The sequence below is a fragment of the Lepus europaeus genome, chromosome 8, assembly GCF_033115175.1.
Source record: "Lepus europaeus isolate LE1 chromosome 8, mLepTim1.pri, whole genome shotgun sequence".
Taxonomy (NCBI): Eukaryota; Metazoa; Chordata; class Mammalia; order Lagomorpha; family Leporidae; genus Lepus; species Lepus europaeus.
In genome coordinates this window covers 99,136,672-99,190,547 of record NC_084834.1, presented here as the reverse complement: position 1 = coordinate 99,190,547, position 53,876 = coordinate 99,136,672, and the positions used below count along the sequence as shown (strand labels likewise).

The following is a 53,876-nucleotide window of genomic DNA, read 5'->3' as shown; positions in this document are numbered from 1 at the left end:
GCGCCGTTTTTTTGTTTCAAAGGACTTCCTGTTAATGATTATGGGAAGACTGACAAAGGACTGGGAATTCTGCATGATCAGGCAGAAGTTTGAAGACGTGACAGATTGCATCGCATGCTGATTGCCTCACAGATTTGCACTTTGACTTTGCAGTCTCTCCTCCTTTGCTCAGCAAACAACCCTGAAGACACCGACTTGAGTTCTTCCAGTCCTCTGGCTTCAGCAGTAACGGGTCCCATCTTCTTCCCACTCACAATGAGCAATTAATAACGTATCTTATCTCCTGCTCATCTGGCAACTCCAGGAAGCAGCCAGTATCCCAATTTACTGGTTAGGAAACAGAGACTTGAAAGACTTAAGACTTCTCTACATCACGCTAGAGGATTCTGGGGCCACAGTGCACACTGCTGTTTCGCTAACTCCCAAATCCATGATCTTGATTCTCGCACTGCAGTGCCTTGTTAACAAGAGCAGCAACCATCTCAGAGCTCTTTAGTTGCAGGGAGGGGGAAGATCCAGCCCTCACAAGGCAGCGTAAGGCTCATGAAGTCATTTGCATAGCCCTGCCAAGGCCACCACAGGTGGACTCAAAATTCAATAAATTGATAGCAGGCTAACTTTTAAGTTGATAATTGTGTGTGGCCCCTGAATGATGTGTTAAATATCCAAATGACCTTTGGCAGGAAAAAAAGGTCCCCCGCCCCTGCCAGAGGCTCTTCCCATGGGCATGAGATGGAAAGGGGGACCCACACACTTGGAATGTCTGGCTTCACACTGCCAAGCAATCTCACAGCTCATCGCTGCCATCAAAGTCATTAATATCCACATCCAAGCAGGTCCCTCCCACGTTTATATCATTTGTATGTCCCTAACATAAAGTCACCCAGGCCAGCACAGGAGCCACACGGGTAAACAGCAGTGAGGGAGCTGTTGCTGTGGTGTAGCAGGTAAAGCCGCTGCCTGCGGTGCCAGCATCCCATATGGGCGTCGGTTCCAGTCCCGGCGACTGCTCCACTTTCCATCCAGCTCCCTGCTTATGTGTCTGGGAAAGCAGTGGAAGATGGCTCAAATGCTTGGGCCCCTGCAGCCCTGTGGGAGACCTCGAAGAAGTTCCTGGCTCCTGGCTTCAACCTGGTCCATCCCTGGCCATGTTGGCCATCTGGGGAATACCAGCAAATTGAAGTTTCTCTCTCTCTCTCTCTGTGATTCCGACTCTCAAAAAAATAAAGGACAGCAGTCAGGTAGCTTTCGACCTCACCAGAGAGGTCAGGCTTTCGGGTTTCGGGTTTCAGTTTGCCTGCACAGCCTCTGCTCACTGCTGCCCGGCGCTCTCAGCAACACCGTGTGGGTGGCCAGGGTTCAGGGGAAAGGACGTACATACTTTCCCTGGTTTTCTTTCCCGTGTTCTTTCTTAGGGGGACGTGTGCTTCTTCTTAGGCTTCATCTTCCCCAGGCCACACAGCAGTGGCAGCAGTGGAGCCACTGGGGGACCAGCCTGGCCCCTTTGGGTTATGCCATGGTGAGGGGGAGGGGGCGCAGTTTGAGTTGAGGGGATGGCAGCAGTGCACACCACAGAGACGCGGCCCTGGGGAGTCCTCGGTTTCTGGAGGAGGAGAGGAATAGGTGCTGAGGAGCACAAGGTCACCCTGCGGAGTAAGGCAGCGGGGAGCTAAAGACACACATTCGTGGTCTCTGTGCCACAGGATTCTCAGAGGCGCTGAGGGTAGGGCAATTAGGAGGACCTCCTTTAGGGGCGGATGTTTCTTGGGACACCGCATCCCATGTTGGAGTTCCTGGGTTCCAGTTCGGGTTCAGCTCCCTGAGAGTTAGAAGGGGATGGATCAAGTACTTGGGTTCCCACCAACCATGTGGAAGACACCCATTGAGTTCCTGGCTGCTGCAGGCACTGGGAGACTAAACCAGCAGATAGGATTGATCTCTCTCTCTCTCTCTCTCTCTCATCTGTCTGTCAAATAAATATGCTTTAAAAAAAAAAAGAGGGGATATGTTGTCTGCAGAACATTTAAAATCAATAAGAAAGAAAAGAAAAAGACTTCATTTATCCCCTCTAACCAGCTAGCTTTGAGAAACCAACCGATCTCTCTGAATGTTTATTTCATCTGAAAAGTTGGACTAATAGTATCCATATTATTCATTGAACAAAACCATATTAACTGAAGACTCACTGTGTGCTAAAACCTTTGCAACTTCGGTAAAACTCTGGTGCCTGTCTTCATGGAGCTTCCGGTCTGTCATAGACAGGTGCGATGAGACAGACCACGTGCCTAGGGTCTGGCTGTTATTACTTCCTTGAGTCCTCCCAGAAATCCCGTGTGGAGTGTGCTCTTTACACGTCAAGAGTATCTAGTGTTCAGTGTTGAAATAAGGCTAGGCAGATCCAGACTGAGGGACTGAAACCCCTGGTGCCAGATTTGTCTTAATCCGAAAAGTTAAATGGCTGTAATTAGTTCATGGTTTTGTAGAATTAAAGTCAGATTGAGACTTGGGTATACATGCTTCATATTCAAAACCTGATTCACGCCTTCTGCTGGTGACCATTTCGGGTTTACCATTGTATTCCAGTGCTCAGGACATTTTGGGTGATTGATACAGAACTGTTCATAAAATTGGATCGTTATGCTTATCAGATCTCATGTTTATTCTCAGGGATTCTATGGGAGCCTGTCTAGGTCCACTTTGCACAGCTGTGACAGAACACCTGAGACTGGGAAATGTACGAAGAGCACACACTGATTTCTGCATGGATCCGAAGGCTGACAAGTCCAAGGCGCCAGCATGTGCTGAGGCCCTGCTGTGTCATGACATGGCAGAGGGCACCTGTCTGATGGGGGAGGCAGAGTGGAGAGAGGGCCAAGCTCATCTTTTCATGGCAGAGGGCACCTGTCTGATGGGGGAGGTAGAGTGGGGAGAGGCCCAAGCTCATCTTTTCATGGCAGAGGGCACCTGTCTGATGGGAGAGGCAGAGTGGAGAGAGGGCCAAGCTCATCTTTTCATGGCAGAGGGCACCTGTCTGATGGGGGAGGCAGAGTGGGGAGAGGGCCAAGCTCATCTTTTCATGGCAGAGGGCACCTGTCTGATGGGGGAGGTAGAGTGGGGAGAGGCCCAAGCTCATCTTTTCATGGCAGAGGGCACCTGTCTGATGGGAGAGGCAGAGTGGGGAGAGGGCCAAGCTCATCTTTTCATGGCAGAGGGCACCTGTCTGATGGGGGAGGCAGAGTGGGAAGAGGAGAGGCCCAAGCTCATCTTTTCAAAGAGAAGGCCCTCCCATAACGACAAGCCCATTCTCCCTGACCCATTCGTGAAAGCCGTTTGTTCTCAAAGGCCCCACCTCTCAACACTGCTGCAGTGAGGATTAAGTTCCCAGCATATGAACTTCAGGCTACATATTCAAACCAGAGCAGGTCCCTGGGTAAAAGCAGTAAATTCTGGCCTGGTAAGCTTTAGAAAGCTGTGTCAATGGAAATGGACCAAGCAACAGGGGTGGAAACCAGTCCTAGATGAAGAGATTCTCTCCTTCTCCCAAGCACTTCCTCTACCTTCACTCGGGACCCACCTCTTCTGCCCTAAGATGTTGCTAAGAATGATGGTAGCCCCAATGTTGTGCCCTTGGAGTTTTTGCTGCACTAGGAAATGCATGGATCTTTGTGTCTTGAAGTCACAGTTCCAGAACCTACTAGCTAGGTGATTTTTGTGAAGCTGCTTAATCTTAACTTCTCAATTCCTTCTTATGGAAAATTAAGACACATGCAGGCACTTAGCCTAGTCCTATTCAAGATTCTATTTAAGAATCCCATTTCCGGCTGGTGCTGCGGCTCACTAGGCTAATCCTCCGCCTGCGGCGCCGGCACCCCAGGTTCTAGTCCCGGTTGGGGTGCCAGATTCTGTCCCAGTTGCTCCTCTTCCAGTCCTGCTCTCTGCTGTGGCCCAGGAAGGCAGTGGAGGATGACCCAGACCCTTGGGCCCTGCACCCGCATGGGAGACCAGGAGGAAGCACCTGGCTCCTGGCTTCGAATCAGTGCAGCACGCCAGCTGTAGCGGCCATTTGAGGGGTGAACCAAAGGAAAAGGAAGACCTTTCTCTCTCTCTCTCTCTCTCTCACTGTCTAACTCTGCCTGTCAAAAAAAAAAAAAAAAAGAATCCCATTTCCCTGCAGTATAACAGGTTAATCACCACCTTGGATGTCCACATCCTATACTGGAGTACAGTTTCAAGTCCTGGCTACTCCACTTCCAATCCAGCTCCCTGCTAATGCATCTGAGAAGCAGCAAGTACTTGTTAGCTCAAGTACTTGAGCTCCTGCTATCTTGGAAACCAGGATGGAGTTCTTGGCTCCTGGCTTTGGTCTGGCCCAGTCACAGCTCTTGGAGCCATTTGGGGAGTGAACCAGTGGATGGAATATCTCTCTCTGTCTCTTCCTCTCTCTGCCACTCTGTCTTTCAAATAATTTTTTTAATCAATTTCCCATATCAGAGTGCCAGGGTTCAAATCCTAGCTAAATTACCTGATTCCAGCTTGTTGTTAATGTGGACCCTGGGAGGAAACAGTAATGGCTCAAGAAATTGGGTTCCTGCCACCCACATGAGAGTTCCTGGCTCCCAACTTTAAGTCCCAGCTGCTATGGGCATTTGAGGAGTGAACCAATGGATGGAACCCCTCTCCCTCTCTCTCTTTCTGTCTGTCTGTCTCTCTTTCTCTCTCTCTGCACCTCTCAATACATAGTTATTAAAAAAGTGATGATAAAATCATGTAATAGGAGCAACAACAAAAAGAGGAGAGACTACCACACTGCTACCTTACTACTTTGTGTTTATTTCCATGGGATTTTTGAGATCAAGGCCAGCCCTTGGAGGAACTCAAGGAGTCTGTGATTCGAACAATGTGTTGAGATGGTATAAAGACAAACAGAATTAGTGAACAGATTAGGGTGGATTTGTGCAGCAGGGGAGATGCCAGGGAAGCTGGGGATGGGGTAAAGGCCATGGCTGCAGAGGGGCCACACTGACTCACATGGTTGCAGGTCTTTAGCCCAGGAAATGTCTACAAGGCAAGGAATCTGGATGGCTAATGCGGATTTTGTAGTCAATAAAGATGATGGTGATGGTTGGGGCGGGGAGCAGGGGACCTGAGTCAGCTACTACAGAACTCTCAGGAAGTGCGAATGGGTCCTGTGAGTCACACACAGCACTGAGAATGGTGCAGGGATTTTACTGAAAAGAACATGAAAGAGGATGAGGAAGAGAGACGGTGAGAATGCTCATTGGAGAGAGACAGAAAGCTGGCCTCCGCACCCTGCTCTCTGACTTGGGGGAGCTGGAGCAGATAAGGCCTTCATCCGAGGACAATTGGGAGGGAGGACAGTGATCTCTTAGGACAGCATATATTGAGCAAGGAAGTGGAAGAAGGAGGTAAAGCAATGGATTTAAGGGCAAGCATTTGGCCTAGAAGTTAAGACACCCCTTGGGATGCCCCCACCTCACGTTGGAATACCCCGGTTTGAGTTCCAGTTCCACTTGTAATTCTAGCTTCCCGATAATGCACATCCTGAAAGGTAGCAGCTGTAGTAACTGTTTATGTTACTGTTTATGTAGCACTACCTGAAAGGTAGTGGCTGTAGTAACTGGATCCCTGTCACCCAGGTGGGAGACGCGGATAAAGTTCCTGGCTCCTGCCTTGGCCCCAGCTCAGCCCTAGGCATCTGCAGAATGAACCAGCAGATGGGAGCTCCCTAGGTCCGTCAGTCTCTTTATCTCTCTCTTTCTCTGCCTTCCCCTCGATGGATTTATGTAAATGGGAACTGTGATGATTAATTTTATGTGTCAACATGGCTAGCCCACAGTATCCAGATATTTGACCAAACAGCATTCCACTTGTTCCCGCTAAAGTATTTTTTAGATGCGATTAACATTTAAATCAGCAGACATTAAGTAAAACAATTTCTCCTCCACAATGTGGGTGGGCTTCTTCCAATCCACTGAAAATCTTAGCAGATAAAGACTCCCTTCCCCTGAAAAGGGGGAATCATGCCAGCAGACAGCCTTGGGATTTGGGCTGCAACAGTGGCTCTTCCTTGGGTCCTCTGCCAGCCTATATAATGGCGTGAGCCAATTCCTAAAATAAAGCACACACGCTGTTTCTACACACACACGCACACACACACAAATACACACATGGATATTTCAAAAAGTTTATGGAAAATGGATTTAGAAGATAAGTTTATTTTGGTGCAAAAAAAATGAAATTCATGCATACAAGGGATCTCCAGGAAGCATTATGAAAATACTATACATTCATGGATTTCAAAGCTTTTTTGCACCGAAACAAACTTATCTTTTAATTCCATTTTTCCACAAACTTTTTGAGGTGCCCTTGCATATACATTTGATTAGTTCTATTTCTGTAGAGAACCCAGACCAATTCAGAGACTTTCCCTACAATGGAATAGGGATTCCAAAGATCCTAGTAAAAGAGTCAGCGAATAGTGTGAGGACCAGATGGTCTGAATTGGAAATTTGAGGATAAGGACAGACCTGAAAGATTCATGAGAGTAATGACATAAACCCCTGTTTGACCAATTAACTCGAACTGCAGGAAGCAGAAATCCTACTTGTTATTTTAACCAGCTTTGGATTTAAGATAAGGGATCAGTGCTTACAAAACCTTAGGACAAATCCTTGGTCTCCCAGAAGGAGTCCTGGAACCACATGGCCAAAGGACCTTTCTGGGAGGCCTGAGGACTGACTCTCTAGCCACAGTGAAGAAGACAGGTGCCCAGGGGGGCTGCCCTGATACCCAGGGTTCAAGAACACATTGCGTTAGCCGCAGTCCAGGATACTGAGTGCCATCAGGATCAACTTACCCAGTAGGTACAGTGAGCAGAGTGCCTAGAGCCCCTAATTCTTTTCAGAGCCCCCTCAAAAATATGGATTTATTTTAAGATTAGAAGAAAAAATGAAATTTAGCATTGAATAAAATGCTTTCCTATATAATAATCTATATTTACCTTTGTTCCAATGCCATCATAGAATAAAGAATTTTATTTTTTAATGGAGAAGGGACCCTTCAACTCAGGAGTGTCTCAGGCCAGTGCATGTCCTAATGTGGCCCCCCAGACTCTTGCTGCTGCCACTTCCGGAGCTGCCTTTTGACGCCCGTGAAGCTAGGCCTGGCACTGGGCTGGGCTAAGGGAAAAGCAGGGTTCAGCAGACACAGCCAAAGAACCAAAGGCAGCCTCTGCCTCCTTTCACTTCCCCAACCCATCGATGGAAGTGCCTCTGATCCAGTGCAGAGGAGTCTGGAACACATAGATTTCCAGATTTTTAGATTTCTCTTCTCTCAATACTAGCAAACACTCAGGAAGGAGGTTAGAACAGACGTTGCATGCCTGTCCTGCCACATCCACCACACACGTAACTTAGGTAGCCTCGGTGCAATGGGGCCTCACCCCAGGGGGAAGGATGAGATCCAAGGTACCGATATAAAATAGACAAGACCTGGCTGAAAATGAAAGAAATTTTGCTTCGCTCTCCAAGGGCTAACTTGTATTTCTGGATGATCGTGACAGTGCATCTCAGACCCTGATCCCATTCCCGTCAGAGCAGATACTACAGTTAGAGTGAGCCAGTGTACTCCTCCCTACCCGATTTTAGTAGCAAACTGTCTATAATAAGGAGATGGAGGAAATTTCTATTCATTTAAACCGAACTCCCAGCTTCTTTGCTGTTTCCCTTCCCTGTGCTCCGCTTGTCTACCGCGCTTCCTGGTGCTGTGTTCCAGCAATGTAAGACTCCGTGCTCTCCTCCAGCACGCCAAGCACACTGCCTCCTGCCTCCGGCCCTTTACATCCGCCTCCTCCTAAGCAAAGAATAGTCTGGCTTGCTCTCTTACTGCTCCAGAACTGACTGGGTCCCCTGGCCGCTCGCTGCCGTTTTAGCCACAGCTTCCTTGCATAAAAGAACAGCCTCAGTCTATGTAGTCTATGTTTCTACATAAAACTTAATCACTTTCTAACACACTCAAGTGTGTACATTTATTTGCGGATGATCTTATCCCCCCTTCTAGAAAACAGGCTCTATACAGCAGGGTTCACTGCTGTATCCCCACTACCTAGAGTTGTGCCTGGTGGTTGTTAAGTTCCCCAAAGTATTTGCAAATGAGTGGATGCTGACTGTGAATACCTTGGCTCTCTCTTTCTCCCAGTTCGGTTTATTTTAGCTGCTGTGATGACCTTCAGAGTTTGAGATAGACAATACGTGGTTAAGTCATGTTGATCAGGTCACCCACGTGGAACCGGAACCGAAAGTGAAACCCAGAATTACATTAGCAAGTGCTCCATTTCAATGACCAAAATTCCTAATTAGACGCTGCCTTAGCACTTACTCAATATTTCATTTTTCACATGAGGAGTGATCACACGAGCAGTTCATTTGCCTAGAGCCACACAAGGCCAACATCTAGTCCCCTTGATTCGGACTGAGCCACAGTACTTTCTGCTTCAGCAACTTCAGTCCTTCCGGTATTTTATTTTCCAGGAATATTTGAGGGGAAGATGACTAACACGGGCAATCCTTTCTTCTATTTTTGATAAGCTCAAAAAATAACAGAGCTCTCTGTCTTTACTCACACAGGCTAAGTATTGGCATCATGAGCTATGCAGCTTCACAAATGCAAAAGAAATTAGTTTTCGTCTGCTATGTAGTCTCTTTTCCCCACTTAGAAGACAGGATCTGGGGCTGGCACTGTGCTGCAGCAGAGTAAGCCTCCCCCTGTGGCCCCAGGAATCCTATGTGAGCTCCAGCCCAAGCCCCATCTGCTGCACTTCCAATCCAACTCCTTGTAAATATACCCGGGAAAGTAGCAAAAGATGGCCCAAGTACTTTTGATGGAAGATATCTCTGTCCTCACCCCCAATGCCTGCTTTTTCTGTTAACTCTGTCTCTCAAATAAATAAATAAATCTTTAAAAAATAAGACAGGATTCACTGAGAAGCACAGCACCACCTATCATCTTATTTATAGTTCTTTAAATACTGTATTTTAAAAAATCTACCAAATGATTATCATTCATTATGTTGCTATTATCTGTTGGGAGTATGACATCCAATGAGGCAGTGTTAGTTTATGGCAGACTGAGTTACGCATCATTTTGGGAAATGAAAATTAACTGTGACTCACCAACCAGGGCACAAACTAAACTCATCTGTTATTTTTTTTTTTCAAGATTTCTTTATTTATTTGAAAGTCAGTGTTACAGAGAGAAAAAGGGAGAGGCAGAGAAAAATAGAGATCCTCCCCAAACTGATTCACTCCCCAGATGGCCGTAATGGCTGAGGCTGAGCCAGACTGAAGCCAGGAGCCAGCAGCTTCCTCCTGGTCTCCCATGTGGGTAGCAGGGACACAAGCACCTAGGCCATCTTTCACTGCCTTTCGCAGGCACGTTAGCATGGAGCTGGATCAGAAGTGGAGCAGCTGGGACACAAACCAGCACTCACATGAAATGCTGGTGCCACAGGCATGGCTTTACCCACTATGCCACAGCGCCAGCCCCATAGACTCATCTTTTCTTGAGAGATATCAAATGCTTTGAATTTTTAAATGAAAATCTAAAACCATCTTGTGCTGAAACCATTATTGCTAACTAAATAGTCTTGTATACCAAATTATTCTGACCCTAAAAGGATTCCTAGCGTGTCCCTCCCCCAACCCCAACTGCCACCATCCCATTCTTGTTTTTGGGAGACTAGTCATCAGAAAAGTGAGTCCTCAGGCTTAGTTTTTGTGCAGGTATATTGCTTGCAAGTAGATGTTGCCTAGAAATTTTATTCTGAGATAAAGAATTGTGGCAGATTTTTCCTGGGATGGATTTGCAATGACATTTGAGAAACAAGAGGAGGATGTGGGTCTAGGAAGCTCGAGGGAGTCTCAGCTGTGTGAAGATCATTTAGAGCATTAAATCTCATTAGGGGAAATTATGGAAGACCTGCCAGCCAGCAAGGTATGAGACCAGCAGTAGGGATTGGTTCTACCCTAGAGGGGCCTCCCATCACTAACCAAATGATACCAGATAAAGTATTTCACACAAGAAGAGTGGAACTAGATCCCACTGAAAGGACTCTCCATTTAGTTTCGTTTTGTTGTGGCCAATTCCATTATTGTGTGCATTGCAACTCTGCAGGGAATAGCTGTACCACTTCGCTTATTTCTCTCCCTTTTTAGAAAGAGCATGCAATTGAGTAAGAGGACATTGTAATCAAATAATTTAGTTAAAATCCTTCTGGATGATAAAAACAGAATACCCTACTTACCCAAGAGAGAATTTATTGAATTTTGTAATTGAAAGTGCAGGGGTATGGTGGGCTTTGGGCACAACTAGGTTCAGTGTTCAAAACGTGTCACTAGGCTGTGGTTTTTTCATCTCTCAGCTCTGCCTTCCACAGATTGGTTTCAGCCTCACATTCCACATGGGAGCAAATCAACTGCAGTTTTGGATTATCTCAGGTTCAAGTCCATTGAGAGGATGTCTGACTCTGACCCAGAAGCCTTAGCAAAGATATCTTTCCTCTTACTAACTCTTGCAGTCCGTGTGTCACCCATAAGTCTACTTACAGCCTGGAGAAATCTAGACTCTCATAGGCCAGAGAACCACTGCGAATGAGAATGGAGATGGACTAAGTCCTGAGCTAAAAAGCATGCAGTGTTAGAAGGAATGCTGAACACTCAGATAACCAGAATGCCTGTAAAGTAGGGAAAACCTAAAATCTATTCATATTCGAATTGCCTACATTGAACATTGTAGGACTTGGAGCACTCCCACAACTGAGGGACACAGCAGTGTGTGTTCAGAGTGAGCTTGAGGGGCTGGGCAACATGTGTTTGGTAGAAAGAGTATGGAACCACACTCTCAGGAGTGCTGAGCGATAACTTGTTTGAGTCGGTGTGATTCTTCTCATCTTTCTTGTTCTCAGAACATTTTTTTTTTCCATCTGTTAAACAGGATTTCCTGTGTTATTTCTCTTCCTGGATTACTGTGTCACTGCAATCAGATAAAAGCACTGGGCAAGGGGAGGGACATAGTCATTAATTCATCGTGAAAGATAATTCCATACCATGATCTACCCAGTGGTGCTCACTTCTAAGGGTTGTGTCGTTCTCGAATTCCTCATTGCAAAATTGAGGCAAGTTTTTTGTTTTTTTTTTTAACTGGTTGTAACAGCTGAGTCTAAAGTTGAATCAGATGTTCATTTGTTGACCTTTGACTAAAAAATAGCATCCAGGGAGTTAGCGTAAGACCTGAAATCAAGGCAATCCAGTGGCAGATTTCCTTTCATGCTTACTCTGTTGTTCTGCATATTTTTTGAGAACCTGCTATATGATGAACAATATATACTTGTCCTGAACCCACAGAGCTTAGAGTCAAGGTAGCATTTAGATATCAAACGAATACATAACTGCAACTGACAAGAGCTGTCAGACACCCAGGCAGGGACTTGTGTTTGTATTGAGAAAAGCCTCTCTGTTGATGTGACCCATAATCTGAAACCCAAATGATGAGTGGAACCAGTCATTAGAACCTTGTGGTGACGGTGTGGGCAGTGGACAGAAACCAGGAATGTTCCAGAAAGAGTGCAATGCTGGTGCCAATGTTCCATGCTGGATGCCTACTGGTTTTATTCAACAGCATCCCATTCTTGCAGCAACCTAAACCTTCTCTCGGTCTCTGGCAAGGAGCTCACTTCCTGTGTTTCGGACCCATATGTGACCAGGACCTACCACAGCTCTCTTTCCTTTAGGCTACGGCAGGGGTGGGTGCTTGTTTCAAGCTAGCCAGCCAGTGTGTTCCCTGGAGCTCTGTGTTTAGAATATCAGGTAAAACTGAATCACTGAGCTACAGGTAGTACGCTAAGAATAGATAATAGTGTGACAATTGACCAACTAGACAGTTCGATGAATAAGGGCTGCTGGTGACCTACTTTAGCAGGGATTTTTACTATTAGGATGGAATCAAAAGGAGATACCACCAGGATCCGCCATGCTTAAAGAAAGCCACGATTAATCCCTGGGGAGGACATTTGTTGCAATAATGAAGATGCTGCTTGGGATGCCCACACCCACATGCCATGTCAGAGTCCCTGAGTTCAAGTCCTGCAGTTACTTCCAAGCTTTCTACAATTGCACATCCTGAGAGACAGCAAATGATGGGACAAGTGGTTGTCAAGTGTCCCTGCCGCTCGCGTAGGAAAACTGGATTGAGTTCCTGGCTTCCAAGTTCAGCCTGATTGTTGTGGCCATTTGGTGAGTGAGCCATTCAATGGATGACTTCTCTTTTGTTAGAAATAGTCTGTCTCTCTCTTACTAATGAATAAAATACAGAAATTTTAAAAAGAGTCATTTCTTTGGGGCTACTCCCTACTATTTCTGGCCTCTGTCATGATTACTAAAAACAAAAATTCATAGAAAAAAGTTTTGTCTCAACATGAAATCATCTTAAAATGCTGCCAAAGTTCTTTCCCTCCCTTGAATACAATGGCATAGAAAACAAACTAAAAACCTGACTAAGAGTCAATTGGGAAAAGACGCCAAAAGATAAACAATAACTTGCTATCAACTTGTAAGAAGCCAAAGGGAAGCTGACCACAAGCTGGGACGGGTTAGCCCTTTCCCCTATCAATTGGAGGTGATGTCAGCCACACACATCCAACAAGCCTTGCTTTCCTAAGCTTCACTGTCCTGGCTATCAGACAAGAGAGGGAACTTGTGACCAAAAGAGACACTCCAAAAGGAATTTCAATGAAGTACAACTTGAACAAAAACAATAAGTTGCCCAGATTTCTTGGATCACGGACGGAGGGCCTGGCATGTGGAATGAATGGCATCAGTGGAGAACACAGCCTTGATTGGGAGCCTTGGAGCCCACAGCCCACGTGGTCCCCTTGGGCTGGCTTCCTGGTGAACTCTATTTGGTGAGTGCCAATCCACTCTCTGTTTGCTGTTTTCTTCTGCCTCCGAATGATTCCCACAGAAATCTTTCCCACCCTGGACACTGTAATAAATATTCTTTACTGAGATGTCATCATAGTTTGACTTTGCTAAAAAAAAGTTCCTTCAGGAAGACAAAGCAACTTTGGGAGAAGAAATGTACAGGGATTCAACCCTTGGGAGAATCATTTGTCATAACAACAAACACACATCTGCCCTGTGACCCAAGAGTTCCACTCCTAAGTGTTTACTCAAAAACAATGAAAATATACATTCACACAAAGATTTCATAGGAATAGTCATAGCAGCGTTAGTCCTAATAGCCTAAAACTGGAAGGAACCTAAGTGTCTAGCATTTTGTCATGTATCTTATTCAATTGAATACCACTTGGCAGTAAATAGGAACAGACTACTGGTAAATACTATGACATGAGTGAACCTCTAAAATATAATCTTGAGTGAAAAAAGCCAGATGCACATATGTAAAAATTATATACTATGATTCTGGAATGATGCTAATGTTCACTGTCTCATTTTGGGTGGTGGCTGTATGGATATATAAAGTGATTGGAACTCACTTAATGGGAGCAAACATTCAGCCTAATGGTTAAACCACTTGCATCCCAAATCAGAGTACCTGGGTTCAATCCCCTTCTCTGGCTCCTGACCCCAGCTTCCCACCAATGCAGACCCTGGCAGGTAGTGGTGATGGATTCAGTGACTGGGTTCTTGCCGTCTGTTTGGGAAGTGTGGGCTGTGCTCCCAGCTTCCAGCTTTGGTGCCAGCCCTGCCCTAGCCTTTGCGGGTATTTGGGGAGTGAATGAGTGGGTGCGAGCGAGTTTTTTTTCACTCTCTCTCAAATAAACAAATGAAATCTTTAACCATAACTGCACATTTAAGATAAATGCTTTTTATTGAATGTAAATTGTATCTCAATAAAAATAGTCTCCCTTTATGAAATGCTGTTAACATGCCCTTTGCACATTCTCACACTGAAGTTGCTGGAATCACACTTCCTGTTCCTTCTCGTACCTTAGAAAGGTTTATGAAGTGAAGCCCAGAAGAATTCAAAGGCAAACACCAACAGAGGTAAATGCAAACTGGAACTAACCTAGCAGAGAAACTGGCACATGACCCTGGGACTCAATTCTGTTAGCTCTGTTTCTCTAACAACAGACACTTCTAGTGTAGACAAGCAGGGGTAAATGCTGACTCCAGCCATGCTGGCTCCTGAGGCTGACACTGGGAGAACTTAACAGGAACTGACCCCCGGAGCATGGGAATACGAAAATCCTGTCAAGCCATACTTAACTAATCCCTTCAGGAATCACTCCCTTTCCCAAATCCCTTTTGTATTCTCACCTGTGCCATACAACTCAGCTCTCCATGACATAAATGTTGTTTAGTAGACAGTCAATATTGATTGTGTTGTCAGAGACACCTGAGTTCGAATTCCCCCTCTGTCACTTACTATCTGTCTAAATCTGTAGAAAGTGTCCAACTTCTACAAAATGTAGTCATCTTTTATGCCAGACAGGCCAGCTTCCAAGAAGGAAATATTGAAAAAGATGCACGGTACCTGCAAACTCACCCATCAGTGCTACCCTCTTGTGTCGGCATGAAGAGGGGCAGAGAGAGGCCAGGGTTGCTGTGCTCACAGAAAGCAAGCACTGGGAGAAGGGACAAAGCATTCTTCCCCTCGTGATTCGTGTGGGACTTCACCATTTTCAAAACGCTTTTACCTGAATTACCTATGGTGAAACAGATACTATTATCTACATTTTATAAAAATGGAAAATGAGGTCCACAATTATTGTCTGTACCAACATAAAGCTGACAATAAACACCTGTACCTTCTGTAGGTAAGTTTTCAATGACTTGCTAATTTCTACCATGGACAAACATAGTTAACATATTGACTGAAGAATGTAATACATAAAGGAAAATGCTCAAGTTACAAGTGTACACTTGAATAAGTTTTTACAAATCTATCATGATGCCCATAGTCACCAGTCAAATTCAGAGAGTGAACATGTTTAACATTTCCAAACACCAGCCTCCTCTGCCAACCCCCATGCCTGTGCCCCTTTCTGGTCAACAACTTCTTCCCTAGTCACCCTATCTTGGCTCCTAGCACTGAAGTGGGTTCTGCTTGCTTTGGGACTCTGACTAAATGGAATCAGACCCTCTTGAGCCTGGTGTTGCGATATTGGCCCATGTTGCTGTGGTCTCTTTGTTCTCATTGCTGAGTGGCCTTCCACCGAGAAGTGTATGTGGCCATTCTCCGGCGGCTGGACCTCTGGGTGGTTTCCAGTTGGGGACTTTCCTCATTAGTGCTTCTTGTTAACACAAATGTCTGCTGAGCAAACATCTAAATTTCTGTTCTGTAAACGCCCAGAAGTAGGGTTCTAAGGGGTGAGTATGCTGAGCATGAAGAGACGCTGTCCATTTTCCAAAGGGTTTGTACAAGGGCTTGCAGTCCTACGAGCACTTCCTTTTGTTCTGCATCCTTGCCAGTACTTGTTACATCAGTCTTTTGCATTTTAGATGTCCTGGTGGGGCTGCTGTGTGTTTATCTTCTCCATTTTGATTTCAGTAACAGCTGTTGACAACTTTTTTTTGTTTTGTTTTGTTTTTGACTACTGCTTGAGTTTCATTTCCTTTCACACAGTGGCTGAGATACTTTTGTACTAGTTTCTTCTTTTTGTTAAAAATTGCCCATCCTACAAGAAATTCTGGTGAGTTCCTTCTTGTCTACCCCAGACCGTCTTTCTTGGTTTTGGATCCTGATGGGGGCTCTCGGTCGTTCTGACATGTACTTCCTCACCGCCCCTGGAGCAGCTCCACCAGGAGACCTGCCCAGCGCGGGCTGAGGCCTCAGCCACAGGGGCCACAGCATCACAGGTACTCTCAATGTCCCTGGGCTACAGTTTCGTCTCCTTTATGATTTGGTCTCATTTACATCCCTCCTGGGACAAATCTAGTCCGATTTCTTCAGCAGGCCCCAACAACTGGCAGATAGTAAGAAGAGTTAGCATTATTAACAATTTCAATCTGCCAGAATATCAAAACAATCATACGTCCTACACAAAAATCCTACATGTTACATGTGAGGTAGCTGGTTGTAAATGGGAAGAAATGGCTGGGAGGTAGGGGTAAGACAGATTTTTCAGGGGGCTGGCACTGTGGCATGGCGGGCCATAGCACTCCATATGGTTCAAGTCCCAGCTGCTCCACTTCTCATCCAGCTCTCTGCTATGGCCTGGGAAAGCAGTGGAAGATGGCCCAAGTCCTTGGGCCCCTGCACTCATGTGGGAGACCTGGAAGATGCTCCTGGTTGCTGGCTCCTGGCTCCTGGCTTCGGATCAGTGCAGCTCTGGCCATTGTGGCCATCTGGGGAGTGAACCAGCAGATGGAAGACGTCTCTCTCTCTTTGCCTCTCCTTCTCTCTCTGTGTAACTCTGACTTTCAAATACATAAATAAATCTTTTTTAAAAAAAACATATTTTTCATAATCTAAGTACCATCATGGACCTTTTTGGTTTTGTCCTTTACAAGTGTATCTTCTATGAAAATTAAATCAAATTTATATTTAAAGTCAAGATTAGAAAATGTTTTAATGGAAGAGAGATTTTATTTTTCATTTTTTAAAAGATTTACTTATTTATTTGAAAGGCAGAGTGAAAGAGAGAGGAAGAGGCTGAAAGAGAGAAATCTTCCATCCACAAATGGCGACTACAGCCAGAGCTGGGCCAAACCAAAGCCAGGAGCCTGGAACACCATCCAGTTCTCCTGTGTGGATGGCAGGGGCCCAAGTAATTAGGCCTTCATTGACTGCCTTTCCAGATGCAGTAGCAGAGAGCTGGATTGGAAGTGGAGTAGCTGGGACTCGAACAGCTGCTCCAATATGGGATGCCAGTGTCGAAAGCAGTGCTTAATCCACTGCATCGCACCAGCCACCAGGAACAGAGAAATTTTAGACTCACAATAGGACGAGGATTTTTTTAAATAGTAACTTGGATACTGAATGTGTTTTCATAATCATCAAAGTGTTTGGTTACTGCCAGCTTTTAAAAATTATTAAATCAGAAGTGGGCATTGGAGCAGCAGTCAAGATGCCATTTGAGATGCCCGCATCTCATATCAAAGTGTCTGAGCTGGAGTCCTGGCTTTGCTCACGATTCCAGCTCCCTGCTCATGTGCACCCTGGGAGGCAGCAGGTGGTGGCTCATGGAGTTGGGAGAGCTGGACTGAGTTTCCCTGCTCCTGGCTTCAGTATGGCCCAGCTCTGGCTATTGTGGCCATTTGGGGGATGAACCAGTAGAAAAATCTCAATCTTTCTCTCTCTACCAAATGAATTAAATAAATAAAAATAAATTTTAACAAATAATAAATTTAAATAAATAAATTTAAATAAATAAATACATTTCCAAGGCCATAAGCGGAGAGCTGGTTCAGAAGAGGAGCAGCCGGGGCATAAACTGGCACCCATAAGGGATGTCGGTGCTGTAGGTGCCAGCTCCTTGTACACATATTTTACCTGCAGATTTTGTTTTGTTTGTTTTTACAAAAAAAAAAGGCATAATCTAAAAATATTGCTTTAGGAGGTTTTTGTATTACCCAAAGATGCACTGTGAAACTCTTACATGATATTACACACAGATCTATATTATCATTTAAATTCACCAAATCCCACTTCATCTACAATAAAAAATTTAAATGTTAATATTCCTATACAAGCATATTTATTTTCTTTAAAAATTAATGCATTTAAAAATTAATGCATTAAAATTGCTAGTATTTCCAGTATTTTTACAACGTTAGTATGTGAACCATGAAAATAGATGCAATTCCATTATCATTGAAAGACAGACATCAAGGTCCACGAAGGCTGAGATTCCTGTAGGCCACAGCAATGCTGGGAAATCTTTCCTTTGCTGAAACTGTCACCAGCCAAGGAGTAGCTGAAGTCCACCCGAGGGCTCAGGTCCGCCCAGGGGAGGCAAGGAGTAGCTGAAGTCCACCTGAGGTCTTAGGTCCCCCCAGGGGAGGCAAGAATTATACATCACTCAGTATTCCTAGATCAGTCAAAATCAAACTATTTCCTTGGATTGGGATTCAGATCCAGTCAATCCAAGCATTTTTATTTCAGAAGTGCAAATTATTGTGCTTACAAAGAGAGAGATCAAGATAAGTTGGGTCCCTCTAATTTTCTAGCACACATACCACCTAGTAGGGTGACATACATATATAAGACACACACAGATGAGTATGGCACAAGGAAAATTTGTTAAATAAGACAAAATTAAAAAATATTATAAGATACACAGAAGAGGAGTACATTAAACCAGGCTGAGTAGGGCAGGGTTTGAGGTATCCCTGGAAGAGTGGGTGCGATTGTGACCGAAAGAGAGAGCAAGGGCTCCAAGGCGCCTGGGCTGTTGACAGAGGCTTCATTCAGGCTAGCAGAGCTGTGAAATCCTTCTGTTCTCACCCTGTGTCCTTTTACAGATCTCTTCCCCAGCCTGCTCTGTTTCTGGGCACACCCAGGAGATCTTTAGACTTTACAAACCGGTTGTGCAGAGCCAGGCATTCCACTAAGAAACAAAACGCTGAGTAACAACATGAAGTCAGTCTGTCCCTTGCCAAGATCTGGGAGGCCTGGGTGATTTCCCAATCTCCAAGAAGCAGAAGGAAATTAAAGCCAGCGTCCCAGAGAGAAACCTGGGTAGATCGTCCAATGCGGAGGATGCTGCGTTCCAATCCAATTGGGGCAGGGTGCACCGCCTGCAATGACTATTGGCTACTCCAAAATCAGGTGGCCTCACCTGATCTCAACTAGTTTGCCTTTTTTGCATGACAGACTAACACATCACTAATGCCTTACCTTGGCTGCAAATATTTCATGCACTGTAAAACAGAGATAATGCTGTCACTTCCAGTCCAAGGAGGTAAAATGGAAGAGATTTCATTGAAGAACAGGATATGACTCGGCTGCAGAAGAATTCAGGAGTGTGAGTGAATAAACAGTGCAGGCACAGATGATGAGTGCTAGGTGTCCTGGGAACAGTGCGCCTGTTGCCTGCTCCCAGGGGCGAAATCCCAGTCTGACGGAAGGCTCAGGACTTGAAGGAGGCCACTCCCGCATCCGTCACGCCTGAGTCGCAGGCTTTCACCAGCTCAGCTCTTCTTCTGCCTCCTGAGGCCTTTCCACAATCACTTGGGTTTGATCACTTGTCCTGGGATGGAGGCACCCAATATCTGGGAGACCTCAGAGAATCTACAACTGAAATGAGAAGGAACAGTGAACAGGTGAAGAAATCCTAGGAGGATTGAGATTATGTAGGGACATGATCATCTTTATTTTGTAAAGTGTTTATTTATTTGAAAGTACAGAGACAGAAGAAGAGAAAGAGACAGAGACAGAGAGAGAGAGAGAGATCTTCAATCTGCTGGTTCACTCCTCAGATGGCTGCAATGGCCAGAGCTGAGCCAGGCCAAAGCCAGAAGTCAAGAGCCAGGAGCTTCTTCCAGGTCTGTCATACAGGTAGCAGGGGCCCAAGCACTTGGGCCATCTTCTGCTGCTTTCCCACGAGCATTAGCAGGGAGTTGGATTGGAAGTGGAGCAACTGGGACACTAATCAGAGCCCATATGGGGAGCTGGAAGGTGGCAGCTTTACTTGCTATACCACAACACCAGCTCCCTGACACGGTCATCTTAACCAGCATCATAACTGCTAGGCTAAATGTCTGCCCCTGTATGACTTTTAATGGCTAGAACATATTTTACTCTACAGATCTAAGACAATTTATTTAACTATTGGTCTTGCAAAAGTTAGGTTGTTTCCAATTTTTAAAAATTTTATGGTAAATAATGCTGTTGCAATCATGTAAATAACAACTAAAACTGATGCTCTAAGGCTTATGTCAAGAAATGAATTATGAATCACAGAATAGACTGTAATTTTTTTAAGGTAATGAATGGATAAATTATGCTGTGTGAGCCACACGTTATGAAGCCTGAACACCCAACCATCTCTGAATCACTTCGTGAGTGTGAGTCAGGGAGTCCATGTCACTCCTCAGTGGCCTTGTTTGTTCATTTCACCTGTGGCCCTGGGACCTTCCCCACGCTCTAGCCCAGGCCCCAGCTTCTCCGAGCCAGGAGACTAAATTCTCTGTCTAGGCAAGAACCACATTATACAAGCACGTGACCACAAAGATACAGGTGGGAAAACTGAGACCTGGAATGATAGCCCGAACAAAGGAGAGAACTCTCGGTGGCTGGGAACCTCGTGACAAAGACCGTGTCCCTGGCAGCTGTTACTGAGGATTGCTTTTATTCTCAACAGCTGGGCATTTGCCGTTGCTTCTGAATTTCCAACAGGCACTCCCACCAGATGACCTTGCTTCAGAACCCACTGGGAAAACCGAAGCACTCAGAAGAGCTTGCCACAAGCTCCCTCCACCACGGTTTACCACCTGCTGCTGCTGCACCAACATCCATCTGCCTTCTCTTCTTTCAATATCGTGTATGGGCCAACATACCCAAATGCTCACCCCAGCCCGGATCTCCCCCTGTAGATTCTGACTGCATATCCAATTGCCTACGTGACTTCTCTATGTGGATGTCTGAAACCTCTCAGACTTAACGTGTCTAATACCAGACTGTTGGTCTGCCCCAAACCTGTTCTTCTTGTAGCCTTCTGCACATAAGTTCATGGCAACATCTTCCTTCTTACTTTCTCATGCCAAGAAACTTGGAGTCCTTTGTGACTCCTATCACATCCAGTCCATCAGCAAATATTTGCGTCATGTCTCACCAGATTATTGAAATAATCTCCTTACTGATCTCACTCATTTTCAGCCTATTTCACAATACGGTCATTAGACTGGTCCTATTAAAACATAAGGCAGATCACGTCAGCATAAGTCAGTGCATTTGGGTCATGAACATGACAAAGTAATAGGCACCAAAATACCTCCACCTGCTCTTCCGACTTCTGTTACAGAGTCTGGGCCCAAAGTACACGAAGCATCAGAACTATCACAGGTGAAGTAACCAAGCCAAGTGTTTTCCAGTTCCACTTAGATATTTTGGTAAATTTTATGTGTTATATGAAGTTTTAAACTTCTGTATCTTAAAGCATTCTAGTTTAGAATGTTTTGATAGATGTTATGTTGGATTTCTTGGTACTTCCACGTAGTGGTAAAGAGTTCTTTAAACAGAGCTAGAATCTCAGGGTGAAGGAATGAAACTAACATGGAATTCAGTGACTTCTAAACTAGACACATTACAATGCATTAGTTAGAACTTTGACAACTTTGAGATTCAAGTAGCATTATTCTAGTTATAAATATATTTAAATCAATGTTCAGAGAGAACTACTAATTTCTTTAAAGTCACTCACCTATTAAATGGCAGGCTTAAAATTTTGTCTACTAGCTTACTGACTAGTATAGTGCCTAGAATCAATAGCTAATGTCTTAACAAATTACATGACCTATGAGAAATCGCTTAATATTTGTCTTGGTTGTCTGCAAAAAAAAATGTACATTTACTTATTTAAAAAAATTATTTATATAAGCTGAACAAATTTCATATATTTCTTGTATACAAATTTAGGAGCATGGTGATACTGTCCATGCCACCCTTCCTCCCACCCATACTCCCACCCTTCCTCCTCCTTCCTTCCTTTCTTATTCTTTCTTTTAATTTCTACAATGACATAGTTTCAGCTTATTTTATACTCATAAGCTTAACCTTCCACTAAGTAAAGAATTCAACAAATATTAAGAAGAAAAAAAAAACACTATTCCTCAACAATTGAAATGAGGGCTATAAACAATGATCAAATCTCAAAACGTCAATTGCACTCATATACATTACATTTTTTCTACTCTATTACTTACCATAGATCAGGGAAAACATATGAAATTGTGTTTTTGTGACTGTCTTATTTCACTAAGTATAATGGCTTCCATTTGAATTCATTTTGTTACAAAACACAGGATTTCATTTTTTATGGCTGAATAGTATTCCATAGTGTGTGTGTGTGTGTATATACCACATTTTCTTTATCCAGTCATTAGTTTATGGACATCTGGGTTGATTCCATATCTTAGCTATTGTAAATTGAGCTGCAATAAACATGGGGGAGCACATAACCCTTTAATATGATGATTTCATTTCCTTTGGATAAATTCCCTGGAGTGGGGTGGCAGGGTCATATGGTAGATCTATTTTCAGATTTCTGAGGACTCTCCATACTGTCTTACACAATGGAAGTTTGGAATCTCCATATTGTCTTCCACTATGTACCAGTTTACATCCCCACCGACAATGTATTAGGGTACATTTTCCCCACATCATCTCCAGCATTTACTATTTCTTGATTTCTATATGAGAGCTATTTTAAATGGGGTGATGTGAAACATCATTGTGGCTTTGATTTGCATTTCCCTGATGGCTAGTGATCCTAAGCATTTTGTCTTGTTTCTATTGGCCATTTGAATTTCATCCTTTGAAAAATGCCTGTTCAAGCCCTTGGCTCATTTCTTAACTGGATTTTTTGTTTTGTTGTTACTGAGTTTCTTCAGCTCTTTATAGATTCTGGATATTAACCCTTTATAAGTTGCATGGTTTGCAGATATTTTCTCCCATTTTATTGGTTGCCTCTTCATTTTATTGAGTGTCTACTTTGTAGTGTAGAAGCTTCTTAGCTTGATGTAATCCCATTTTTCCATTTGCTTTTATTACCTGTGCTTCTGGGGTCTTTTCCAAGGAGTCTTTACCTATGCTAATGTCTCGCAGAGTTTCCCTCAATGTTCTCCTCTAGTAATCTGATGGTATCTGGTCATAGATTTAGATCCTTGATCCATTTTGAGTTGATTTTTGTATAAGGTGTAAGATAGGGGTCTTGTTTCATACTTCTGCACATGGAGATCCAGTTTTCCCAGCACAATTTGCTGAAGAGACTGCCTTTTCTCCAGGGGAGGATTTTAGCTACTTCCTCAAAGATTAGTCAGTTGTAGATGCATGGATTGATTTCTGGGGTTTCTGTTTGTTCCATTGGCCTAAATGTCTATTTTTGTGCCAGTCTGGCTGTTTTGATTATAACTGCCCTGTAATATGAGTTGAAGTCTAATATTGTTATACCTTGAGTTTTGTTTTTGTTGTTTAACATTGCTTTGGATATTCAGGGTCTCTTGTGGTTCCATATAAATTTTAGCATTGTTTCTTCTAGATCTGAGAAGAATGTCATTGGTATTTTAATTGGGAGTACATTCACTTTGGTCACATACCCTCAAATGAATCTGGTGATAATTTCAGTTTTTTTCTGGTTCTTGCTCATTTCTCAGGTCTTTCAGACAATAGACAATGCACTAAACATTAGAGTCACTAGGCTCTTGTGTTTCCTATTTCAAATCTTTAAATTATTGTTAAGCCATAATCTTCAAAGCACAAAGCCTTCGAGAATATTTTCCCAAGTGAAACAAATGTTGTAGCTGTGTGAGGGCATCAGGCAAAGCTAGAAATGGAAGTCCTTGCTGGCTGTCCATGTGAAGTACTTTGTTTAGGGGAATCCTATGTTGCCAGCACAGTCACTTGTCCTAGACAATAGCTGTTGGCACAGCATTAATATGTGAGGATTGGGAGAGCTGCCAGTGAAAGCAAACTCCTTTGTGATGTGTGCAGTGTTGTGCCAGGGCATCAGTTGCTGCTCACCACTGATGACCATCTGAAACTGTCTTTCACCAACAGTGCACCCAAAGGCACAACTCAGCAAATCAGGAATGAATTTCTAGGGAGAGGCAACATGGTGTAATGGAAAAAGAAACAAAGTAGGCATGAGGAAACCCTCATTTGAATTCCAACATTGTGACTCTGATACTTCCTTTAACTTCCATTTTCCTTTTTCACTCACTCCCCCAGGCACACATCCAAGCAGTCAACAAGAATTTATTGAATGTCAGTTTGTACACAAGACCTTGGACCAGAAGGTGGGCACTCCATGATTTGGCTTTATGTGTATTAGAGGTAAAGATAGTTCCATCTGCTTCAAAGAGGTGTGATGAGAATGAAATCCCAGTTTCTAATTTAGTAGAAAGGGAAATAATTATGATTATCTTGCTTACTTACTCTTACTTTGTGTATCGATTATGAGACTCATATGAGGTAATTATATGGCTGTACTTTATGAACTTAAAATATATAATTATATAGAAAAACAGATAATTTTATCAAGATAATATCTATACCATTATTAAATATTACTTGGGGAACAGGGAGAGAAACTAATGAGATCTTAAGCCATTTTTCTTTTCCTACTTTTTTTTATCAAAAGCAAGACTTTAAAAGTTAAAAATAGAAATTGAAATGATTATTTTTATAATTTTTCAGAGAAAACAAGCAGATAATAACCAAATTTGTGTCTCTCAATCTATACTCTTGTAGTAATTTTCAGTAGTTTTTGGAGTTTAGGTTCTGAAATTCAATATAAGGACTCAGAGTGGAGGAGTTTATTGCCAATGGATCAATTGAGATTAGGTTTTGCCAGCCAGAAAAGAAAGATGTACATTATCTAGAAGTTTGTAGGTTTTTTCTCACCTAAAAGGTGTCCAGAGAGAGCAGTCTGGGTGTGGCTGCTGTAAGATGTCTTTTTGGGACATAGGCTATCTTTTTTTCCATTTTCTTAACATGTGACTTACTCTTAAGGTTCTCTTGGGTTGCTAATGCTCCTGGTTATCACCTCTGCATCAGAGGCCAAAAGAAGGAAAAGCAGAAAGAATCACTCCCAGTTGAGGAGAATCCCTTTAAGAAGCCTCTGTAGATGTGTCCACCAGGAATGGTGCTTTCCTGTCTTTGACAGAAATGAATCACATGGCTGCACTCAGACACAAGGGTAGCTGGGAACAGAGTTTTTGTCTTGAGCGATGCTGTGCCCAGCTAAAAGTCAGGGTTCTGTTGAAGAAGAGGAGAATGATGTCAAGTTAGGCAACTGGCAGTCTCTTCCACACAAAATATCAAGAAAAAATTTAAATTAGTAGACTGACTGTTCTCAGTTGTAGGTTTTTCTCCACAAATTTTACATTTTCCTTTAGTGTAGAAGTAATATCATTCTCTTAAAATAGTATACAAAAATATCTGATTCAATGTAAAAGTATATGCTTTTCATGACTGAAATATTTAAATTCATTTTATTCTACAAAGAGCAACAGGATTTTCAGGTGTTTTATGACAGAAACATTGAATTCCATTCATTCCAATGAAATAAAGTTTTAGATTTCTAGAAACACATTCTTTGTGACTCTAAGCCACCTGCTTGCCAGTCTCCCAGCAAGCCCAGCCCAGAAGAGATTCCCATAGAGGCTATGGACTTGAAATCTTGCCCAAGACAAGGCCTCCCTGAATTTTCCTCAACAAAGAAGGAAGTCCACACATTGCTGCCGCAGCATGCGTAGGTTCTACATCTGTCCTCAAATTCCTGGCACTGTGGTCGTGCTCTGTGTTAAATCCTCTGGGTGTTTCATGATGACCTTATTCATGTGCACATCTGTGGGCCTCTCTGTGCATTTATCACTTTCCCTCTGAAGACATTAAATAACTCCGGGCAACTGGGCTTGAGGAGCTCATTCCCCTACCCAAGGAGCATGGCGAGCCCACTGTGCCGTGAAAAAGCAGCAGTGTGTCCCAACTGTCCCAATTGTTTGGGGAAGTGTCCTCTGCATGTCACAGTCCTGGGATGGCAACCAAGTGAGAAACACAAGCTCCAGACTCCGAAGCAAACAACCATATCTAAGTGGCATAAACTTAACTTCAACCCGAAATGGGCCTTACTGGCAAATAGCATATCTCCTGGAAAAAAAAAAAAAAAAAAAGATGGAGAGACAGCAACAGACAAAGAGGTCTCCCATCCACTGATTTCACTCTTTAAATGCCAGCACCAGGCAGGGCTGAGCCAGACCAAAACAAGGAGCTGGGAACTGAGTCTGGGTCTCCCATATGGACGGTAGGGATCCAAGTACTTGAGCCATCACCTGCTGTCCGTCAGGGTGCATGCATTACAGGAAGCTGGAGTTGGAAGAGGAGCTGGGACTCCAATGCAAGCACTCCAATATGGGATGCTGGTGTCCCCCATGGAGTCTAAATCACTGTGCCAAATGCCTGCACCATGTTCTATGACTGCAGAGAAATCACTTAACCACGTCAAGTTGTTATGATTTTATAAATGATAGTAATAATAGTAAAATTAGATTATTGATACAATAATCCTCCAAAAGTATTGTTGTACTATAACATAAATGTAAGAAGAATAACTAGGCATTCCCCCATCTGGTCAAAGTGTTTTGTCACTGATTTGCTAAGATGCTTTTATCAAGACTCTTACTCAGGGGTCAGCAGTTACCTCTAGGGAGGGAATTGACCCATAATCCATGATAACCAACTGGCTTGGATGTTCTATCATTCTAGGCCTTATAATCTACAGACATCTTTTTTCCTCCTCTTCCTTGGGTTATTCTTTAATCCTCACCATTTTCCTGTCCATTCTCTCTCCCTTTAAAGGTTGACCAAGGGAAATAGCAATTCTTGTAAGAAGGGAAAATGTAAATGGAAGCATATTAGAGGTAAATTTGGGAAGACTATCGTGTATCTACCAAATGGTGTGGTAGTCTGGAGGCAAGATGGAATGGCAGTGTTAAAACATAGGCTCTGCATTCGAGAGTGGTCGGTTCTTGTCCTGAGACTGTTCTACCCTGGTCTCCTAATTGTTAACAAATCACATTACCTTAGAGAACTTCTTCTATAAACCCTTTTAAGATTTCTTAGGATTAGGCCGGCGCTGTGGCTTAACAGGCTAATCCTCCGCCTTGCGGCACCGGCACACCAGGTTCTAGTCCCAGTTGGGGCGCCGGATTCTATCCCGGTTGCCCCTCTTCCAGTCCAGCTCTCTGCTGTGGCCCGGGAGTGCAGTGAAGGATGGCCCAAGTCCTTGGGCCCTGCACCCGTATGGGAGACCAGGAGAAGCACCTGGCTCCTGGCTTCAGATCAGCGAGATGCGCTGGCTGTGGCGGCCATTGGAGGGTGAACCAACAGCAAAAAGTAAGACCTTTCTCTCTGTCTCTCTTTCACTATCCACTCTGCCTGTCAAAAAAAAAAGATTTCTTAGGATTGATAATAATACACAAAAAGTTTTGTGGGAAGTGTAGTAAATGTTATCTATTACAATTAACCAACAGCATAACAGCATCGCGAGACAGCTCTACACATTAACACAGAACTCCTCTAAACCTAGAGGTCCATTTATTTCAAGCAATATTTGAACCAATTCAATTCTAGCACAATGGAAAATTTCTAGAATGATTACATAAGGGAACACAATAAAGACTTTTGGGGAAATAAGATTAAAAATAAGTCTATTTTTTTGCAAAAGCAGTTTAAAATCCATGCAGGGCTTGGTTTTTCGCAATAAACCTTTTCCACGACCTTTTGGAAGTTCTCTCATGATAGAACTAAACCGGTTTGGGGGTCATTTCAATAAGGAACTTGAGACTTTGTAATCGTTTGTAAGTGTATATTGGACCTGCAGTTCACGCTGCGTCCCGCTCTGGGCTGACTTTGTCCTCTGTGGGTGTCTTCAGCCACCCTGTAGCAGCTTGGCTGCAACGCTGTCTTCCAGTTCCAGTTCAGTTGCATCAGCACTCCCATTTCCCGTATGGGGCTCTCTAAACTGCTTGCTTTGCACCTTCAGCTCCCTCCCCTTCCTCTTCAGAGGACACCATCAAGATTCCAGCAGGGATGGCGGTGCCCCCAGCCCCTCTTGCTGTAGCTTTTCCTCTTCTGTTTTTAACCTCCTTTGAACCTCCATGAGCTTCCTGTAATGACTGTCTCTGTTTCAGCTATTTCAGTATTTCTGTGGCTTTTGATTCTGATCTCAATTCACATCTCCTAGCCAAAACCATCTCAAATGAGTAGTTTGAGGTTTTTGCTGGAAGGTAATTTGAATTTGTTTACATGGCCACCAACTCCCAATTTAGATGTCCTGAGATTTCGGCAGTGGAGGAGTGGCCTTCCCAGATTTCCTTTCTCTTAGTATCGCTAAGCCGTGTTATTCACAAGGAAGGGCTATTTTGTTTATGAGCTAATCCTGCTTCTTAGAATTCTATATAATTGCTGCCACATCAGGAGAATTAAGTCTCCCACTTCAGCAGGAGTCAACCCCACACATGAAGATGGCTCCGTGCTTTGATTTCTCTTCCTCAGTAAGAAGTCACACACATGCACGCATTCACACAAATGCACAAAACATACGATCATGCCATCACATTGGCAACTTTTCTGCAAGGAATCCACAATACAAACTGGAGGTGAACAAAATATCTCAGTTGCTATAACAGATGACAAATGACTTCTGCTGCTGCTGCTGCTGCTTCTTTTGTCATCATTGCTGAGGTGAGGAGCAAGAAAGTCCCAAATATTTCTCTGGCTGCATTCAAATTTTTGGACTCTGCAGTGTGCATTCATTCATTCAACAATATTTCACTGAGCACCTACTATGGTCCAGTTACCCACAATATAACCGTATACAAAACAGACCGGATCCCCACTATCTGGAACCTGCTATTTAGGTGAGTGGTCACTTTGCAGAATTGGAAAATCTGCCCATTTGAGAAAAATTCAGTGTGGGTCAAGACTCCCAGCGGAGGAGGCAGAGACAGGAGCAGACTGGGCTTATCACATGCCCATCTCGTGGTTTCCTAACAGGGCAAATGCAACACAGCACAGGGCATTGCCCAGCTTCCTTCCTGTTTCAGTAGCTTGGAACTCACAGTCACATTTCAGGCCCGGAGAGATCATTCCCTCCTAGCCTAAGACTTTCGCTTTTTTAAAAAGAAATTTTTTCAAGTAATTTCTTCATAGCTAATAATACTTCTGTCCTGCACCCTGGCAGCCACAAGTCTGCTTCTATCTCTTACCTGGCCTTGACTTCCTTCTCGAGGTACGATACTTTCTCACGGAAACACTGCTTCCTGTAATGTCACTGTTTCAACTTCCTGATATATTTACAGGAAATGCCTCCTGATAAAAGCCACTAGTGAGTTCTGAATTGAATCCATACTTTGGTCTTTTTATCCTTTTGATTCATATGGTAAGGGTAAAAAAAAAAAAAAACTGTACTACTTAGTTCTTCCATGCACTTGTATGTAATTAGGTTCTTGTAGCCTACATACAGGTATCAAGTACTTTTCAAGTCTTTTGAATATCATCTTGTTTGTATGGAGTGAGGATATAGGAGGATGTTTGGCTTGTGTTTATAGGTAACCATGAGTATTTCTAAAGCTCCACTATTTTCTGAGATCTCCTACTGTTCTTATTTTCAACTAACAGAAGTTGGAAAATAAAGATTGTGTGCATATAAAATGAACGCTTGCAAGGTTTGTGATTTTTAAAACTATTTCTATGGCTCTTTGTCTTTCCTAAGATGACCTAAAAGTAGCTAGGGCCATGCAAGAACCCTCTATAAACAAGTGATAAGAGACACAGCTAGTCTGTAATGAATGGAATTTGGGCTGTCTGTGGCATTTCATGGGGATAAAAAGTAAAAAAGCCAATTTTGAATCCAAATAAAATACATAAAACATCTGTCACTAAGAGAATTGAGAGAAGACTATCATACAGCAGCATCATTCTGTACAGTTATTCCTATACCCTCTCCCCTGTTGGAAATAAATGCCATATGGTTAGGGAGCCTGGCTCCAACCTCAGTAGCTCACATTCAATTCTCTATTTATAGACAGGAATTGGGAAGAGGTGGAGAACAGCAGTTGAGAAACTTCTTGGGTTACAGTCCTGCTTCTATTATTTTTTAAGATTAATTAATTAGTTAATTAATTTAAAGACAGAGTTATAGAGAGAGAAGGCGAGACAGAGAGAGCTCTGCTGGTTCACTCCCCAAATGGCTGCAAAGGCCAGGGCTGAGCCAGGCCAAATCCAGGAGCCAGGAACTCTTCATGGGTCTCTCACATGGATGGCAGGGGCCCTAAGTACTTGGGCTATTTTCCATGCTTCTCCAGGAACATTAGCAGGAGCTGGATCAGAAGCAGAGCAGCTGGGGCTTGAACCAGCGTTCCGATATGGGATGCTAGTGTCAAAGGCAGGGGTTGAATTCTCTGTACCACAACTATTTATTTGCTATGTACTTTCTCAGTAATTGAAGCACTGAATGATGCACTTGCCTCACAGAATTGTTGGGGTTTAAATGAGATAATCCACTTAAAGCATACTGCTTAGCTGACGCATAGTAATAACAGGAGATGCTATTATTGTGTGATGATAATGATGATAGGTTTCCAGGGAGAAACTAGCCTAAATGCACCTGTAGTGCTTTCTATATTTCTGGAAGTCAGGAGTCTGAAACACAGCCCAGGCGGCAAGCAAGCTTCAGAAGGTGGTTAAAGAACTGACAGGGCAGGCTGGCAACCATTAGGAAAAGGATACAGGGCCATGCCTGTAAAGCCGAGAGAGTAGTAAGGATGCCTTTTTCTCCCATTAAACAAAGAGGACATCACTGGAACTGAATGCAACTAGATTAGGGCCTGGGCCTCAGCAAAAAATATAGTGAACCCAACTAGCACAATTAAGGTCAAGTGGGGCAAAGCTTGTTTGGTTTCCTGTTTGTTTGCCTGGTTTGGAGTATTCCTGGGGAGAAATTTTATGATTTTTGCTTTTCTAATGTCTGACTTCTGTATAATGGAAAGACAAAGACCATTCCTGTTATCCTCTCTGGAGTGATACACATGTATAATTAAATAAGGAGTCCCAGTGAAGGATGGCAGGAATGTCAAGTCCCATGCTACCAAAGCATAAAGGTAATGCACTCCCTTACAATCATGTAGCAGTCACACAAACTACTAAATACTGCCATAACACGACCTATTTATTGGAAAATTTCACTACGTATAGTTTGTATAATTACCAAACTAGTAATTACAAAATGTAAATTGGCAAGAATCAAGAAGTAGTTGTTTAGCATCTATTGTGTGCAAGGTATTATTACATAATACCAGAATCGTGGTGCCCTATGAGTAGATCTGTACCACCCAGTGTCGGACTGATTTCCTTCAAAACTTCACAACAAACAACAAAACAATGATCTGGAATCTCCTCCTGGGCCTACAGTTGTATCTACTCATAAATTCATAGGATTTAACAGCTGGAAGGACTCTTAGAAGAGAATGAAAATCAGTGCCTAGCTTTTCTTTAAAATTCAGTTAATGTCCGAGGAGATTTTGAACTTTTAAATTACTTAAAAAATCTTTAATAAATTATTTAGTCGAATTAATGAATATCCACTGAATCCCCACCTGTTATAAGAAGTTCTCATTCCAGCAATGTCCATTTCAGCACATACTAAACGGAAAGTGAGGTAAGTGATTTACTCAAGGTGAATGCCATGGCTTGTTCATCAGAATGCAATGATTACGACCATCTCACTTCAGGGCATCTAAAGAAACGGGGCCTGGCATTTGACCTAACTGATGATTTCTGTTTCCAGAAGATGAATGTTTTCTGAATTCTGTCCAGCTCCTCTTGGGGTAGGCAAATGTTAAAACAGAAAGAAGTGGCTATGTGCTTTTGTTCAGTATGGGCTCATGGGGAAAGTCCTTTAATATTTTCAGCCGGTTGCCATGGAGGCAGCCAGCAGCAAGCTTAGCTAATAAATGTGGGCTGACATGGTTGTGGGATGGGCTACGGCAGCAATTAACAAACGTCCGAGTGTTGGAATAAAAGGGAAGAAGGACCATAGCAAAACTTGCCGAGTAGAAAAATCACCACATGCACATAGGAAAATGTAGGGTTCAAACTCCAGAAGGTATTTACAAACATAAAGAAGTGAGCTACGAAAATGGCTTTCCCATCTACCGTGCCATCAGTAAAGATCCCATGGAGAGCAATTTACCTGTACACGATAACCAGGGCACAAGAGAGAGGCTAGTGAAACTGTCCGGGGACTCAGCTGAGCTGTGAAATAACTTTCAAAGCCGGTGTTCCCAGCAGCGCGATTCCCAGAGTGGCCAGGTCCCCGACGCAGAACTTGTGAAAATGATCTGATCAACTGGAAAGGGTTAAAGGACTAACTGCCTCAATTTTGGTTAAGCGACGATGAGGCAACAATGACCGTCCTCGTTAGCTATTCTCTTCTGTGGCTCTCCGGATAGAATTTTTTTCCTGTCCAGAGCTTCCTGCTTGGTGTTTGTCTAAGCAGGGAGGAAAGCCATCATTCAAATTCTGCAGCAACAGATTGCAAGCTAAGGCTTTTCTACTCTTTGTTTAATTTTCCTGAAATGTCCCTGTTTCCAGAAGTGATTTATTGGTGACCTCGCTTGCTTTTTATCTTACTCAACACTCCCCTGGGGACATAGTTCAAACACCACTTAGGCTGTAATTCTCCCGGGTAGGGAAGTGGCGGGTGGTGGCAGTGAGACCAAAGCACGGATCTGAGCAACTGTGGGCTGTTGACTTTCTGTTACCCTTTCATAAAGGGAACCCTCAAAACACCGTGGCCACTCAGCAAACAGCGTGTGTTTCATCTAAGCCTGGCTGGCATTGCACTTGCCTTTCTTCAGGCTAGAATGATCCTAACCAGCAATGTCTTTGTGTCATGATGCAGAAAGTTGGCAAGTACACACGAGTTTAATGCTGAAGTATAGCTTCTGAGTGGGGGAGGAAACCAGAGAGAGAAGTGAAGCCCTACCCGATGCTAGTGGGTCTCTCTTATGATGCTTGTTCCAACAGAGGTCAGCCATTGTGCATTGTCTCTGGGGGAGTGAATACAGCATATTATTTTTGGGTAAAAATTGAGATTTCTTTCTGTGGTATAGCATACAGAAAATAGAAGCTCTCTGTACTTGATTTCTTTGCTTTTATTTCCATATCTCCAAAGGCATTCTTCTACGAGAAGGAAAATGACACTAATTTACCAAGATGAAACTAATGTAGTGATGGAAATATTTAATATCAAATCCACTAGAATTACTAGGATATGTTATCAAGGTTTTTGAAAAATTCTTACTTGAAGTGAACTTTGTTGGTTGCCAACTCTGCAAAATATCCTCTCCCTCATTCCTAATAAAAACTCAGTTCTGCTTTCCTGTTATCCTGCCACGTGCTTGGGAAAGGTTGGTACCAGATCCAGAGAGGAGTCGGATTGGTCTGGGTGTTGTCATTCATCTGTCAGGAACAGACTCGGGCGAGCCAGCAACTCACTTCTGGTCAACAAGATGAAAGCAGAGGTTTGCTGGAGGCTTCTGGGAAGTCATCCCCTGCCCTTTAGAGAACCACAGGAATTCAGCCTTTTTCTCCTTGGCTTAGAAGAAGGAAGCACACAGTCCCGTTTGCTGTTAAAATCATCCCATATTCCAAACCATCCTGCAGCTATCCTATATCCACAAGAGGAACAAAGCTGAGGCCAACACTGTGGAGCTTTGTAACAGAACTGTGGACCCTTGGTGCATAAGCCAAGTCATGGATCACTTAGTACCTTTCTTTATTGTTTCAACTATTCAAGTCTAGCTGTGTCACTGGTAGGTGAAGGCATCTTTCTACTGTAGCATGGTTCTGTCTGCCCACCCTCATCCTATTTGTCTCTTAGTTATGCTCGCTCCTCCTCTTGTCCTCTGTGTCTTTCACACATGAACCCCTCATGACCCATTGCTCTGCCTCATGCTGTGTACACTCTGGCTTTCCCTCTTGCTCTCCCTGTCTCTTCTGTCTGTCCTTCTCCCCTTTAACCCTCTCCCTACTAGTGGGACCAATAGATCTATCTTGTTAATCACAGAATCAAACAGCAGGACCACCACTGTGGATAGCTGGGTTGGGTGCAGTTTTGCTTCTTCGCCCTCTTTTGTATTTTGCACATCACCCCTCCCCTCCTAGGAATTCCCTTGCTTATCACTGATTGTAACAAAAAGTCTGTGTGCTCTGAGACATCCTCCGCAAAATGATATTTTTATTGAAATGCTTTTTGTGATAATGACTTCACCCAGTGGCTCTCGAAGTTCCTTTTGGTTATAATCCACACTAAGTACCCACCCTCAGTATACACATAATACACAAAGAAATATGAGGCTAAAACATCATGAAAACATGCCTACCTTGGCTTGCCTCTGATGTGTCAGGACATTTTCTCTTCTGTCCTATTGCATTTTTAAAGAATGTTTGTCTCTATTCACCAAATTGATTTTCTGGATGACTTTGGCCTCCAGAATCCTTCCTGAACCCACAGCAGACTGATGTGACATCACACACGTGCAAGGCAGCGTTTGGAGGTTGTTAAGCCCTCCCTGCTTAAACCTGAGTAAAATGGCAGCCAACACACACTGGAAAGAGCTCTGTTTATGTGAGTTTCTGTGCTGTTTTGTTTTTCTCCTAAAAACAGTAGAGTGAGTGAGAGTATAGGAATACAGATACCTGGTGTGGTGCTTGTAAGAGAGTTCTCTGAAATGACAGGTGTGTCTATTAAACACCATCCTAGTTAGTGCTAAAAAACAGAGGTGTTTTCTCAACTGTTCTTGGTGTTCTTAAGCCAATTTATTGAAGGTGGGTTTTTTTGTTTAATTTTTTTAGAGACTGTGAATGCAGCTGCTCAGTCACGCACGTAGGAGCCACCATGCTGCCTCTTTAAGAGCTGGGGATGGCACATTATCTGTAAGCACCATTTTATGCTATTGGATTGTGGTCGACTGTGTTGACTTTCCTGTTGATAACGAGTCATTATCGGCTGTCAGCACTCTTACAGCATGTACCGTGCAAAGGCCACACATATCGAGTCCATGGGACACATGAAGGTCAAGTGATATCTAGGAAGGCCCCGTACCAACTGTAAAGGACTAGGTAAATATGAAATATCATTGTTGGGTATTTTACAAGAAATTCTCTCTTGCCTGAGAAGCTACTCATGATTCTGAGCCCCAGTGATTTTTAGTACATTAGTGGTGCTGAGTCTCATGGATGTTCCCACACACAACTCACACACATGCACAAACATGTACACATATGTGTACAGTTTGTTTCAAAGCCTTGATTCAAGATAATGCAGGCTGTTGACTATCTGCAAGCCCTGTATATTCCTTTATAAGATATATTAGCAGATAGAATTTCTTCTATATATGGCTACATATATGTGATAAATCCATGACTGTTAAGAGATATGTTAAATGATGTTGCATAGCCTTAGTGGTTAAGACAAGGTTTTGGAATTAGGAAGACTCAAAATGCAGTTCTACCTTGTACCAATCTGGTATTTTTCTTCAAAAGATCTGCTAGTCCTCATGTGTACAATGGGAAGAATATAATTGACCTCACAAATGTTATTGTAGATTTAAATTTATCTCTACCCATTAAATTAATTTCATGATTCACCAATGAGTCAGACCACCTAAAACACAGCTTGATCTGCAGCAGGAACTCTGATATTAAGAACTACAGGCACATGACAAACTTGCAGAGTGTGTGTGTGTGTGTGTGTGTGTGTGAGAGAGAGAGAGAGAGAGAGAGAGAGAGAGAGAGACAGAGAGAGAGAATAGCATTTAGTGTAGTAATGGTGCCCAGCCATATAATAAGAGTAAGTAAAGATGGCCATGACCTGTATCTCTCATGCTTCTTCATGGTACTTCTTGCTTTCTCTTTAGTGCTGGGACTTTTCTCTGCTGCTTCCTGAATCCACATGCAAGCTGAGAGATGTACATCATAGGCCAACATGCTAAAACGTGGAATGATACTGCAATCAATTTCTGACACTCGCAGAAGGCACTGTGTGGAGGGATAGGGCCCTTGTCTCTCTGCTCTTGCTAAGAAATTTCCTTAAAAATAAATACACTGAAAAATAATGACAGGAAACCTCACAAAATCAAAAGAGGATGTCAGGAAGTACAGGATGTGAGGTTATTTTCATTTCCTCCAGTGTTTTTCTTATTAATCATATATATTTATAACTTTGAGAAGCAGAAATATTTATTATTACTTTCCCTTAAAATCCAATCTATGAAATTTTTAAAATGTGAACAAAGAACTAGTTGAATATTTTCTATATTCTATTTCCAGCAATATTTAAGTATCCAAGTACTACATTTTTGAGCATCTGAACACAATCTTTATCACATCCCTTTTAATTCATTTATAAAAACCATTGCATTTCTAGCCATTTCATCCCAATATGGAAAGGGTGTAAAAGTAAAATATCTTGAAGTAGGAAGTACAGTTTGATGCTCTTTAACAGCGAACTTACAAAGGCACAAAGACAAAAACATGTAAAATATGTACTTGCATGCAGCACAGCTCAGAAAAATAGTGTATGGACAGATTCTACTGTTTGATAAAAATGCTCCAAACACCATTTAGTTCCTGTCCACAAGAAATTTATTTATTTTTAAAAATCCAAATGTTGGCATTAGCCAGAAAAAATTTAACACATTTATTTATAACTGTTACAAAGTTGAACTGTTGAAACTTGTTCTCTGAAACCTTTTGATTTACATTGATATTCTATATCTCTACATTTATATTAAGAACATGCACAAATAAAAATGGAAAAACTGCCAATATCTGATTTATGACCCCTATTTTCCACTCACGATTATACACTTAAATACCCTTTGTGGGGAAAAATTGTCTTACGTTCAGGACTAATGTTGAGAAAGAAGAGGAACACAGCTTTGGAGAACAAAATGTTTCCCGTCAAAGTGGACTCTCATGCATGCTGTCCACTTATGTGCTGTGCTGGCTGGCTGGGTGGCTTTCTTTCATAAGTGTTACATGTTTGGAATGGATAACACACAGGTGAGGGTCTTCAAAAAGGCCAACCACAGGCAGCTGTTTGGCCTGGCATTAAGACAGTGGTCGGGACACCCACATCTCAGCTCCTCTCCTGATTTTGTCTTCTTGCTAATGCACACTCTAACAGGCAGCTGTGATGGCCCAAATACTTGGGTCCCTGCCACCCACATGGGAGACCCTAATTGAGTTCTGGGCTCCTGTCTTTTCCTTGGCCCAGCCCCAACCATGGGAGGGGGGCATTTGGGAGTGAACCAGCAGAAAGGAGCTCTGTTTTTGTCTATCTCTGCCTCCCAAATAAATAAATTTTTAAAAAAATAAAATTGGAAAATATGTTTTAAATAAAAGCCAACCAGATGGTCTTCACTTGAATCCTACAAAGCACCAATAGCTATTCTCTAGATCTGTTTTGAAGTTCTGAGCAATTTCTTAAGGCAAACATGGAAGGGGAGTTTGCAAATCAGGAGTTCATGGGGAGTATGCATTGTAGCACAGCAGTTACGGCACTGCTTAGGCTGCCTGTAACCCACATGGCAGTGCCTGTGTTACAGTCCCACCCACCTCTGCTTCTGTTCCAACTACCTGCAATAAACACAACCTGGAAGATGATGCTTCAAGTATCTGGGTCCCTGCCATTCAAGTAGAAGACACAGAGGGAGTTCCAGGCTCCTGGCTTTGGTCTGACTTGGCCACAGCTGTTGTAGTAATTTGAGGAGTGAAGCAGTGGATGGAAAAATCAGTCTCTTTTCCCCTCATCAAATTAAAATAAATATATAAAATAACAACAAAAAAAGTTCAGTGGATTTCTGATACTGCTTAATTTCCAGGAGTGCCCCAATACCAGGCCTGTAATGATGTGGGTTTTTTTTAACCCCTCCAGCAGAGGGCGCACTCTTGGGAATATCTTTTGTAGTCCACTGCCTCCTGGGTGTTTCCCACTGATGAACTTGCAGGCAGTCTGCAGCCTTCTGACATACCTCCTTCTTCAGCTGGAGCTCAGTGAGCAAGAGGCATCAATGGAGTTAGAGAGCGATGTCAATGAATACCAAGATTTTTTAAAAATTCTGGTTCTTATTTCTTTTCCAGAAAACAACCTTGAAACACCAAGACCTGGACAAATCAACAAATGCTCAAAACTGAAAGCCCACTTCCCCTTTAAGAATTGAGGCTCCAAAAATATCAGCACTCTCAACGTCTTAGCAGTCAGGTGACTGAAGAGCACGCCGCGTGTTTCCACATGCGTAGGAAAGCGAGCCACCTGCCTGCAGGTTTTTCTCCTTGAAATGGGGAGCTGCATCCTGTTCCGGTTACTGAGCAGCCCACTTCCTCCCCAACACCGAAACTGTGTATCTGTAAGCAAATGTCTAGAGTTTCTATGTGGCTGGAAGCCAAAATAAAAATTGTCTTGCAGTTTTCTGTCTTGTTGGATAGTTAGATGTGCAAGGCGGTGGAGGGGCTTCTCTGTATTACCTTGGGACTCAAGGCATAAAGTGCAGTCCCACTTTTAAAAGTTCATGTTCTTGAACAGTTCAAAAGGTCTAGTTCAGTCCAAGGAGCTTCCATCCAAGAGGCAGGAAGTTGCTTTGCATTAAAAACAGCCTCTCCTTTACTGCTCACTGAACTTCTCCATGAAAATGTTTATGGCAGGCGTATGTGTTTTCAATTTCCCAGCACCCCCTTCCATGTTGTATTGGAGAAGCTGCCAATCACAGTACCCAACCCTTACTCCGCCACACTGGTAGCATAGGACAGAGATCCTACGGCCGATCCTAAAACTCTCTTTTCCTGAAATTAAAATACTGATGTTGAGATGGCTGAATGTTGTCCCCTGGAATGCTACACTAGGGCAGGAGATACCAGAGCTCTTAGCTGCCATCTTCACCACACATGGAGGAGATGGAGGAGGCTCAATTTCAGATAGATAGAAGGACAGAGACAGGAACGAGAGAGCTGGGGTAGAGAGAGAACAGAGAGTAGGGGGGAAGGGGAGGAAGAGCAGGAAAGAGGGAGAAAGAAGAAGAGAAGAAATGAATCTAAAGACATCACAGCCATGGTTGAAACCTGCTGAGGCCTAAATTCCTAGAGACGAGTCAACCAACTTCCTTCTCTGTTCAAACAGCTTAAATAAGAGATCTGTGACCAAGAGAAGTCTACCTAATAAATAGCTGGTGTTCATTCATTTATTCAGTAAAGAATTACCACGTGCCTACTGTATGCTGCGTACTAAATGGCAGAGTGGTGGCAGTGGAAGACATAGTTCCTGTCTCTCTCTCTTTCACACACACACACACACACACACACACACCATACTTCCAATTTGGATATAAACATTCACTTTTTCATGTTATGGAGGAAAAAGAAGAGGATACTGAGAAATGCTAAGAGGAGAATGGGACAGTGGCATCTACAGTGTCATTAAAACAATACCCAAGGGAGTGGATTATGACTTGGGAACAAAGGTCTAAAAGCAGCAGAGATGAGGCAGTGTCACAGAAACAGGGAAACTTCATGGCCAAGACACCAGGAGCCTCATCCCAGCTCCACCAGAAACTACGAGAGTGTTTCAACAATTATTACCTCTTTGTTGAATAGTCATAATTGCCTTTAACTATCTCTTAAATCAGGTCATGCACATTTGAAAAGACTAGCATGCAACTCAGGGCACATGTGGTGTGCACACTTGTGCAGCCTGGCACTATCCCACAGGCAAGGAGACATTGAAGAGGCCAAAGCAGGAAAAACTCATGGCGGCTAATGACCCATTGCTGGTGGCTGAAAGTTTGGTTTGCATGTGCAAGGGCATTTGAAGTATTTGTGGAAAATTCACATGATCTTTGAATTCCATTCTCCTACTAATGATTTCAAGTATCCCTATAGAAAAGACATACAACATACTTTTTATTTACTTTATCCTTTGATATATTGATGAATGCCTGATACAACTCTCATTGATACATATGATAATGGAAATTGTTTAAAACCTTTTAATAGGAGTCACTGTGTACTTACACCCCATGTGGGATCTGTCCCTAATGTGTCGTATAAAGCGAAGTGATGCTATAACTAGTACTGAAACAGTATTTTTATACTTTGCGTTTCTGTGTGGGCACAAACTGATGAGGTCTTTACTAATTATATACTGAAGTGATCTTCTGTATATAAAGAGAATTGGAAATGAAAAAAAAAACAAGCTGGTGTTAAAATGGAAATGGCATAGAAAATTAATTAATTTGAAAAAAAATTATGTAGGATCTCTGTCTTTAATGTGCTGTACATTGCTATTTAATGCTATAATTAGTAATCCAATGGTAGTTTTTTCACTTTATGTTGCTATATGGGCAAAATGTTGAAATCTTTACCTAATATATACTAAACTGATCTTCTGTATACAAAGAGAATTGAAAATGAATCTTTACATGAATGGAAGGGGAAAGGGAGCGGGAAAGGGGAGGGTTGCGGGCGGGAGGGAAGTTATGGGAGGGGGGAAGCCATTGTAACCCATAAGCTATACTTTGGAAATTTATATTCATTAAATAAAAGTTTAAAAAAAAAACCTTTTAATATTTTTATTTATTTTTTAGAGATTATACATTCTTTTTTACACCTTCTTTTAAAGTGTATTTTATTTATTTATTAAGTCAGAGAGACAGACAGATAGGCAGACGGACATTCCCATTCTCTGGCTCATTCCTCCAATGACCACAACAGCCAGGGCTTAGCCAGGCTGAATCCAGGAGCTAGGAACTCAATCCAAGTGTCCCACATGAATGGTAAAGACTCAACTCCCTGAGCCCTCACCTGCCACAGAGACAGAGACAGAAACAAGTAAAAGAGCTCCCAACCATTAGTTCACTCCCTAAATGCCCACAACAGCCAGGACTCAGAATCTAGGAACCTAATCTGTGTCACCATCATGGCTGGCAGGAACACAATTACTTGAGCCATCAGTGCTGCCTCCCAGGGTCTGCGTCAGAAGGAAGCTGGAGTCAGGAGCCAGAACTGGGGATGAGCCCAGGTACTGAGATATGGGACACATGCAAAGCTAAACTCCTACTCCCATTTTTAGTCTTTTTAAAAATTTTATTTATTTATTTGAGAGGCAAAGACAGACAGAGCGCTTCCATCTGCTAGTTCACTCCCCAAATTCTGCAATGCCCAGGACTGATCCAGGCCAAAGCTGGGAGCTGGGAATTCAATGTGAACCTCCCATGTGAGTGGCAGGAACCCAGGTGCATGAACCATTACCTGTTGCCTCCCAGGATGTGAATCACCAAGAAGCTGGAATTTGGGCTTTTAATTCAAGCACTGTGATTTGGGATGCGGGCTTTCTAAGGGGTGCCTTAACTACTTTGCCAAACACCTGTCCCATTTTATGTCTTTTTAAAAGGAAAATAACAAAGAAGGAAACACTGCCATTCCTCTTTTAAAAATCCAATAATAAACATAATACCCTAATATTGTGAAAAAAATCAAATAGTGGCCAAGGGTATAAAACAAAACTTCATCTACCCACCCCCCTCATACTCTCCTTGCCCAGAAATAACAAATCTTAGTGATTTACTCTGAGTTCTTCCACAACTTTCTTTATCTGCCTGTTAAAGATGAGTCTTGAAAGCTGAGCAGTAGAGTTTGGGCAATCAGGGACAACAAAAGTGTTCACTGTCATGGCCATGTTTGATTTCTATGGTACATGTGTCTAGTCCTCTTCTAAATTAAGCATTGTTTGGTCTGAGATCACTTTGGTCATCAGATAAAATACTTCATTGTTTTCATTCAAGGAGTTTCTCGCTCTCCCTCTGTGGATGAAAACAAGCATCCCAGAATTATATTATACCAGGAAAACAGGATAGAGTTGAGTTTGCCTCTTTGGCTGCTTGCTGCTCTCTAACACTGGTCCCTGCCCTCTACCCCTTGGGATCTGTGTTCTGGCCAGGAACAGTGGTCATCTCCACCAACCACAGGTTGCCCGTGCTGCCATCTGCGACCATGGGCCATGGAGCTTCTCATTTTTGGCCTCCTGGCCTCAGCCTTAACTGGGGAAGAGCTTCCTTCATCTCCTCCATATCGAGAAGATCCCACAATGCTGGGCTTTTCCAAAGAAGTTAATATGCAAATCTTGCAATTTTTAAAAATTCCATCACAGTTCCCCTTTTTACAAATGGGAAGATGAAAAGGCATTAAACAGACTGACCCACTGGGAAAACTAATACTTCAACTGGGCAGAAAGATGGTTTGTATGGAAGAGTGTGGCCCCTGATTGGAAGGGTTTGCATGGTCTTCCAATGAGTTTGCATTGATCTAGGCATTAAGTCTTTGAAGGCTTTAAACAGAACAATAGCAGAATTTGATTTTCCTTTGAAAGAGAAACTATGATGCCAAAAGGGAGATTGGATTGAAGGAAATCAAGGATGGAGGCAGTGGAACCAGTTAGGAGACCATGGCCATAGTTCAAGAAAAAGATGTTATGGGCCAACCTCTTCATCCTCTGTAGGATCTGAGGGAGTCTTCTTTCTGTTGGCCTGTGATTGGGATCATAGGCTAATCTCCTACTGTAAAACACAAAAAGGCCTTATCCCTGCATTCCTAGCCTTCCTGGCAGCTAGAGTGGTGGTTTAGTGGGACAGTAATTTATTCTGACAGTGCCCATAGCTGCAACAGTGATCCTCCACAAGCTGGATTCGAGGCCGGTAGTGATGGCAACTACCTAAGGTAAGACACCCAGGACCCACTGGTGGCCACAGCAGTTTCTTTGATGCAGTGATTCAATGTGGCATATTTGACTGTAACTCTGGCTACCTGAATTCCTTTTTTCCTGCCCATGTTCCAAGCCTGAGTCTTCAGATCTTTAGGCAATTTTCATCTGATCTTTAAAATAATCTGAGAAAGTAAGTTATTATTCTCGTTCAGGTGAGGGAAATTAAACTCTGAAAAGTTAGGTGCCTTGTTTAGGAGGAAAGCTTAGTAGGTATTGTACTCGTGGTTGGATCTGTCTTCGTGATAAGACTCCATACTCTTTACACAACCTCTCCGGCTAAGGAACCTGGTAGCTCATCATTCCTGGCAGATAAGAAACATGAAAGAAGTACTAGCAGCAATGGCTTACTCTTCAAAGTTTCTAGTGTTACCTGGAAGTCATTTAAAAATTGAGCTTTCTTAAGAATAACAATACATAATGAAGTAAAATGCAAAGTCTAGGTGCAATTGGCAATTCAAATAAATTTTACCTTTGGAGGTCATAATTATATTCCCCATGGATCTCAACCAACCATCTCTGTGCTGTGTACTTTGGTAGAAATGTATATCAAGTCCTACAGTGAAACATTAGCCAATGCCTAGGCTAGTGTTGGCACTTGCTAAGTGGTCCCTTTAATCTAGTCAGTGTCATATTCAACCCCAAATATCTCATCTATGAGTATATGCAAAATAAGCTCACCTATTTATATTCCTAAATCTTAGAAGTAGAGAACAACTTAATAAATATTCATTAAAATTTATTGACTGAAGATTACTAGAGATACGGATGCTAGCTAATGCCACTAAAGATATGTGAAACACTATTAAATACCCTACTGAAAAAGAGATAAGATATAACATGTCTTTTCCTTATCTGCATGTCATGCTGAAATGACTATTTTGCCATCTGGAGAGAATTATCTGTGATGATTTCATGGTAAGGAAAGAAACCCATGATTCAATGAAAGGGTAAGATAATGAATCATGATCATCCTAAATTATAGTTATTAAAAATCTATAAATTCAAAACACTTCAATTCTATAGCTTGGACAATGACTCTATTCCAAGTAATATTCAGGAGATAAAATAAGGCAAACAGGAGTCATACCCCAAAGGACCTTAAATCATCACTCTACATGGGCTTGATTGGGTGGCCATGAAGAGGGAAGTAAAGAGATTCAGGCAAGAGCACAGCAAGAGAATAGCCTTTGGAAATATGAGTCTGAAGGTAGCATAGATAACAGCTTGAAGAAGAAAGAGACAAATGTAGAGTCCATGTGAGACGTAACCAACACATGTGTAAATAGAGATGAAGAGATGAGAAAATAAATATCTAGAGAATAGTACCACAGAAATTGCTAATAAATTGGAAGTGAAGGGAAAGCAAGACCACTGGTTGATTATCAAGCTACAAAACAAAAGAAAAATACAGAAAGAAGAGATTTTGTGAAAATGAAATATAAGTTCTGATTTGGCAAGACTGTGTTAGAGTTGGTGAATCAGTGGCATAGGATGATTTGGTAGTGGTAATAGTAGAAGCCACAGCTGATTATGCTAATTCAAGTTATTGAATATACAAGTGGTAATGGCAGCTGTAGGTGTGAATGAGATTGCCTAATAGGAAAAGGATATTCTGAAGAAATACTGTGTAAATGTCTTGAAGAGGCATTGGTTTTTGTCCCACCGTTGTTAATAATAATTCTTGGTGTGTGTTTTCTCATCCATGCCCAAGAGCGCACATCCTGGTGTGAGAGAAGGGATGATGGACTGGGGAGCAGGAGGCTTGGCCTTCGATCCTTGCTCTCTTGGAGGTCATTGCATGATGCCGGGTTAAGTCATTTAACCACTGCCTTCTGTTGTTTCGTTACCTGTGGATTGAAGAGGTTAGGTTAAATAAACTCCAATACTCCGTGATTCTTAATTCAATTTTCCAAATCTCATGATTTCCATTTCTTCCTGAAGGCTCTGAGGAACCAGCCAAAGGAACCTGACATAACCGGAAAACAAGCACCAAGAGGGAAATTTGGTTTAGAAAGAGCCACAAACCTCATAATTTTCCCCTGAATAATGGAAACCTGACATTGAAGAATATTTTTGCTCTAATTTGTGAGCAGTTATTGTAGACTATTATGAAAATGAAGGGTTTCTTATTGAAAGGGAGTGATGCTTGGCCACAAATCTTTGGGTTTTGATTGAATGACCTTTTGAGTCCAAAGATTTTAGAAAAGAACTATATAAGGTTGTCCCACCCTTTTAAAAGCCACCACTTACGATTTCTTGCAGTAGGGATTCTGTAATTGATCAATAATATTTGTTTTTGGGGCCAATTATGACTACCTACAAATAATTCAGGAAGGGAAAACATTTATAATTATAATTATATTGCTTTAAAATTGCATGTCCTTAAAATAGCATGCAGTGCAGACAATTGTGAAGGAATCATAGATGGGCTCATCGGTGTTGAGAGGGCCCCAAACTAAATGCATGAGAAGTTTTTCTTTTGGGTTTCCAAAAATGTGAAGTACAGTGGGCCATGACACCAGAGAAACAGAACATAGTTCAGCTGACACACCAAACGTGCATGCAATAGTTGTGCTGTAGTGTACGGATGAAGCAGTTTTGTAAACTCTGGGTATTTTTGATGGAGCTGAAGTCCACCTGTGCCCTTATACTTAGCCTCTGAAATGTTCTCTGAAATTCACAAGGAATATGTGAGTGGCCCTGGATACTCTGGCTGATAGCAATCATTGGCATAGAACTTTATATTGTAAAGAGAAACATGGGCCAAAAGAGTAGGGTTTGTTAAACTCCATGAGAGTATGTGCCTTTTGTTCAAAAATCAAGAGAAAATGGGTAGGACATTCAGTGTAGGGACATCCACTTCCCATATCAAAGTGTCTGGATTGGAGTCCCAGCCCCGATTCTGATTCTAGCTTCCTGCTATTGTGCACCCTGGGAGGCAGCAGATGATGGCTCAAGTAGTTGGGTACCTGCCACCCACATGAGAAGTATGGATTGAATTCTGGGTTCTTGTTATAGGCCTGGCCCAGGCCCAGCTGTTGCAGGCATCTGGGAGGTGGACCAGGGGATGTCACAAGTGCATTGGAAAACCTGCTGTGCAGATGCTGAGTGATGTCATTCATGCAAATTGGCACCAAAAGTCATCCTAGTCAACCAGTTGCTAGGATTCTCACAACATCTCTTGCCACAGTGGTTACTTGGCTAGATTGGTAGGTGTGGCAAGGTACTTTATTAAAATACTGACTTGTGCTGGTTCTCTATAGTTTTAAGCCCTACATTTGAAGCAGGTATATTGGGTTTCATCCCTTTGTCTCAGAAGTAGTTTGTAACTGAGTAGAAAAGCACTCACTCAGTTTATTTACTACAAAGGGGTAGTAGTAGATGTCCCACATAGAGGGAGGAACAAGGAAAGTGTCTTGAAGTGGCCAGAGAGGAAAAGGGTCAGCTTCTCCATTCTGGGGCAGAAGCCTAGTCTACAAGTCTCCAGAGAGGCAGGCATCCACTCCTGTCGCCAGGACAGGCCTCATGGGGAATGGCTGCAAGGCTTTTAGAGCAAGGCACAAGGACCCCAACCTGCTGAGGAATGTATTTCAAGGAATTATTGGACAAGAAGAAAATGAGCAGAAACCGTGACAGTTGTTTACTCTGTGAGTCAGTTAGAAATGCTTTTCGCTGCAAATAAATAAATGTAGGGAAGGGCATTTAACACAGTGCCCCTTGACACCCACATCCTAAACTAGAGTGCGTGGCTCACGTCCTGGCTACTCTGCTTCTGATGCAACTTCCTGCTAATATGCACACTAGAAGGCAGCAGGTGATGACTCAAGTACTTCGGGCCCTGCCACCCCTGTGGGAGACCCAGAATGAGTTGCTGGCTCCCAGCTTTGGCCTGTCCCAACTCCAGCTGACACAGGTTTCAGGGAAGTAAACTAGGAAATAGAAGATTGATCTCTCTCTCTCTCTCTCTGCCTTTCAAATAAAATGGAAATAAATAAAGCTAAGTTTTAAAAACCCATCATATAGTGGCTTAAACAGAGAGGGTGTTTCTTTATCTCTCACAACCAGAATTCCAGAGGGAAATGGCTCTTAGAACTGAGGGTACCCAGTCTGCGGTTCTCCTGTCCTGTCTTTCCTGGTTATAAAACCGCTGCTGCAATTGCAGGCATTATTACCATATCAAAGTCAGGAGGAAGAGAGGAGGAGGAAGCACTAGGCCTTTGCATCCAGTTTGTGAGGAAAAACAAAGCCTTTCCAGCCAGCCCACGAACAAGTCCTGTCATCACTCATTCCCCGTGTTATCACTTGGCCACATTTTGCTGTAAGGGAAGTGACAAAACAGAAGAAGTTTGGGGATGTCTATTGGTTTAGCCAATACAACAGTGACTACCAAATCTAATTTTCTGGGTACTACCTAAACATCTTCTATTCATATGTGATCAGAGGGAGAGAAAAACCCAATAATGGCACCATTATTAAATTTCCATCACCCAATAATGACACCATGAGGGTAGGATGAATTTTGAAGAAATCAATTTTTTAGAAAGAGTAAGCAAAGGCTTTTTTGAAACACTAAAACAAGAACGAGTGAAAGGTTATGAAACTTCTATTATGTAACTTTTTTTGGATATAAATTGGTGACCTTGTGCATAAGCCTCAGTGACCTTCTCCTCCCCACCTTATGAGTCATCTTTAAACAAAAGAGAAGGAAAAAGCAAGTTCAGTAGCAGTCTCTTCCTAGCAAGCAGTGACCAAATCTGTTCACCATGGACCTGAGAACTCAGGTGTGGACGCTCGGATACTATCAATGCACATGAAACCCAGCTCATGAGGCACGTTTGGCTAAAAGTCAACATGGCTTAACCTTAGGCATAGAACCTCTAAAATTTGCAATGCAGGTGGCCAGGCATGGGCTCCTTCCAAATCTCACTTAGATGAGTAATACCTATGTTTTAAATGTCACATGTAAGATTTTGTTGAATGAAGTCAGTTCCATTAAAATTCTAATCTTGCTTGGCAAATGCATCATATTTCTAACTTTCTCTTTTATACATTATCCTCTTTTGGACTTGATACTCACTTTGTTTTTAATTGGCATTTGACCACTTAATTCATCTGGCTCTGGATCCCTCTCTTGACTCTCTGCTTATGTTTCTCTTCTTTCTTTTTTTTTTTTTTTTTTTTTTTTTTTTTTGACAGGCAGAGTGGACAGTGAGAGAGAGAGAGAGACAGAGAGAAAGGTCTTCCTTTTGCCGTTGGTTCACCCTCCAATGGCCGCCACGGCTGGTGCGCTGTGGCCGGCGCACCGCGCTGATCCGATGGCAGGAGCCAGGTGCCTATCCTGGTCTCCCATGGGGTTCAGGGCCCAAGTACTTGAGCCATCCTCCACTGCACTCCCTGGCCACAGCAGAGAGCTGGCCTGGAAGAGGGGCAGCCGGGACAGAACTGGCACCCCGACCGGGACTGGAACCCGGTATGTTTCTCTTCTAATGCTCTTCCAAAGACTGTGCTCGTCTCCTCACCTGCTGGCTATGTTCTGTCCCAGGAGGTTCCCCAGGAGTGGTAGCCTAAGGAATGGTAGCAGAACCTGGGAACAGACGAACAAGCTGCTGCAGAAATAGATCATTAACTTCAGATCATTAACTGCAGTTTGCCAGCTTATCTGCTTCAAACTTAGTATAAGGAAGTCATTTCCCAATGGAAACCACTTACCAGCTGGAACTTTTATACATACTATCAGGATACATGAGATTGACAGGTGCCCTTGGAATTCTTCCCAGGGAATTATCTTTATAATGTTACAGTTTTCTCTATTGCATGGCCGTTTTGTCAATATTAACAGAAAATATCTGGAAGGCATTTGGTATTTCTAAGATGAAAGTTGTCACATAAATGAAATGAACCCATTTGGGGAGATAGAATGTGAATACAGGGAATGTTATGTGCGTTGTGGAGCTGAGAGCTCTGAGGCCTGTAGACTTATTCTCACTGACAAGCAGCTGAGGGCAGTGGTCCACATTCTTGGAACGTGGTAGCTCCCAAGACATAAGTACAGGTAATTTGTTCTGTTCCACATGTGTGCTTGAAAGTTCTCCAATACAGTTGATTTGCCTCAAAGTTAATGATGTTTACACTTTAAGATTCCTCTGTTACATGATTTTCTTCCAAATTTCCATATTGTTGATTATGTAATTTGTAATTTTATATTATTTTTCTTAAAATGGTCCTCAAATAAGCTTCATGCCTCAAAAAAATTTGGATCCATGCCTGATCCAACATCCGACACAACTTTGCATTTCTAGCTTTTGTTTGCATCCAGGGTTTCATTGGAATAAGCAAGTATATGAGTGGCATCATTTTTTTAAAATATCATTTTATTAAATTATTGTATCTGTAGATTCATGGCCCAAGTAACTGGGCCCCTGCCACCCATATAGGAGACTAGGATGGAGCTCTGGTCTCCTGACTTGGGTCTGGACCCAAGTCACCTCAGTGCTGTGACTGTCTGGGCAATGAAGTAGCAGATGGAAGATCTCTCTGTCTCTTCCTCACTCTCTGTTGCTATGAATCTCAAATAAATAAGTAAATCCTTTTTTGAAAGGAAAAAATGAATTTTAATGAAACGCAATAGGGGATCTCTAGCAAAGCACTCCCCAACAAAATACAACGCAAGCCACACATGTAGTTTCAGGTTTACTAGAGGTCACAATAAAAAAGTAAAAGAAACAAAAGTAAGTTTAATAATACACTTTATTTAACCCGACATATCCAAAATGTTATTTCTCTTATATAATCAATATAAAATAATTTGATGAGATACTTTAAATTATTTAATGCCATCTTTGTGTGTCTATTACACTTACCTAACACCTCAATTTGGTTGTGAAACATTTATTAGAAAGACTTCATGTGAACTTAAACTTCATGAAATTTACACTTGAAAAATTACTCAGATTCACAAATAGATTCAAGTCTAGTTAAGTTTTCTGTTTAAGTGTCATTTTATAACATCTTATAAATTTAAACAAAATGAAATATAAAACAAATCAATCCCTTAGTCACACTAGCTACATTTCATATGCTCAATAGTTTCATGTGGCTAATGGCCACCAAGTTGAACACACAGAAAATGGGTCAGAGCCGGTGCTGTGGCGCAGTAGGTTAATCCTCTGCCTGCAGAGCCAGCATCCCATATGGGCACCGGTTCTAGTCCTGGCTGCTCCTCTTCTGATCCAGCTCTCTGCCACGGCCTGGGAAAGCAGTAGAAGATGGGTAAGTGCTTGGGCCCCTGCACCTGTGTAGGAGACCCAGAGGAAGCACCTGGCTCCAGGCTTCAAATTGGCAGAATTTCCGGCAGTTGCAGCCATTTGGGGAGTGAATCAGCAGATGGAAGACTTTTCTGTCTCTCTCTCTCACTGTCTGTAACTCTACCTGTCAAGTAAATAAATAAAATCTTAAAAAAAAAAAAAAAAAGAAAGAAAATGGGTCCTCTGCAGAGGTACAAGGACATGACTCTATATAGTATCTGGAATCAACAGCTGGTGCGTTTGTCAACAAATAGTGACTATCTCTCATATGCAGAACACGGCAGACACAGTGGTGAACAGAATGCTCTTGCCAAGGAACAATGAGCTTCAAGACTTCTCAGCTGGAGTTGCTCAGAAGGAATGAGCACTGTCCTTGTTTATAGCTTTGGATCAGAGCCATCCAGGAAGAAGGTAGGACTGGCTTTGCTTAATCTTTGCTAAACTGTCTACAAGCAATACTGGATTTTCATCTCAGGAATACACACTGGAGGTCTGCTTACCAAAGCATTTTGTGACTTGCTGGGAAACTGCAGCAAACCCAAGAGCAATGAACAGTAGCCATTTTGATTTCCTGACCTCACCCGTTCATGCCAGCTGGTGCCAGAAGCAAGTGCTAAAGAAAGAAAACACTAGAAAAAAATCTGGAAAACTTATTTTTGAAAAAGGTTTATTTATTTGTTTGAGAGGCAGAGTAAGAGACAGACAGAGAGAAACAGAGAGAGAGAGTGAGAGAGATCTCTTTCATCTGGTAGTTCAGTCCCCAAATGGCTGCAACAGCTGGTGCTGGTCTAAGCTGAAACCAGGAGCCAAGAACTCCATCCAGGTCTCCTATATGATTGGCAGGGGTCCAAGCACTTAGACCATCCTCTGCTGTCTTCCCAGGTACACTAGGACGGAGCTGGATCAGAAGCAGAGAAGCTGGGTCTTGAACCGGCTCTCTAATATGGGATGCCGGCATTGTAGGTGGCAGCTTAGCTCATTGCACTACACACCTGCCTTGTTCCTTTAAATAAATGTGCAGGTTTATGCTCAAAAGAAATGAGTACATTTCCAAAAATTACTACTTTCCTAATTGCCCAAAACTGGAAATCATCTACACACATGAACGAGATAATGAAATTTTCTGGAATATTCCTGCAGTGAAATACTATACAACAGTATATATGTAAAACCTACAGCTATATCAAACCACATAATTGAATCTCCCAAACATCATACTGAGGAAAAGAAGTCAAATACCAAAAAAAAAAAAAAAAGGAAGATTCCATTTAATAAGAAGTCTAAAATAAGCAAAATTAAGCTTTTATTTTTGAAAGGCAGAGAGAAAAAAAGAGAGGGGATTTTCCATCCTCCAGTTCACTTCCCAAATGCCCCCAACAGCTGGGACTGGGCAATAAGAACTCAATCCAAGCCTCCCATGTGGCTGCTTGAAACATCACCTGATGCCTCCAGGGTGCACATTAGCAGGAAGAAGGAATCAGAGGCAGAGCTGGGACTTGAATCAAGACGTCCCCTGATATGGGATACGGGCATCCCAAGGAGCTTCTTGACTCTGTTCCCAATGCCCACCCCTAATCGCTTATTTTGGAAGTCCAGCTAGTCACTAACCTTAGCAAGAGATGGAAAGTAATGATTAACAGGAAACAGGAAGGGGGCTACTGGGATCCTTGTGAGGTTCTGCTTCTTGAGCTGAATCCTGGTCATATAGATGTGTTCATTTAATGAAAATACTTACCGCCTGTACACTTTTCTGTCTGTAGGTCATATTTAATATGTATGTAATATATTAATTAATTTACTCATTACCCTGTTGTCCACGCCAAAGACAAGCTAGGCATGCCATCATTCTGTGCTGTGGCTCCACCTTCTTGAAATCCCAGATATCTTAGGAGCAGAGGAAGGAAAACCAAGCTGAACACAGTCTGGGAGTCCATGATGAACCTTTGGCTGGCATGTCCTTTCCTCACCTCTCCTAATGAAATCCTAACCTCCTTCAAGTTCTGTTTAATGATAGCTCCTGGGGCTGGCATTGTGGTGGAACAGGTTAAGCCACTGCCTGCGACCCCAACATCCCATGAGCATTGATTCGAGTCCCAGCTGCTTCATTTCCAATCCAGCTCCCTGCCAGTGCTCCTAGGAAAGCAGCAGAAGATAACCCAAATCCTTGGGCCCTAGCACCCATGTGGGAGATCTGGATGAAGCTCCTAGCTTCAGCCTGGCCCAGTCCTGGCTGTTGTGGCCAACTGGGTAGTGAACCATCAGATGGAAGATATCTCTCTCTCTATCTCTCCCTCTTCCTCTGTAAACTTTACTTTCAAATAAACAAAATAAATCTTTTTTAAAAAATGGCAATTTTCTCCATGAAGATTTCTCTGATTGCTTCAAACGAAAAAAAAAATACTCCTTCTTCTAAATTTGTAAGGCACTTATCTGTGCTACTCATAATTTATTCTCATGCAATACAGTGATTTCTAAAGGACAATAAATGTAGTGCTTAAAAGCTTAGGCTATGGCGTCAACCAGAGTTCAAGAGCTTCCAAAAAAAAAAAAAAAAAAAGATTTATTTATTTATTTGAGTGGTAGAGTTACGGAGAAAGGAAGAGACAGAGAGAGAGGTCTTCCATCCACTAGTTCATTTCCCAAATGGCCACAATGGCTGGGGCTGGGCCTGGCCAAATCCTGGAGCCAGGAGCTTTTTCTGGGTTTCCCACGTGGGTACAGGGACCCAAGGACTTGGGCCATCCTCTGCTGCCTTCCCAGGTGCGTTAGCAGGGAGCTGGATCAGAAGTGGAGCAGCCAGGACTTGACTGGTGCCCAAGTGGGATGTTGGGGTCGCAGGCAGTGGCTTAACCTACTACACCACAGCAACGGCCTCGAGATCTTCCTTTACCACTTGCTGTGTGACCAGGAATAAACTGCTTAGTCACCATGTATTTGCTTCCTCAGCTGTAACACAAGATAATAGTACTGCCTACACAATAGATTGTTATGAAGATAAGAGATAATGGAGATACAAATAATGGAAATCAGTAAAATCTCAGGAAATGTTTCCTAATTTCATAATTATCTCCTCTAGCAGATAAGAACATGAAACGTGACTAGGACGAGTTTCAACAAATAAGCTTCTTGCCCATGGCTGTTGCCTTTCCAACCATACACTCGTGTTCTTTTCTCTCTCCCACCAGCTTAAGTTCGTCCAGAACAAGAACCACGACTCACTGCACTATTGCTCTCATTGCATAACACTAGGTGGAGACCTCGGAGGTGCTTAGTAATTGGGTTGAATCTAATAGGCAACATGTGTCCCTTTTCATTTGAAAACAAAAGATAACTTGCAGAAACTCCCACTACAAATTGTCCTACTTTGAGGGCGACCAACAATTCCAGTTAGCCCAGGGATGTCCTACTTTTTTGGCATTGAAGATCTCAAGAACACCTCTCAGTCTTAGACCAGCCAGAGACTTCGAGTTACCTGATCTGCACTTGTGACCATCCACTTGGGCTAGCCTGTTGTGTATGGATGAACATCCACACTCTGCTCTAAAGCCAAGCCCTTGTTCTGGTTGGCATTTTCTCTGCCTTCTCAAGGTTTGGGCTCTCAAAATTCTCTTTCCTTCCTGTACTATCAATCTTTTTCTCTCTACTAGATCACTCCCATTAGCATACAAACTCACTGTACTTTTTCTGTTATTTGAAATTCTTTTTTATTTTCACTTCAGTTGAAAAGCAGAGGGACAGAGAGAGAGACAGAGAAAGATTTTTCATACATTGGCTCACTCTCCAATTGCCGACAATAGCTGGGAGGCCCAGAGCCTAAAACTCAACCTGGGTCTCCCAGTACAGCACCCAAGTACTGGAAATGTCATTTGCTCCCTCACAGGATCCACATTAGCAGGAAGTTGGATTAGAAGCAGAGGAGCCAGGACTCAATCCAGACACTCTAACATGGGGTGGGGCATTCCAAGCAGCAACTTAAGCACTGTGCCACTCAC

At 42.7% G+C, this 53,876-nt stretch overlaps 1 long non-coding RNA gene across 1 annotated transcript; it reads right to left on the bottom strand.

Annotated features, from left to right (window-relative positions):
• Positions 1–13,944: 13,944 nt before the first annotated feature.
• On the bottom strand, positions 13,945–32,263 carry LOC133765658 (uncharacterized). Its single transcript, XR_009866613.1, has 3 exons — positions 31,955–32,263; positions 18,880–19,278; positions 13,945–16,003 (listed from the first exon to the last, which is right to left on the bottom strand). It is a non-coding gene; the product is annotated as an uncharacterized LOC133765658 (long non-coding RNA).
• Between the last annotated feature and the right edge of the window lie 21,613 nt (positions 32,264–53,876).